The sequence below is a fragment of the Cryptomeria japonica genome, chromosome 3, assembly GCF_030272615.1.
Source record: "Cryptomeria japonica chromosome 3, Sugi_1.0, whole genome shotgun sequence".
Lineage (NCBI taxonomy): Eukaryota > Viridiplantae > Streptophyta > Pinopsida > Cupressales > Cupressaceae > Cryptomeria > Cryptomeria japonica.
The window spans coordinates 380,818,772-380,890,860 of record NC_081407.1 but is presented as its reverse complement, the minus strand read 5'-3'; the positions used below and the strand labels follow the sequence as shown (position 1 = coordinate 380,890,860).

The following is a 72,089-nucleotide window of genomic DNA, read 5'->3' as shown; positions in this document are numbered from 1 at the left end:
CAGTTTAGAAAGCTTAAGGATATTATAAACTCTAACCCTTCCTCTTTCATTATGCTGAACAATAAATATGCAATTATTCGTGATGTTATATTGTTTAAGCAATATTTTAGAATTTATGCATCTCCAATGAAAAGATTAGCAAAATGTTCATTTTAGTTTATAGATAAAAGATTTCATTTCTGATTCGATAAGATTAAAAAGTAATTTATTTCCTTGCTATAGTTTACCATGTTACAGTTACGGATCATTCTGAAGTTTAACTAGCTATTCATTAATTCAACTATAGTTGGTTGGATATTACTTTTCAAAGATTATACACATTTCAAGTTGTTTCAATGCAAGTTAATTACTTTTATTTCCTAGTGAATAGTGCTAGTTTGTTATAAACTCCATGGCTAATAGTCTTAGCTTGTTAAACCCTTGCTCATTGTCTTTCATCCCTTCACTTCAATTTGTTCTTAAATATAATGATAGGCCAACATTCGTGCTCTATATATAGGTATACTCATATCTAGACATCTGAACGATACACCTACAACCCTTCCTCTTGTTTTGAATTTTTGTCATAGGTTCTCAGTGTTAGTTTGTTCATAAAATGACTATGAGTTTATTAGTCTTAGTTTACTAAACTCTTTCTTACTACTTTTCATCCCTTTGCTTTGATTTGTTCTTCATTACAACCATAGGCTAATAGTCATGGTCTATGTTTGTGTGTGTGTATAACCTTTCTCTTTTCCTCGTAATCAATCATCTTTCCAATTATTTATTGTATCATTGTTCTTATATTTAAATGTCTATAACCTTATTCTGAGTCATAGGTTAACAATCTTAGTTTGTTCCATGTATCATACTTACCAAAATTCTGCCATCCTACAATTTTCAAGTTAGATACGAGATTTGTTAATCTCTTATTTATTATTTTGCATTGCTTTGTTCTAATGTGTTCCTTCTTACAGTTACAGTTAGACTCATAGGTTGACAATCACCATTCATTCATATTCAAACATCACTGTAAAAAAAAATATTATGTAAGGGGAAATATACTTCTTTTGTTCAAGCATCATTGTCATCTTAGAAAAAATGTAGTGTCATTGAGTGTGAAAATGGTTAACAATTATTGTAGTAAGAAGCTACTGAAAATTTTCTTTTGTTGTTTTCACTTGTAAGAGTTCTGATTCTACTTATTATTTGCATATGACGAAGGGAGATTGGATGATGACCCAAACTAAAAAGAAAAGAGCATTCACAAGCTTGTTTGCTCATAAAAGAGGAGTCAGATTCCCCCAAGAACTTGAAACTCCACCTCAAGTTGACAACAATCCATAACTTGTAGCACTAGTAGTGGAGGCTACTACACCTTGGAGACTACCATAAATAACAATGCATTTGAAGTTGTGGTCAACAAAAGACATGAAAGGGGCACTTGAAGATGTTGATGACAAAAACATGTTAGTAAGCGTTGCATAAAAAATTTGGAGCATCCTAACAACCACAATCTCCAAATGGTTAAGTGGACTAACAACCACCTTTAAGAAAAGTTCCTTGATTGTCCTCAATAAATATGATGAAGCTTTGATTGTTCAATGGTGCAAGAGAGATGACAATAGTTGGTCATGGACTTGAGATTGTCAACTTGAAGGTAGAGGTTGCTTAGATTTGAAAAAGTAGACCCAACCCTTTCAAGAAGGGGTTGCATGGGAAGTCTTGGAGGATAGGTTTTGAGGCTTGACATCAGAACTAATGTTGTGAATAGTTGAATGCCATAACAAAGATAGGAGAGTTAAGCTCAAACCAATAGTTGTGTTTTCTTTCTATGAGACATTGTCCAAAGCATAAGTTATAAATTCATATTGGTCCTCGTTGCATATGGAATTGCAATGAAATTGGTATCTAGGCAAGTAGATTTGGGGAAATGAGGGTGATGGCTAGAAGAGGAAGTAGGATTGTCTCTTACATCATTCCTAAGAGTTAAGAATTAATTACCATTTTATGTTGTGTTAATGCTTTTGAGAAGAGCATTTTAGGTTGCTACTTGTTTAAGGGAAAGAAGTAGCTAAAAAGTTACATTACCCATTGTGAACTAGGTGCTTGCATGGTATCCCAACTGCTTGCATGGATGACAAAATAACGCTTTATGAATTGGTTGCACCACTTCACATGATTAGTTCCAAGGGGGTTTCACTCACCAATAGGCAAGTATTAATTTTCAGTGGACATGGTAGCCATGTTACAGTCACAACCATCTAGGAGGAAAGGGTACTAGGTATTGATTTACTAACTTTATAGGTACACACCTCACATAAACTATAACCGCTTGATGTGAGTAGTTTTTCTCCTTTCAAAACATTAAATAAACAAGCATCATGGATGACAAGGTTTCCCAACATAGAAATTAGGAGGTAAAAACTTGCACAACTAGGCAACAAATCATTAATCAAAGCATTGATAGTCTCTAATATCATAGCATAATTTAGAAGGAATGACACATGGCCCCTCAATCTTGACATGCAACCCAACAATGCATTCCAATTCAATGCAGGTGAGGATGCTTCAATAGTGTCGAACATACTTAGTCTATTAGGAGTTATTGTTTCAATAGAAGATGTCGTACAAACATTGTTGTTTGCAATGGAGTCATGAGTGGTCAGGCCTATAACACTTTCACCTCAAGACAATCATCTTGATTGAATTGCATAAGTGAACTACGATCAACATTCTCATTTCATGGTGGAAAGCCTAGTTGAGGATATCGAGGACAGTCTTAGTCTTCCCTCACCACCTAGTCAATCATAGTGGTTAGTGAAGGGAGTGATGAATCTAGGTATTGATTTGCAAGGCCAAGAATAATAAGGGACTTTCTCTTTCCCATCACCACCGCCCACATATGTCCTACTTGAATTGGTGCATTAATATGCTGATTGTGCTATTTCAAATTGTGGAAATGATGTAGATTTTACTCAAGAATCAGAGATAGTTGGCAATGAAAAAGAGGACAACATTGACTCACAAGTAGATTAGAATCAATCTTCTGAAATGGAACCAATAATGAACAAATTTCTAAAGCTACATGTGCACAATGCCAATTAAAAACACAACAACACGATTGATAATGGAAACCAATTGAGCCGACAATCTTAACTCTTAGAAATAGATGATTATATGAACCTTTTAATGGAGTAGGAGTAGGGAAAGAAAGAAATTGAGGAGATCAAAGTCTAAAAGAAACATATTGTGGAGAATAAGACAACACGTATTGTGGCAAGGGAAAAGGAGGAGAAGGTTAGAATAAATAAGAAAATTTGGCATAAATAGAAAAGAACAAGGTCAAAGAACAACAAAAGAAAGATAACGGGGGACCAAGAAAGAGCAAGAGAAGACATTGAAGGAACAAGATCTCCTGAACATAAACATCCCAAATGTGTTGCAAGGCTCCCACAACATGCAACCAACACTAAATTTTCCAACCCAACTCCAAGTCAAGTAACCATCACTCCACAACCACTATTAGGGTTTGAGAACATGGCTCCCATTACAACCTCGAGGATACAACTTGCATCACCTCCTCATTCTTTTTATGGTTAGTTTATCTAAGGCTAGGATAGATCAATCATTGAATCAACAATCGACAATCTATAGAAGCATCCTTGATTTTTTTGGATTTTGATTTATAGTGTATGATGTGGACTACAATTATATGTTATGAATTAATGACAATGACATGCTTTTTATTTCTAGCTATGTTCAATTGGTGTCACCTATTGAATGTAGCATAGGTGGATGAAATCTATCACCTCTAAAATGATGATTTGGCCAAGGTGTCAACAAATGTAGGCAAATGGAAAATCTATTTTGCAATGACAAAAGATCTCTTTTAAAATTTTTAATGAATGTATGCCATGTGTAAAATGATGATTTGTCCAAGGTATCAATAATTTACTAGTTTGATCTGGTGATCAATATGTTGATGGGGTCACACCCATAAGCTATTTGGTGCAACGTCCAAAGTGGACTTTGTGGCCATGTGATATGCCACAACTCTACCACCCTTTAACACAACTCATAGTTATTTATCACCCACTAACACCCTACACTCTTCCTTGAAATGACATTAATACATTTTCATCTCCACTTTGAATTCAATAGTGCAACGAGGACACACTGTCATTTGAAAGACTTCTTAGTACTAAACTATGTTGCAGAGGTCTCCCACTCACTTTGTATGGTAGACTGCAACAAAGTTCAACACTAAAAGGGTATCAATAAATTGAACATCCTAATTGCTAACATTGCATACCACAATGCACTATTATGATGCATTTCAATTAAATTTTGTTGGCACTATCATGTGCATGTGTATATTATGTAGATGTTATTGTAAAAAAGAATGTGATCACTTAATATGGATCAAAAGTATTGAATTTATGTCATTCTATATGGGAAGATCAAACACAAATAAAACATAAGTCATCCTCCACTCTTCCTTGTAGTGGCATTAAATCTGCATCCCTTCTCCCTACGTCCACCACATTGCACGCTAATCTCAAGAATTCCTTCATTTAATGCTCCTACCTCCTTGCCAATTGTGCCAACTTTCATTCCTTTCATTCTCGTGTCTTCTTGAATCTTTGATATGTTAGGCACTGTAAGGTGCTCATTTGCAATCTTTGTAATTATAATATGAAGTTCAAAACATGCTCACCATAGACACTAGTCTCCCTTCTACCACGACAATGGTTACTCCAAAGGTTCTTTGACAACTTGACTCCAATACATGTTTAGATCCACTTTGAATTCAATAGTGCAACAAGGACACACTACCATTTGAAAGTATTTTAGTGTTCAATTGTGTTGTAGAGGTCTCCCATTCACTTTGAATGGTAGAGTGCAACAAAATTCAACACTAAAAGGGTGTCAAAAAACTACATGTCCAGATTGCTAATACCGCTTGCCTGGGTGCATCGTTCGGTTGCATTTGAATTAATTGTTGTTGGGTACTATTTTGCACATGTGTGTATGATATAGAATATACAAGCATTTGCAACAAAAAATTATGGTTGTGCACATGTGTATATTGTGTAGGGGTTACCATGGAGAATATTTTCCTTTTTTATGGGTTGAATTTTTTTAAAACTAATATCATTCTATTGGGGAAGGTGGACAAAATTTATGTAATTCTATTGTGGAAGATGGACACAATTTATGCCAAATTTTTAGGTAGACTAGATTTTCCAAATGCTTGTCTAATGGAGACTGAAGTAACTGCAAAATTGAAGAGTATACTACAACATCGGTGTCAACGATAAATATTTGGCAAAGAAAGTTACCTATATATATGACAGCTATGTGGATATTGGAACAATTGATCCCAAATCAATGAAAAATATATGAATGCAACTCAAGAAGTGCTAAATAGTAAAATGTGAATGAGAATATATTTTGTCTATAAACAATTGTATGTAGTGATAACTTTATATTACCATGTCTATAAACATTTGTATATAGTCTAGACATAAGATTGGATTTCTACTTTGCACATGTCTTTCTTCAAATTTACAACTAAAATCAATTTTCTATTTTATAGTGCTCCACCTTCATTTCCAATATAATCTCACATCCAATTGCACTTAAGATGAAGACAAAACACATTATATCTATGTATGATAAGAAATCAAGTGAAACTAATTTAAACTAAAATTTAATGAAATCAAATGACATATAAGTGCTACGAAGGATGTAAAGATCCCAAAGCAGTGACAAATATATGAATGCAACTCAAGAAATGCTAACTAGTGAACGTGAATGAGAATATAGTTTATCTTTAAACAAATGTATGTAGTGCTAACTTCGTATTGGTTTATCTATAAATATTTTAATATAGTTTGCACATGAGATTAGATTTGTACTTTGCACATGTCTCACAGTTACACAGATTTTGTCTTACTACAAATTCACAATTGAAATTGGATTTCTATTTTATAGTGTTCCACCTTCATTTCGAATAGAATCTCATAGCCAATTGCAGATGACATGAAAAAAAAACACATCAACAACTCCATGTATAATAGGAAATCAAGTAAAACTAATTTACACTAAAATTTAATGAAATAGAATGACAAAGATGTGTCAGAATGGATGCAAAGATCCCATAGCAGTTACAAATATATGGATGCAACTTGAGGAAATGTTGACTAGTGAATGTGAATGAGATTTATAGGAAGGATGTAAAGATCCCAAAGTGCTAAGTGCAAAAAAAGGGATTAAACAGTAGCGGAAAACAAAATCAGAAGGTAAGATAAAAGTGAACAAGAACAATGCATTTTCAAATGCTTGGAGAAGCCAAGTGATATAAGGTTGTTATGATATTTTGCAAGCTAATGTCTCTATGAATTTATAATGATTCAACTCTTAAACATGTCAAACATTAGTAAATAAAAAGGACATTCTTCTCATGTTGCTCCTGCTTCTCACCTTCACTCTGCTCCTGGCGATTCTTCTCTTGTTGTTGTTCCGCTGCAATAGCCTGTTGCCGCTCTACAACAATAGTCTGGCAGTGACCCTGTAGGGTCTTCCCCGCTTGTTTCTTCTTCAAAAGTTCCTAATGATAGTGTGGCCTAGATGGTTGTTTTTCATAGGCAGAAAGGAAAATCTAACCACCTTTCCCAAGCCCCCCTTGTCAAGATTCAGGGTTTTCTCCCCCCTCTTGATTTGGGTTGGGTTGTTGATGGTTTGACAAGTTGGTTTGGCCTGTTCGACTTTTTCCTTTTGAGGTTTGCACCCCTGCTTGGTCTTTTAATTTTGATGGCCTCTGGCTTTGTATTGGGTCAACGCCCTTGTTAACGCTGCTTTTTTAATCAAAAAAAAAAACAAGGACATTAGTTTGTTCCAATTGCTATCTTATAACAATGGTCAATAGAGAAAGAATGAAGAGAATCTAAAGTAGACCAAACTTGTTTAGATGTGTACAACCCAAATGGTTGTCTTATAACAATGGTCAATGGAGAAATAATTAAGAGAATCTAAAGTAGACAAAACTTACCTAGACAAATTTCTAAATTTCTAATATTCTACTTTATTTGCGATTACAATAAAATTTAATTAAGGGTAGATGTCAATAATTTAAGGGAAGATGTAAAGAAAGTAAAGACATTAGATTAGAATTGTGTTGCAAAGGTCTCTCATTTGCTTTGAATGGTAGAGTGTACCAAACTTTAACACTAAAAGGGTATAAAAAATTCACATGTCCTAATTACTAACACTCCATACCAAGGTGCAATGTTATGTTGTATTTGAATTAATTATTGTTGGAAATGTTCTGCATTTGTATATGATGTAGAAAAAATGGGGATTTGCAACAAGAAATCATAGTTGTGCACATGTGTATATTATGTAAGGGTTACTATGAAGAATGTTCATTTTTTATGGGCTGAAAGTATTAAACTAATGTCATTCTATTTGGGAAGATGGACACAATTTATGCCATACATTAAGGTAGATTGGATTTGCCAAATACTTGTCTATTGGCAACCAAAGTTGCAAAATTGAAGAGTATACTACAAGATCAGTGAACATGACAAGTGTTTGGTAAAGAAAGTCACCTAAATGTATATGATGTTGGCATTGAGTTGTGATTGATGTCAACCGGTATGGCAGGCCTACCCGTAGGGTGTGTCAACCCGGTATGAACAAGATTGAATTGGCATAAAGAAGAGAAGTATGATCATGTGTTGACAGATGATATCACTCGTATAAGGTGAGATGCAGGATTGAGTTGGCATGCCTGAGTATTAACCGGTAAGGCATAAACCAGTATCAAGGTTGGTCGTTTGTTTGTGATGAAGAGGTGGAATGTTAGATGAATCACAACAACACCCAATGAGCTGAACTGAATGAATGGCATGAAGACATACCAAAAGGTTAGATGAACTGTCAGTATTGTGTAATGTCGATAATAGTGGTTGTCCTATGTATTTGGCATACCGGTAAAGGTTTGTACCAGTAGAAGGGTTTGTACCGGCAGGGGTGTTCAGGGTGGAACCGACTCTTTGTTGGTGAGTTGAAAGTATGTCGATGTGTGCCATGGGGAGCTGAGAGGTGGAAAACATGCAGAGGTTGATAAAATGTTCATCGACATGGCTATCCGTGAAGTTGGTGGTCATTAAATGATAAATCCAAAAATCACAGGATATTATTTGACTGTTGTGGCTCGAGGTAGAATGGACAACAAAGATTGATCGGGTAGTTGTTGGCATGGTGATCGAAGCATGAAATCCGATTGGAGATTGACCTCCAGTCAGAAACAACTAAACAAGATGAGGTCGACCAAGATCAAGGCCGTAAAGCAGGGTAATGTTTTCTATTTTTAGAAAACATGCATTGGATGAATAAAAACGTGTACAGATGCATCTCCCCATAGCAGGTGAATGATCCAAGGCAGATCAAACAAGATTTGATGCAGATTTGGTCGAAGGAAAGAAACCCTAACCACCTGATGTTTGAATTTGTTTTTGGCGGGAAAACTTGTTTTTAAATATAAGTCTAAAATTGATGAGATTGATGTTGTAGAAAGATATATGATTATTTTGGTGTATGAAAGATAGAGAGAAAAGATTGTTTAAGTGAAAAACAAAGAAAATCTCTAGTGACTGTGTGTTGAAGGAGAAACCGGCAAGGTTTGAACCGACAGAGACATAACCTGTCACAGTGTGAGAAGGTGTGAGGTGAATCCAATAGACAAAGGAAGGGGAGTTTTTGACAGAGTAAGAACCAACATAAAGGCAATGTTGCATTGAGTGTGGAGGTTTCACAGACCAGTAAGATTGAAACTGGTAGAGTAGTGTATTGAAGGGTTGTAAAACTTCATTTGCAACAGGGAAGTTATTGTTGTATTTGAATCATCATATTGTTTTCACTTAGTAGGTGCTTAGTGCAGGGGTTGTAGCTCCTTTAGGTTGTAGCCTATAAATTGTTCAGGGGTTAGTGCTCATAAATCAGGGGTTGGTGCTCCTTGGGTTGGTGCCCTAAAATTGTAATCAGATCAATTTTATTGTGAGGTTGGATTGGAGCAGAAGATGCCCAATAGCTATTCTCACCGAGGTTTTTCCCATATTGGGTTTTCCTTGTATATTTGTTGTTATGTGATGCATTCTGGTGTATGAGTTATTTTGATGTTATAGCAAATCATTTCATACATTTTGTTTGCATAATTTGGCTTACCAGTCTACACTCTGTTTTCTTCATAGAGTACCGGTATATCCCTATATCCCTGTTTGAAAGAAAAAGTGTTAAATCATTGATTCACCCCCCTCTCAGTGATCCATTGTGTCCAACGATTGGTATCAGAGCATAGGTACTCTATTATATCAAAACGTTCTCTAGCTTGGGTAGATCCCATCAAGTGTTCACAATGGCAAGAAATGAATCAACCTCTTCAAAACCCCTGTGTTTGATGGTGTCAACTATGCCTTTTGGAGTAGAAGAATGGAAACCTATTTGTCTTCTCTAGGTTGTGATATATGGATGTCGGTTGTGAATGGGTATATAGTCCCTAATAATCCTCCTACTGATCTAGATGCTAAGAAGGAATATGAGAACAATGCTAAAGCTAAAAATTCCATTCTTAGTGGGTTATCTGACAATGAGTTTGTTAAGGTCATGCATTGCTCATCCGCCAAAGAAAATTGGGATAAGTTGCAGAAGATATTTGAAGGCAATGCTAAAGTCAAGGAAGCCAAGTTACGAACATTGAGAGCACAACTTGAAGGTTTGAAGATGAGAGAGGAAGAGAAGATTGCTGACTATCTCCAAAGGAAATTGATGAAACAACAAACACTATTAGAGGGCTTGGTGAAGAAATAAAAGATGAGGTGGTAGTGAAGAAAGTACTTAGATCTCTCACATCTAAGTATGATACAAAGGTTTCTGCAAAAGAGGAAGCAAAAGATCTAAAAGTCTTTACAATGGATGAGTTGTATGGTTCCCTAACTGCTTATGAGATGAGCACTGCTGGTATTGAGGCTATGAAGAAAGAAGATGCATTCAAAATATCAAGGAAAGAAAAAGAAGAGTCTTCTCATGATGGAATTGGTAAAGACTCAGATGATATCATGGTAAACTTTGTCAAAAGACTCAAGACGGGTTTAGGCAAATACAAAGGCAAGTTGCCCCTGAAATGTTTCAACTATGGAAAGATTGGAAATTTTGCTGCCAAATGTCCCTATGGTGATAAGAATGAAGATGATCAATCAAGTGGTAGAAGATCATATGGTAAGGATAGGAAGAAGAATGTCTATCGAAATGGTAGAAGAGGCAACCGAAAGTAGAGCAGTATTTACACGCATGAAAATGATACCATAGATGAGGAGAGTGTCTCAAATGATTGTTGTAGTGAAGATGAGGTCAGAGAAAACCTCTTTATGGCTCAAGAGGTTCCAGTACCTGAAAAAGGAGAAGAAGAAGAGAAAGAAGGAGAAATAGACCTTGGAGCAGAGCTCATCAGCGCCTTGGAAGAACTAAAGAAAACAAGAAGAGATATGAAGAAGGTGAAAAAGGATGCATTTGAAGAACAAGAGTTGTTGGAAGAATCTCTTGAAGAATCCAAGAAAACAATTGCAGATCTAAAACTCCAATTGGAGGAGGCCAAGACGATTTGTAAAGTTACTAGTACATACTTGAATAAAAAGGAGAAGGAGCATTAGAACCTGGAAGAAGAAATTGTCAAGCTCTAGAAGGAATTAGAGAAAAGTAAGGAAGAGATGAAAGTGAGAAGCAAATATGAAGGCAACACTGAATCTTTAGATAAGATGTTGAGAAAACAGAAGCAATCTAAAGATATCGGTGGCTTAGGATTTGAAGAGGGTCAAAGTTCAAATAGCAAAGACACATCCAGTAAGGAGATACAGTTTACTTCAAATGAAGATGAAGAGAAGCAAACATTTATGCTAAGCAAAGATACCAGTAAGAAGACATATCACAGATGCTGTTAAGAACCGCCACACAAACTGGTATACACAACCGGTGAATCGAAGGCCATACACAATGCATTGACATGCAGATCCAAGGAAAAATGTAAGAGCTAATCATAAAGGATTCACCAGAGTGGGAAACATGAAAGGAAGACCCCCGGTGAGGCAGTCATTTGCAGGACCAAGACAATCTAGCCAATATGTTCCAAACTTTCATGGTTATTATCATTGGTGTAATAAGTTTGGTCATAAAATGGCTGATTGTAGGAAAATGAATGTAAACCCCAATATTGAGAGTAGAAACTCATTTGCCGCATACATCTTTCAATGCTAATGTAAAATGTTACAAGTGTCAAAATTTTGGTCACATAACAAGGAATTGTAAGCTGAGAACTGATGAGCAAAAGAAAACAGTATCGGATCATAAGATAGAGACTAAACCAGAACACAAGATGATAGAAGAAGGGAAGAAAGAAGAGAAACATGTTTGGATAGAGAAGGAGAAGAACAAGACATAGTCAAGCTTGATTGTGCAGATTGCTCTACATGTTGAAAGAAAGAATTTATGGGTAGTTGATAGTGGCTTCTCAAATCATATGACCAGAGACAAGAAAAAGTTTATCAAGCTTGATGATTGGAATGGTGGCTCTGTCCGGTTTGGTGACAACTCCTCTATCAAGATCAAGGGTCGTGGTGCATTGAATATTGATGGAAAGCTCAAGGCCCATGATGTGTACTGTGTGGAAGGACTATAGCATAATCTGCTAAGTGTAAGTCAAATGTGTGACAAAGGATACAAGTTCACATTTGACTCTATTGGTTGTCAGATAAGCAAGCAAAGTACCGGTATGGTTGTAGCAGAGGGAAAGAGAACAAATGGTAATGTCTACAATCTGAAGGAATGCTATGAGTCCAAATGCATGATGGGACAAGTTGATGAAAGTTGGTTGTGGCATTAGAGATTAGGTCATGTGAATTTTGATAATCTGGTGAAGATAAGTAAAAATTGGTATGTGAGAATATTCCACAAATAACTAAACCAACAAGTACCTTTTGTGATGAATGCATCAAAGGCAAGCAAATCAAAGTGAGTTGCAAAACAAAAGAGTATAATACCTCAAGACCTCTGGAGTTACTACATACAAATTTGTGTGGACCAATAAGGACAAGGGCTTTGATCGGTGAGAGATACTTCATGCTATTCATTGATCACTACTCAAGGATGACTTGGGTGACATTTTTGCATGAAAAATCGTAGGCATTTGAAAGATTTAAGATTTTTAGAAGGATGGTTGAAAATGACAGTGGACACCGGTTAAAGTGTTTAAGATTAGTTCGGGGTGGATAATATTCTTCAAATGAGTTTATTGACTACTATGAGAAACATGGAATTCAGAGATAGTACTCAGCAACAAGAACACCATAGCAGAATGGTGTGGCAGAAAGGAAGAATAGAACAGTAAAGGAAATGGCTAGAACAATGTTGAATGAGGCAAGAATACCATATACATACTGGAAGGAAGCAGTTCATACTGCTATCTATACATTAAAGTGGGTACAACTAAGAGTGAACAGTAGTGACTCCTTATGAGTTAAGGTATGACCGAAAACCATCACTCAAGCATTTTAGAGTGTTTGCAAATTAAAGAAGGCACTGTATGGACTTAAACAAACACCTAGAGTGTGGTATACAAGAGTGGACAAATATTTGTTACAACAGTATCTTAGGAAAGGTACTGCTAACAATATTCTTTATTTTAAGGTTGAAGGTATTAAGTTGTGTAATGGTGAAAAATTAGGATTTCTACCCCAAGAGAGATGAAAACCACTAATTTTTGCTTGGGATGACCATTACATTCAAAAGAGGGTGAAAATCCAATGGATTAAGACTAAATACTGATCGGATTAATTTGGGGTTTTCTCTTTTGTAAGTTGAATTGTTAAATTAAGATAAAATGCTGGAAATGAAGGTAAAAACATGAAAACAATGAGCTATAGATGCGAGATTGAGTTTTGCACCTGGATCTGAGAAACGTTCATAGGCTCATATTTGATCCTCAAAAGAGCACCTAAAATGTGGGACCGTGGTGCCTGATGCCATGGTCCTCTGAACTTTTCACACACCGAAGGGGATTGATTCATCTCTACAAATAATGTCAATTCTGAAGATCATAGCTCCATACCTGCTTCCTGCACACATAAAGAAAGGGAAATGGGTTGGCAATAGGGGTTTGCCTAAGTCAAACCCTAGTTGAGGAATCAACCTTGAATGAAATATTGAAAATAATGAAATAGATATGGAAAGATATACCTCATATTTGCAATGACAAATAATGATGCTTTTCTTCTTAAATGTAATCACATATGTTGCATGAAATGGCATGAAAATGACAAAACCCTAATCACACACACATGCTTGCAAATGAATGATGTAAAGTTGCTCCATACTAGACAAATGAAGAATATGCATCCTTCAAGTCCTTTAGAAATTCTTGATAATGAATGTTTCAATGCTTCAATGCTTGATTGCTTGTGATCCCAATTTCTCCTTATCATGAATGTATCCTTCTGTATCCAAATGAGAGGGGAAAGCCTCCTTATAACTTTCTCATCGAGAAAATATGTTAATTTTCTAACATAGGCCAACATGGAGAAAGGTTTCCCACTCAAATTTGAGATGGGTCAATGGGTTTAAAATGGGGCCTAATTAGGGAGGACCATGGCATGACACCATAGTCCCAGTGAGGACCAAGGCACCACGCCCTGGTCCTACCCTAATATGGGGCTAGGATAAAGGGGAAATTGTGTAAGGTAAAATGTGATATTAATGCCATATTTGCATGATGCAAGTATAAATGGGCCCCAATCAAGCATAGGGATGTGAACACTAAGGTGAGGGCCCCAAATGTGGTCTAAATTGTAAGGGGGTACAATCTCGGATGCTAAAAGTTGTTCAATGTTGTTGTCTATGTTGATTATATTATCTTTGGAGGAAGTGATAGTTTTTGCAAAGAGTTTACAAAATAAATGCAAAAAGAATTTTGATATGGCGAATCGTAAATCTGTTATTACCCCTTTAGTTGTTGGATGCAAGCTAGGGAAAGATGATGCATCTCCGAATATTGATCAAAATAAGTATAGATCTATGATTGGAGGACTATTATATCTTACCGCTTCTAGACCAAATAGTATGTAGGTTGTATGTTTGGTTGCAAGATCTCAAACTAGTATGAAGAAGACTCATGATCAAGTAGTAAAAAGGATCTTCAAATATTTGAAAGGGACTCGAGATTTTAGCCTATGGTACAAGAGAGATGGAAATTTCGTGTTGAAGGCATATACAAATGCTAATTGGGTCAGAAGTATTGATGATATGAAGAATACAAGTCATGGAGAATTCTTTTTGGGAGAGATTAGTTTCATAGATGAGTAGGAAACACAAATTTGTATCATTGTCTACTGCTAAAGCTAAATATATTTCCATAACGTCTTATTGTACTCAAGTTTTCTAGATGAATTAAAATCTTAAGGATATCAGAGTTGTATATGATGAAGAGAGCTTCCTATTTTGTGTGATAATACGAGTGCTATAAACATTTCAAAGAATCCAATTATGCATTCAAGGACTAAACACATTTCAATCCATTATCATTTCTTGAGAGAGAAGGTTGCTGAAAAATAAGTCAAATTGGAATAGATTTCTACATTAGAGTAGATAGTAGATATTTTTACGAAGGAATTAGCAAAGGATAATTTTGAGTTTCTCAAATACAAGTTTGTGGTTACTACTCCTCCTTCCAACTAGATGCAAATTTGGTGGTGCATCTTTCCAAGGGGAGACTTAGTTCTTATCTTTGTTTACTAGATTGATGTTGTTTCTACTCTCAGGGGGAGCAATGGTGTGAGTGGTCAGTATATTTTTGTTTATCTTTATGCAACCTTTGTCATTGCAGTAAAAGGGGGAGACATTTGTTGTGAGACTATCAATTTTTTGATTGGTATTGATGACTGTTGTTCTATTAGTGTTGCCATCAATGACAAAGGGGGAGATTGTTAGAAGCATGAGCTTGTATGGTTGTCATTTATGTCAAACTTGGTTATCTGGATGGATATTTATCCAAATATGCTTTGTCAGACCTTGGTTATCTGGATGGAGTTTGGTCTGGATACTCTTTTGTTGTTGGTTGCGTTATTTTGTATTCAGGGTGGTCTGGAATGCTTTTGGTGCCCTCCAAATATGTTGTTAATTGCATTGTGGTTTAGTGGATCATGTTATTTTGGTACGAATATGTGTTGAGATGATTATTTTAGTCTCATTTTAGTTTGTAGAGATCCACATGGAGTATTTTGCATTGAATGTGACTATATAGTCGATTGGTTGATTATATCTACACACTATGTTTTGTTACATCTTTTAGAATATGTGCTACCATGTATGGATGGTCATATTATTCATGGGATGATGTATTGTGATATTTTTTAGTTCCCTCTTTCTCCTGGAATGGCCCAATATAAGTATTTTTGGTCTAGGTGGCGTATTTTGTCTAATATTGCTTATTTTGTTTTGGCCAACCCTTAATTAGGATGTCAATATTGTATCTCATATATAAGATGTGAGGAAGGATGAATTAAGTATGGATGAGAAGTGAATTATGTGAGAAGTGTATGTGAATGATTTGCAAGTAGATTTGAGTTTGTGGTGATGTGAAAGTCAGTTTGGGAAGAGCTTTGAAGCTGATATATTTTGCCAGACAAAGTGTTGTGACATTGGAGATTATTAGAGATGTTTTCCATGTTATTGATCACTTGATTATTGTTCAAGGACAAATTCATGATCAGGAGAATCCTTCTCATTTTCAGTTTAGCTATTTCATTTGTTGTTGATTGACAATGATTCCTTTGATAGTAGTTTGTATCTTGTCCTAAAGAAGTGTTCTTCAGTTGCATAAGTCCTTTTGTATCTTGCCTAAGGTAGTGCACCTTATTTCTGCAAGTCCTTTAGGTGTTGGTGCTTCTTGGCTACAAGATTAAAATGTTGTAAAAATTGTTATTTATATTGTGAGTTAGATTCTCATAGTGGTTTTCCCTTGTTTGGGTTTTCCATGTAAATCTGGTGCTCATGTGTTTCCATTTGATGTGTTGATGGTTAAAGTGTTGATATGGAATAAGTTAATTAATAATTGTTTTTAAAGATCTCAATTGATTCACCCCCCTCTCATTCTTGTTGGGTGTTCAACAAAAACATGCAAGTACAACCAACCAAAAGGAAGAAGAGGTTCAGAAAATCTAGACATATTTCTAGGCCAACTTCACAACCACTATCAAGTACATATATACATATGGAGGAGGTAAGTTATTCTAGAAGCTTTTAGATCATCCAATGATAAAATCCATAGTATATATACATTCAAAACAATGAAAAAAATGTCTTTGAATGCCAGGGACTAAAACCAAGAACCCAACATAAGCATATCAAACCACGGTCATGACAACTAAAGTTTCTCCATGTAACCAAGGAGTTGAAAACAAACATCCAACATGAATTCTCTACTACACACAACCACAAAATGACTGAAGATTGCCATGCATGAGGGTTGTAAAATAATATTAAACAATAGGCTTCTAGATCAATATCAAATAAAATGTATTCACATGGTCAACTCTATTAAACACTATCTTTTCCATCCTTCATAATTCCTATTGTATCCCAAAAACAAGATCAACCGCAAGACTTTCACTCAAAAAAGGATTAATAATCAATTGATTCATTTAAACTAGATTCCCTCTATCATCCAAGTTAAGAAATCACAATAGAAGGAATACCTAGAATCTTAAACATCATTGACATTCACATGCAACTCACATGCAAGGACATGCAAAACATGGATCTTAGCTCTAATTTACCAAATCAAATGGAGAGATGAATTGAGAAAGACCTTTGAGGACCAGTATGAACCTTCAGTATCTTATGTTTTTATTTTAGTTATATTTCATTTTCACAATACAAGAATATACTACTACACCATTAAAGTGGAAATAGGCATAGTTAATTTCTTATCCATTAACCCCTAGAAAAAAAAGATAACGTAGTTAGTAGATCTAATAAATGTTGACAACATTATGACATGTAAATCAACACTTCAAGAATATGAAAGTAGAAGAATGATAGATAGAAGAGAAGAAAACACTGATGTATGTAGGGAAAACCCTTTTGGGTAAAAAACCCCACACTACAAAGCATCAAACCAATGTCTTTTTCTGCAACAAACTATTACAATACACTTGTTGGCTTTAATCCTTTAAATGGAGTCTACATCTTTCTCTTCTAGAAGAAATTCAACAACATAATCCTACAAAGAAAAATCTTTCTCAGTCCTATCTTAAACCCAAATAAAAGATATACAATATAGAGAAATAAAAGTTTAAAGTGGCTTCTAGACAAAGGCAAAATAGAGGGTCATCCGAATCCATGTGGCATATTTTTCAACAACCTCTAAGTGTGTAACATACATTGTCCAAGATTCTCTAACCACTCTTACATGCCTCCAAAACATGGGTACTTCATTTTTGCTATAAATAGATATGTTTGATGCTCTTACACATCTTACAACTATCATAAAATCTCTCATACATGACACCACTTACAATTGTAAGAGAATCCATCATAATCAATATAAATAAATGTTTTTCTTACAACTTGTATTAACTCAACTTGGGTGCCCATGTTATCAATGCAAGATGATTTCTAACACCTATCCAACCTGTCATAAGAATCTATCACAACCTAACATAAGAATTTGTCATACAATACTTGACAAAATATCTCTACCAAAGTGGGACACCTACTTTCCCAAGTAGGGACAAAAAACATCATTTTCATCTTCCATGTCACCTCCTAGTATGAAGGAAACTCATTGCGCCATGTCACACTAGATGACAAAATATAATGAGCAAAAATATTACATTTTAGGCATTAAATTAATAAATACAATGCTAGGAATGGCTAATATTGAGACATCTTAATTCCCAACAATGTGGACCCAAGCTATCTTGTGGCATACTAAGACCAATACCTTGAATTGATCTCATGTCAAAATACTTTGATTTTAAACCTTATTCTAACTCTACTTGTAATATTCTTAAAAAATATAGTGGACAATTATAGTTCCCGGGTGGTTTATGGTCAAAGACCATCCACTATTATTCCCACAACTTGTTTAATACTAAAGGGTTCCTACATGATTTGATTTAAAAAAATGTTGGAGGGATGAAAATATTTGTATGAGGGTCATTAAAACATGAGGCTGGTGTTTTTGTTGGAAATGTGCAAATCAAGAATATGTCTATATGATAGCCCATCATAATAAAATCGTCTCATCTTCTTCCTCTATAAATGGAATTTATCTAGATCCACATCTATTGATTTTATTGAATCAATAATGGTTTCCATGGAATATTCAAACCACATAAAATGTGGGGGAATTTTTGCCTCATTATATAAACAATCTATTTTTCTTTGTAATGTAGTTAGTTTTCCTTGATATAACTACATCAAGTGGAGGGGGTGAAGAATATTGGGGTGGTTTTTTACGAGGTGTGGATTGGTTTTATTCATCCACTAAGAACTCATATTCATGTAATTGATCTATATGAGTAAATGTTAGCTACAATTACAAATTTAAATTTAAATTTAATTAAGTACATTGAAATACTAAATGCTTAATAGTTATACATTTAGTGCAAATATAAATAAATAAATTATTTCATTTTACAATTTAAATTAATACAAATTTGCATTTGAAATAAAGATTTTAAAAATATTTTTCAAACATGATTTAAAAGAATGCACTACATTTGAAAACTAACAATTATTATTAGAATACTAGTTTATTTAAATAATTCGTTAGTTTTACTCCACTAAATCAAAACATGCAACTATTATGTTATCACCAAAAGGATTGATCTATTGAGTTTTCTTGTAGATTCTAGGGTACTACATTATACCATGCCCTTATGTCCATAAAATTGTCCTAGGATATAACAATGGCCAGATCTAGGTGGAAATGACCAAATGGAGCTAGGTGCATAGGTAAGTATAATGAACACATGAATACAATAAATGTATGTTCAAAGCATTTGTGTAAATGGATAGAACACAATTACATGTCTAGGGATACATGTATGTAGATGTAAATGGAGAAATCAATTAGGGTAATGATCCCAACTTCACACAATATCGTATCATTGTTCATTATGCATATGTATTAATACATTACCTCAAGATAAAACTAAATAAAATGTCATGGATATACAAAATTGACCATTACACTACTATAATAAACTATTTAAATAGCAAATGTAATGTACACATATTTTATTCAATGGTTAAAGGTTCATCTTAGTGACAATTAATTAATCTCATATCAATATAGTAGAGTATGTCTCACCATTATGATTGGTAATGTTAAATTACCTTAAAAGGTGAATCTTACTGGTTAACACGGGGAGAAGAATTAATTTGAGTCAATACTTTTAAGCATGGTAGTTTAGGACTATGTAGAAATCATTATTGGGTCTACCTCTACTTTAATTCAAATGATATTACTTGGTTTGAAGGTTAAGGGTTCAATACTAATATTGAATTATATTTTTAACTATAAACTTGATAATTTAAATCCCAATTAGATGATAGGCATAATTCAATGCTCTACCCTTTGGCACTATGAATTGTCATAATATAACATAGATATCGTCCAAAAAATAGAATGTTATAATTATACATTTAATCTTGATTGACACAATATAGTAAGCTGGTATGTAATATTGGTTCTTTGGGATTGTTAGTCTATCTAGGATCATTTGGGGTTATATATCTGTAGACGTCTAAAATTAATTAAATTAAATATTTAATTAATTTAGCCTTTCTACATAATTAAATTAATTAAATTATGTTTTCCCTTATTCCTCTCAAAATTAATTAAATCGAATTTAATTAATTTTTCCACTATAGTCCAATAATTAATTTGTCAATAAATTAATTATTTTTCACATTCTTCTAAAGTCATCCAAAATCATTAATTCTTCTAAAATATTCTTAGTTAATTAATTATAATTAATTAAGCCAATCATGTGATTCCTACAAATCACTCCTTCTAACCCCCACTTAGCCTAATTAATTCTTCTAGATCATTGACTAAAAATATCCTTCAATTTTATATTCCTCCACTCATTCTCTCTCCTCTCGTCAAATCGTCCTAACTTGTCCACTTGTCTTCTAATATCTCATTAACCCACCCAATCACCATGATTAGGAGCAATTCAATCATTTGTCATAAATGGTTTGTCCCCTCCTTCCAAAACCTTAAATGCACCTACTTTGGTCATGTCAAAGGATTTCGAATCCTTTGCACACTCCCATGACCTCTCTTCCCAAGGAAATTTTTAATTCCTCTTATTCTTCCAATGTGCCTAGGGATCTATTCCCCATGCACTTTGAGGAGCATGGAGACAAGAAACACCTTTATGGCAAATCTTTTGGTCTCAACACCATGTCCTCTCAATCCTTCCCATCACTTTCATTCAATCTCCACCCTCCATTTTGGCCTCCTCAAATCTATAAATAGGAGTCTCTTCCCCTCATTTCCATATCTCATGTTTGTGCAATCTTATGTTGCCCCTTTGAGATTAGAAATCCTCCCTATGATCCATATTATAGTCAAATCCATCCCCACTTAGCCATTTTCATGAATCCTCCATCCATCATGCCATCATCCAACCTTGTTGTTGTGTAGTGGAGAGCACTCCACATCCAAATCAAGAGCCAATCCAATCAAGTGGAGCTTAGGCACAATTCCACTTCATCAAGGGCTCAATCTGAGGAACAAGAGAAGATAATATGAAGGCATAATGGTTTACATTATGTTTATTTGAATGTTTTATGTTTATTTGCATTAAAACTAACCATAGGCATCCATACTTATTTTCCCTTGGTTTGTTTTGGCACGCCTGGTGGGACACATTTCCCTTGCTACTAATATTTTTCGTGTATTTTTGAGCATTTATTGAAGGTTCCCAATTCGATGTTCAAACCTGCATAACAACATCTCCACACCCCTGTTTCGACATTTGCGTGCAAAGAAATCAACGTCTGCGTTTTGTAAATCGGCGGCTCTATTTTATATATATATATATATATATATATTAGACTATTTTCTGTTCATTTCATTTTTAATCAACTAAAAAACACAAAAAAAAATCATAATATACTATTAAAAATCACAAAAAGAATCAAATTAATGATTAGTATTCCTAACATTATTTGGTTTTGTTGGTTGAAAATTTTGTCAGCTCGTGAAGAGTTTACAAAATTGTGGTTTCAACCACAACAACATGAGATTAAACCTCTCCTAATTATTAAGGGAAGGCTGCCCATGTGATTCACTACTCTATTCTACTAAAATAAGATATAGATTTCAAAATCATATTCTAACATGGGCGGTACATCATCTTATCCTCTTTTTTCAAATAGATGCTATTATTTTCCTCTTTTTTCATGAAAGAAGTTACAACATAGAGCAGCAATAATTCTTACAATTTTTTTGTTACAAATTAACTTGGAAAGCAAGAACAATATAATATAGATAAGAAAAGAAGCAAAGTGTCTGTAAAGGTGCAAAGTCCTCTGTTGCTTCTCTGGGACTGGAAAGAGTGCTCAAGCTCAAAGTCTTGAATTCATTGCTATCCTATCAAACTTTTTATAATTTAATTTGTAACCCAAAGAGTTAACTAAGAAAATTAAAATAAATCCCAAAGTCTTAAAAATAATTCCTAGCTTCACCTTTGATAATACTTTTGTTGAAGTAGTAATATGAAGCTCAAAGTCTTCAAGTTATCATTTCTTTTCCCGAATAACACAATCAAGCATAAAGTCTTCAAAGTGAAATCTTAATATATATATGTATTGGTTATTTCTACTTGAAATATCAGAATGAAGCGCAAAGTCTTCAAAATGATAATACGATCACCAATTCCTAATTTTAACAACAATAGTCAAGATATGACACAAAGTTCACAATTTAACTACTGCCTCTATACTTTAATAATATTCTCTCAACACACCTTTACTTAAGTAAGTAAGAAGTTATAACGAAAATGACATAAGAACACTCTCACCATAAACACAACTGAATCCAACACAAAGTCTAGATCTCAAAGCTTTCTTCTTATTTCATCAAGTTTGTAAAATCACAAGAGGAACACAAAGTTTCACTTTTTCTCTTCACTTCGACAGAGTTTCAACATATAGATTAAAGATAATAGATCCAAATTACAATGAGAAACCTCATATTTGTAGAAGAGAGGTGCAACATGAAACTAGGAAAGTTAAAACTAATTTGTGACCAAGTCAAAGGTAGAGTCCTATTTGACTTAGGACACATGCATTGCCTAAGTGTGAAAAATAAATACAAAATTGACACTAAAGGTGTCAATGTCTTATTCAAAAATGCATTTGCTATGAAAATAACTAAGTGTCATGAGACACTTTATTCTGGTCTTGCTTCATGAACTCCTCAAACTTTTGCAGAACTACTTTCATTTGTTCCTAATCGGGTCCTTTTGTGTGACTTGTGATGACCTTGACCCAAGTGATAGAATCGCTGAGGCTCATGTAGCATTTCTTGTGTTTCTTCAGAAGTGAGGCTAGATCATCTAGATTCACTTGGATATCCACTAGCTTATCAATAGATGAGAGTAAGAAAGTTTGTTCATCAACCTCTTTGCCAATCAGTAGACTAAATTCTTTGATGATGATGTCTTTATGAAGGGGCTTCTAATTCTCATCAAGAAAAATGCAAGGAAGAGCTGACATATTCTCAATGATTTTCATCCCTTTGTCATTACATTCTTTTTGTGTTTTTCTCAAATCTTTGATAAGGACTTCTATTGTGTTCATTTGATGTTCTAGAATTTCTCTTTGTTCAACGTACATATCCCTTTAAGGGATTATTGGCATATTGTTGGCATATTTGATGAAGACAATAATGGAGAGATTATTGGCATATGGAGATGATGATGAGATGAGAAGATAACCAATAAAGTTATTGTTGGTATAACCGGTAAAGTTATTTGATGAAGATTGTTGGCTAGATGATGATGATATAGTTGTAAGTTGTTTGATGACTTTATTTGTGTTATTTATGGCAACCATGTTTGTTGAGTCATCTAGGCCTACCGGTAAAGCCTGACCGATAGAGGAATGTGTTAGACAACAAAAATGCTAAGTTGTAGTATATTGGTAAGCAGGAACAATGCAATGATCAAGACACCGGTATAGATGATTGGTATTGAGTTAGATGTTGCGGTGTGGAATATATGTTTATAAATTAGGCATGAGTCTGTGATTGCAACCGCATTAGTAAATTCAGTATATTGAGTTATGATTGACTGACATAAACTCTATGAAGAAGAATGTATACCGGTAACAGATCTTTAACCGATAATGATTTATGGTTTGGTGGTGCATCTTATCATGTTCATAACTTAGTGATGACATGCCAGAAACCATGTGTATTGATAAGATGGTGTTTAAGCATGTACAAGGATAAGATTTCTTGGGAAACAACAAAGTGCTTAGTAGAATGTGACAAGGGTTTGAATGCTTATCAAATCGATATGCGGTGATGAGAGGTGATCATTCAACGATAGAAATTGTCTTGAAATTTGTTGTAATGATCTATAATGATTTGTGATGATCTGTGATGATCTATAAATGTAAATTCAATGTATTTTGAATGTAGTTAGGGTTATGTAACTGACCTAGTTGAAAAGTGTATTAGGTCAAGTTTGAGAAGAGATTTTGTGTCGGTAATTTGAGAAGAAGAGTGTGTCAAACCAGATTGAAGAATCTGCATGTGTGTAGCAGAGTTGAGTTGAAAAGGATCTGTAGTAGAAAGCAAGGAAGTGTTGTGATCAGATCATTTGCCCTGTTGTTCCCTAACAGTTACAACAGTATTGAAATCCCTTAACCAGGTAGATCCTAACAGGCCTTATTTGTAAATCCCTTGACCGGGTGGCTCATTAGCTTGAGTTTAAAATCCTCTAACAAGGTTACTCCTAATAGGGTAGATCTCCTAATAGGGATAAGGTGAAATTCCTTAATCGGGTGACTCCTAATAGGGTGTTCTCTTAATCGTGCATATTGTAAAGCCCCTAACTAGGCTAGGCCCTTAACCGGGCGCATTCTGAAAGAGTGCAAATATTTGTGGGTGCTAATTCCCACTGTGGTTTTTTGCATTTAGGTTTCCATGTGAAAAATGTTTGTGTTCATATGGTGGATGAATTTTTTATGTGTTGATTTGATATCTTTACTTTATTTACATGTTGATGAACACTTGAGTGAATGGTTTGGTAAATCTGCTAACCGGTATGTTTGAGTAGTTATCAGTACTAGTTTTTGAAGTGTTTTTGAAGTATTATCATAGTTGTTTAACTACTGATTCACCACCACCCCTCCTCTCAGTAGTTAACGGATCCTCATAATAACAATTGGTATCAGAGTACTAGGTCCTCTTTGTGAAGAAGCTTAACCGCTTGAGGCAAAGATCCGAGCCTAACTCCCTTAAAGGCTTAACCGGTTGGGAAAGATCCTTAAGGCTAGCATGAGGTAAGGTTCAATGAGTTACAAAGAGATTTCACACAGGCTTGTAGAATCTGAAGAAGACCACGGTGAGCTAAAGGTAAAGTACAAAGCTTCATTGGCTAAGAGAAAATAATTGGCTGAGCAGTTGTCGGAACTCAGTGAAAGAAGTTCATCTAATGAAGCAAACATTGATGCCTTGGTTAATGAGGTATAAAAGTTGAATGATAATAAGATAAATCTAAGGAGAGAGTTGGAAGCCCTTACCATCAGGATGAGTCAAGAGTTGGAAGCCAGAAGGACAACTGAAGACACAATAAGAGATAAGGAGCATGAGATCATAAAGTTGAACCGAGAGATTGGTAACTTCCATGCACAACTTCAAGAGGAAAAATAAGAAAAAGAGGAAATACAAGTTGATCTAGACATGGCGATGTATCTTAGAGAAAGTCTTACAAATAAGAATGAGGAACTTACCAAGGAGTTTGGTGATGCAAATGAGTTACTAACTAAATTGAACAAGAGCACTGCTATGCTTGATGAGCATATTCAGATACAAAGGTAGAATGGAGATACAAATGGCTTGGGATACACAACCTTTGAACAATGAGAGTCATTAGATACTAAGGTCACTTTTCATGAAGCCAAATCTGCACCAAAGACCAAAAAGAAGAACATCGGTAAGAGAACCTACAAACCAGTATGTTTTAACTGTCATAAGGTAGGTCATATTGCAAATGTTTGTAGAAGTAGATCCATTAATTTTGATGGATATAGACCTAATGCATATGAAGGATATAAGCCTGGTACTTTTAATGGATATTGCTTCAATTGCAACAAGAATGGGCATAGAGCTATTGAGTGCAAGTCAAGAGTGAAGAATCAAAGATCTTACATGGACCAGAGGTCTAATAGCGAATGACAAAGATCTTACAATAACCAAAGAAAACCTACTTGGTAGAGATCTTACAATGACTAGAGAAACCCTACTTGGCAGAGATCTTACAATGACTGGAGAAACTGTACTTGGCAGAGACCTTATGTGAACCGGTCTAGTCCATATGAAATGGAGAATAGATGGAATGTGACATGTTCAATCTGTCACAATTATGGACATTTTGCTATGAATTGTCAAAGAAGAACTGGTAGAGGCAATGTTGGACCCTAGAGAGCATCTGAAATGGCATGTTTCCATTGTCACAAACTGAGACACCTTGCAAATTTTTTTAGAGCTAGAATGAACAACCGGTTAATCAGTTTGTTGACCAGAAAGGAAAGAAGAAAGTAGATGTGGAAGAAACCAGAAGTGAGATGAATAAGATATGGAAGAAGAAAAGTGAGGAGAAATCATTGGAGGAATCCAATTCTTCACTTGGTGTGGAGAATCCTTCATCGATAAACTAAGCTATGTATGAAGCTTAGGGGAAACATATTATCAGATCCATTTCTGAACCCGCTGAATAGTGTGCGGTAAGTCAAATCTACATATTTTGATGCAATATGATGTTATGAAGTGTATTTTGGACTAGTTACATTTCAAATCTGTAAATTGGATGTGATTTGTGAACTGGCAGCAAGTTCTATGGTTGAATGGTGATTAGGGTATGTTCAACTGGTTTAGTAAAAGGAAAATAAAGGTGTTTGATAGTCTCATGTTTCACTTAGCATTTTTGAGAGCACATCTGGAGAGAGACAACTTTTGATTGCTACTTTGGCAAAGCTAATAATGGATTGTGGAGATTTGGGGAAAAGTGAATCGGTGGAAGAGCATTCTCACCAGAAACCCTAGTTGCGAAGAAATCTGATGATACCAGCAAGTCTGATGCAGTAGATGAACAAAAGATAGTGATTATTGAACCAAAAGTTCAAAATGATGCAGAGCAGAATAGTGTGGAAGATACTTCTCAACCGATAGTTGAAGAAGATGGAGATGAAGAACAAGAAGAAACTTCTATACCAGAACCGGTTGTACCTAGATATGTATGTAGTTGAATCACTCAGCAGATCAGATAATTGGAGATAGGAATGCTAGAGTACAAACAAAAAGAAAGATCAAAGAAAGCGCTTGTCTGATTTCCATAGTTGAACCAAAGACAATGAGGGAAGCTCTCAAGGATGACGATTGGATAAAGGCTATGAATGAAGAGCTTGATCAAATAGAGAAGAACAACACTTGTTCACTTGTCCCTGGACCAGTTAATAAAAATGTCATTGGTACTAAGTGGGTGTTTAGAAACAAACTGAATGAAGATGGTGAAGTGGTTAGGAACAAGGCTAGACTGTTTTTCAAAGGATATCCACAAGAAGAAGGTGAAGACTATGAAGAAACCTTTGCACCGGTTGCTAGACTTGAAGGAGTTAGAATGCTACTTGCATTTGTTGCATTCAAGGGATTCAAGGTTTACTAAATGGATGTGAAGTTTGCATTTTTTAATTTGATTCTAGAAGAAGAAGTTTGCATAGAACAACCAGATGGGTTTGCATTGACTGAAGACAAGAATATGGTATCCAAACTACATAAAGGTTTATATAGATTAAAGCAAGCTTCAAGGCCATGGTATGAAAAACTCCATTCTCACCTGATAAATTTTGGATTTCAGAGAACCAGTGAGGACAACAACATTTACCTAGAGATTGAAGGAGACAAATTATTAATTATAGAAGTATTTGTTGATGATATCATATTTGGAGGAGATGATGATATGAGTCTAAATTTTGCAGAAGATATGAAAAAGGAGTTTGAGATGTCTCTGATAGATGAGATTAAATTTCTAATTGGTTTCCAGGTCCAACAGATGAAAGGTGGTATCTTTATCAGTCAATCCAAGTATGTGAAGGAGCTATTGAAACTTTTTGGAATGGAAGATTTTAAACCGATTGGAACCTCTATGGTTACTAGTTGCAGATTATCAAAGAAAGATGATTCAAATCTAGTTAATAAAACTGAGTATAGTTCCATGATTGGAAAACTAAACTATGTTGTTCATAACAGAACAAACATTGCTCATGCAGTTGGTATAGTGGCAAGATTTTAAAATTATCCTAAAGATACTCATATGGTTGCAGTGAAGAGAATTTTCAGGTATCTTAGAGGAACTATTGGTTATGGATTATGGAATCCATACAAAGGCAACTTCTCTTTGAAGGTATTCATGGATGTTGATTGGGCAGGTAACATAGATGATCGGAAGAGAAAAACCGGTGGCACATTCTTTCTAGGAGGAAGACTGGTATCTTGGACCAGTAAGAAAAAAAGTTGTATTTCTCAGTCTACAATAGAAGCAGAGTATGTGGTTGCATCCATGATATGTACACAAGCTATATGGATGAGACATGTATTGGAAGGATTCAAGGTGACTATGATAGAATCAGTGATCATATATTGTGATACTACAAGTACAATAAGTATTTCAAAGAACCCGGTATTACCCCTACCAAAGGTCAACTAAGATGTTGTTGAAGCAAGCAAGCTAGGGGTTATACCCCTACCGAAGGTCAACTAAGATGTTGTTGAAGCATCAATCTAGTGGACTAATCGAATATCTTTCATTGTGGATTGATGAGAAGTAGGCTACTCCTCAGGAGGAGCAGCTGAGATGAAGGAAGCAAGAGTAGCAAAAGATGAATTTGACACTTTGCACCTTTGGCATTGTTATCAAAGGGGGAGAAGAAAAGTAAAGGGAGAACAAGAATGATAGAGGGAGAAGTAAAGCAAAGAAGGAGAAGAGCAGAGAAGATCTAGTACAACAGTCATAACTGGAACTCTTACAGTTATGTATGGTGAGCGTTTAGTTTTGCATGATGAGCTTTTGGTATTTCTATTTTGGTGTTGCTGTCAATGCCAAAGGGGGATATTATTGGCATATTGTTGGAAAATCTAATGAAGACAATAATAGAGAGATTATTGGCATATGGAGATGATGATGAGATGAGAAGATAATCAGTAAAGTTATTTGATGGATATTATTGGCTAGATGATGATGATATAGTTGTAAGTTGTTTGATGAATTTATTTGTGTTGTCATTGATGGAAACCATGTTTGTTGAGTCATCTAAGTCATCTAGGCCTACTGGTTAAGCCTGACTGGTAGAGGAATGTGTTAGATAGAAAAACTGCTAAGTTACAGTATACCGGTAAGCAGGAAAAGTGCAATGATCAAGACATTGGTATAGACGATTGGTGTTGAGTTAGATGTTGAGGTGTGGAATATATGTTTATGACTTTGGCATGAGTCTATGATTGCAACCACATCAGCAAATTTAGTATATTAAGTGAGTTATGATTGACTGTCATAAACTCTGTGAAGAAGAATGTATACCGGTAACAGATCTTTAACTTGTAATGATTTATGGTTTGGCGGTGGATCTTATCATGTTCATAACTTAGTGATGATGTGTCAGAAATCATGTGTAATGATAAGATAATGTTTAAGCGTGTACAAGGATCAAATTTCTTGGGAAATAGAAAAGTGCTTAGTAGATTGTGACAAGGGTTTGAATGCTTATCAAATCAATGTGCGGTGATGAGCGGTGATCATTCAACAGTAGAAATTGTCTTGAGTTTTTTTTGTAATAATCTGTAATGATTTTTGATGAGTTGTAAATGTAAATTCAATGTATTTTGAATGTAGTTAGGGTTATTTAACTGACATAGTTGAAAAGAGTAATTAGGTCAAGTTTGAGAAGAGATTTTGTGTCGGTGATTTGAGAAGAAGATTGTGTCGAACCATATTGAAGATTTTGAAAGTGTGTAGCAGAGTTGAGCTCAAAATGATATGTACTAGCTAGCAAGGAAGTGTTGTGATCAGATCATTTTCCTTGTTGTTCCCTAATAGTTACAACAGTATTGAAATCCCTTAACCTGGTAGATCCTAACAGGTCTTATTTGTAAATCCCTTGACTGGGTGGTTCATTATCTTGAGTGTAAAATCCTCTAACAGGGTTACTCCTAACAGGGTAGAGCTCCTAAGAGGGCTAAGGTGAAATCCCTTAACCGGGTGACTCCTAACAGGGTCTTCTCTTAATCAAGCATATTATAAAGCTCCTAACCGTGCTAGGCCTTTAACCGGGCACATTCCGAATGTACAAATATTTGTGGGTGCTAATTCCCATCATGGTTTTTCCCATTTGGGTTTCCACGTGAAAAATATTTGTTTTCATATGGTGGATGAATTATTTATGTGTTGATTTGATATCTTTTTTTTATTTGCATGTTGATGAACACTTGAGTAAATGGTTTGGTAAATCTGCTAATTGGTATGTTTGAGTAGTTACCGGTACTAGTTTTTTAAGTGTTTTTGAAGTATTATCAAAGTTGTTTAACTACTGATTCACCCCCCCTCTCAATAGTTACCAGATCCTCATAATAATAGGGATTACTCCATTATCAACTAGAACATCTAGATGGAAATATTCTAACTTGAACCAGGATTCAAAATCTTTCTCATGTGCTTCTAATTCATTTGAAAACAAATCCAAAGTTTTATCAATTTCAACTTTTACCTCCTCCAAATTGTTGACAAGAGTAACTGTTGAACATAAGAGATGTGTTCCTTGACTCAATAGTCTATCCATCCATTCACCAACTATCCTCCCACGAGAATTCACTTGTTCAACTTGTTTGACAATTTGTTCATCCACTGAAGAAGTGACCAGCTCGACTACGTCTAATGATTTGGTAATCTTGATTAGGACCTCTATGAGCTAATCTACTTGTTTCTTCAGTTTATCTTTCTTGACTTTCTCCTCATTGAACATTGCCACAAGATGACGGAATAAGGTTTGAGAATCTTCAATTGTTCTCTCATGTGTTTGCTTTCCGAAATTAATTCTCTTAATAACATAATCAGTATCATGTACTTTGTCCAAATCCGTGTTAGGAGGAGGAATGGCCATTTCTATATACTTGTCTTTGGATGGGTCTATTCTTAATATAGACAAAGTCTTGGCTTTATTTGTGACCTTGGGCTTAACAGGGACCAACTAGCTAAATTCAAAGTCGTCAGGAGAGATGGCTTGCTTCTTCCTCTTAGGAGCAGTGGACACTAGCCATGGTGGAAAAGAAGCGTCTTCATCCACTATAGAAGGCATAACTTGAGTTGCCAACTCCTGAGATTGTATGTTGGTAGTAACAATAGGTGGAGTTGAGGGTACAATGGCGTGTGGATTAGAAACATAAGGAACTTGAGGAGGAACTTGGGTTTCTGAAATGCATTTATAAAAATCTTCCAACATAGAAGATATGATCTCAGACAAATTAGGAAAGAACACAGTATCTAAGTTGTCATGAGGTGTATCAAGGGTTGTTTCACTTGTGGAAGTGGAAGGAATAACATGTATTTTAGGAACTTGTGAAATAATTGACACAGTAGAACTCAAGGGAATTGTATTAGTGACAAAGATTGAACTAGTACCTGCAATATCACATGATGAAGAAGGAATACCTTCATGTGTCATTTGAGAGTAGGAAGTACTTGGGATTTCAGGCAATCCCTCATCATATTCTCCTTCTTCTTGTTCTTGTTCATTCTCTGGTTCATCTTCCTCTTTAATTTGTTCCTCTTCATCTACTTCTTTTTCTTCCTCAACTTCGTCATGAACTTGAGTCTCTTGTGTTGAATACTCACCTTGAGATTTACCTTTTCCAATAGTGAATTTGAATTTAGGACCCTTAGGAGTTGTAGGATCTTGCCTACTTTTGGTCCTTAATTCAAAAGTCTTTCCCTTTGGGCCTGCAACATCATCTTCAAATGATTCAGTTTGGAGAGGCTTCATCTATACACCGTGTAGATTCAACCAAATGGTGGTATTATCAAGAATTTTCTAAAACCTGGCCCTTATAGAAGTGTTCTCCTTTTGGGACCATTGAATGAGTGGTAGAGGTAATCCAACAACTTTGTTACTTTCATATGTAGGGTCGCAAATGTCACCATCTTCTTCAAGATATTCAAGAACATCAACAAGATCAAAGTTTTCAATTTGTTCTACTATCAAATGAAAGCAATCCATTCTACGGATATCCTCTTTAGTCCTACAATCTACCCACATATCCTCAATTCGATGGATATGTGTGTAGTTCTTCTTAATCTTATTCTTCATGCCCCTATAATAAAATAAATTATTGGCTTTGAAAAATTTCATAGTCACCTTTCTCATCTCTTCCTCCATGGCACGAGGCTTATAGATGGAATTGATAGAATATCTCCCTATAGAGATGGAGAACTTCAAACCTATTTTATGAGCTCCAGATTGACGCTCATGGATGGAAATCATTTGATGAGCCATCTCCATAAGGATGATCTTATCACATGGATATCTCAGGAGCATTAATGGTTCTCTATCAAAACATCCAATTCTGATATATGTGTAGGTAGGAAATTGAAGAAAAATGCAACCATATTCGCTCACCACCTTCCATGCTTCATCTGACACTCTTTTATTTTGAATCTCTTTGTCAAAAAAACACATATAATGAGTAAAGAAAGCATCATTTACCCTCCTAAAATGATGTAAACTCTTTTAGATAGTTAAATGGGAAAACTACTTGTAAACAAGAACTTGACTCCTGTCACCTGTTGTTGATAGACCTGAAAAATGCTTAATCGAGGCAGTTGCATAGACAAGATAAGAATTCATGTAAAATTTCAAGGTGGTAGGCACCTTGGTCAACTATTCACATAGGGCAACTGCAATTTGTTTTCCCTAGAAGATCTTCTTCTTATTCTGCCCGATGACATGAATATATTGATACATCCATTTGTGGTAGGTAATGGAAGTTGGAAGGCCTTTTACTCTACTAAGAAAATTAATTAGGTCATTGACCTCCTCAATGAAGTCACAACGAGGAAGAGTTTCAAGCCATCTTGAAATTGTAGGCCTAAATTTTTTTAGCCTATTTTCATTCATATTCTTGTTGCATTTCTCTGAATTTTTATCAAAATATGCCACTACTAATTGCATGTCAATATCTACATATTGATCAATAGGAGAACATTTGAAAATGGTATCAAAGAAATCCTCATCAAGTTTAATGAGTGTTTTCCCATCTGCATCCTTCACTAATCTGGTGGTAGAATCATATCTATTGGAAAGAGACAATAAAAACTCTAGATTTTGAGCCGACATGGGGAAAGTGACCACTAGATGAATTTCACTGTTTATGGCGGGCTTCATCTTGTAATAAATTGGTCCCGATTTCACCCTCCTCAATAACTCATCAAGATCCACATGACCGATCTTAGTGTCCCTAATATTGTCAATGTTTGATGTCACTGAAAAAGAAGGAAACACTGGATGCATTTCTTTCTTTTTAAACTTCATTAATTTCTTATTCGGTGAGGATCTTGACATTTGCAATGGATGAACTGCATCATGAAAAGATCATCATTTGAAATGATTAGCCTTCATAAAAATCTCCATTTGGTAGGAAAAAGTTCATCGATCGATCACAAATTGATAAAACAATCATCAATTTGTATGTGTGTGATTTGGGTGCAAATCAGACTTATAAGTCTAATTTGCACTTAAACAAGTGAAATCAGGACCAAATGCATATTGGACTTATAAGTTTGATTTGCATTTGATATAAAAAGCAATATAAAAAAGATAATGTATATTGGAGTTATAACTCTGAAATGCATTGTAGAAGAACTCATATAATAGTGCAAATCGGAGTTGTAACTCTGATATACACTATAAAACCAAAATGAGAAAAGTGCATATCATAGTTATAACTCTGATTTGCACTTTGTAACAAAGGAAATTCCAAAGGGGGTGTCGGGCGGGGTTTAAACCTCGACCGACACTCAACAAACAAATACAAGCCAAAAAGTTGTCGGGCGAGGTTTAAACCCCACTCAACACTTTTAAAAGGAAGGACAATCAAAACTAGTGTCGGGTGGGGTTTAAACCCCGCATGACACTTTAATAAAAGCACTGGATAAAACATATGGTGGTTGGATTTGTAACATTGACCACCATCATTGTGCAGAGTGGTGGGTGTCGGGGGTACAAAGCCTCCCACCATGTCTGCGGAGAAAGGAAGTAAAAAGAGGTGGTTAGGGATATGACCCCAATCACCACCATAGTCATTGACTATGGTGTGGGTCAGGGTAATATCCCCACCCAACTATCACTACAATAAGCAATAAAACAAGGGGAAAAAAAAAACCAAATGACAGGGATGCCCACCCCACACCATGAAATGTATCATGGTGTGTGACAGACATACAGTCCGGTCACTTACCGTTATACACATCATGAATCATGAAACTGGGTTTGATATGTATCGGGTTTCAAATTCGATTTCACACAAAAACTAACATACCATGAATAAAGAAAGAAACATGAGAAATCAAGCTCCCCAATCCACCAAGAAAGCAATAATGAGAAGATTAAGGCCAAATTAGAAAATAAATGGGTGAAGAAACACAACTTAAAACAAACTCTAAATCACTAATTACAAAATCATGCATATTAAAAGTGCAAATCGGACTTATGGGTTCGATATGCATTCAAATGACCAAAAAGGTGCAAATTGGACCTATAGGTCTGATTTACACTCAAATCGATTACTAAGTGTAGAGTTGGACTTAGAATATGATTTTACACTAAACAACCAAAAGGAATGCAAAATCAGATTTTAAACCCGATTTCGCATCAAAATAGGGAAGTTCACATTTTAAGTTTAAATTTTAAAATTTTAACTTAATGAGGTAATTCCAACACCAAATAACACATATTCGATGACAAGTGAGATGGCCAAAATGTCTCACTTTCTTGACTATGAAGGAAAAGAGGGCGAATTATGAAAAATTCATAGGGGTTGTCCTATTTCAATGAAAAACGAAAATGAGGATAACATGATTTTCAACAGTAGTTTATATTTTTAGGCTAATTAGGATTTTTTTGGGAATTAGCGCTTCGGCATATGCGTAGACATTTAGTGTATGCGTTATGTAATGACATCTCTGTTGAACCATTTTTCCCACGCCTATGTTTAAAAATTTGAATTTCAAACTTTTTGCATTAACTGTTTCCTAAAGAATGTGTTTCGGCACCTGTGCAGACATTTGGCATCTGCGTAGACATTCGACGTCTGCACCAGGGTAGTTAGAATTTTTGGATATTGATCAAATTTTGAGTTTTGCAGGAATTCTCGTGTGTCCAAAACCACTTTTATCAAACTACTAACTAGTTTTTTGTAGCACGCTTGCCAAAGACAAATATTTTTCCACTAGATTTAGTTTATTTTTCTTTTATTTTAGATTAGACAACATATATTTATGGGACTTTGAGACTAAAAAGAATCATTGTCTATCTTGTTTTTGTGCACTTGCACATGTGTAGAGTGGTCCCATAGCTAACACACACTATCCTCTCCCCATGATCTTTGTGATGTTGGGTGCATGAGAAAAGTGTTAGCGATGCTCAAATTTTCATTTTTTAGGTAGAGGGTATATCCCCTCGAGAAGCCCATAAGGCTAGTGAGGATATACCCAAGCGATAATGGACTTTTAGCCAAGTCACCTCTCAGCCTCTATATAAAACATGTGCAACGAAAGTATTCACGACGGGTACCAATTTCCTACCTACGCTGACCTCCCCGGTACTTGTGTTCTATAGGAAGAAAGCCTCCCATGGGAGAGATCATATATGGGTGCCTGAAAGAGAGTCTCGTACTAAGAACCTTGTTTTAGTAAGCCAAAATCCTACATTAGTGGCGCAGGGAGTGCGTATCGTACCCCGAAGTTACCTCTCATGTACCCACTCAAGATGAGACAAGAATCGCTTGGTTAAAAGATCTTCGGATCTTCAGGGTAAGAGAATTTGGTATGCCCAAGAAGTGAGTGTCGTGGAGGAGATCTAGTGCTACCAGAATCTCTATATGTCCACTTGTTATAGGTATCTCTTTGTGTGAGAGGCCCATCTAATGGTTTGCATTTTTCAAGCTAGGATGTATGTTTGATGTGTCTTCATTTTCACTTTGTCATTGGGCTAATCTAAGCTCCCGATCACTTTCACACTTATTATAAATTGTTGTCATTGGACAATGTGTCTTAATTCTCTGATTTTTTGTTTCCAAGAGTAGAAAAGACTAAACATTTTCCAAATTTGACCAAGTTTGATTGAACTTCATCCAAAAAAAAACACTTAAAATTGTCAAACTATCCTTCGGTGTCTCTGCCCTTTCAAAACTATCCTTCGACATCTTTGCCTCATTGTTTCAACGTCCCCACCCCATTCAAGTTTGCAATTAGTTTCATTTCATGCACCATAAGACCAAATCCCTTAAACACCCCAAGAAGTCCATTTACTGCCAAGTCAAGAAGAAGAAGCCTAGCTACAAACAACTCCTCAAACATCGTAAATTTTTGTACATCAATCGCAAACTCTTGCTGAAGCATAGAACCTTTTTGCATCATTTTCATGATTACCTTCATGGTTATGGCAGATTTTGATGAGAAACCTTTGAGAACCCATGCTTTTCATCAAAGATTAGGTTTATCTCAAGGCATTAATAGAAGTGGTTGCATCCCTTTGTCCAGCTTACCTCATCCTCAAAGCAATTATTGAGTCACTAGTCCATCTAAGGTAGCCTCCCTTCTTCTCATATTTCTTTTCTTCAATCAATCTCCTTTTCTTCCATAATCATCGCCATCCTTTCTAAGGACTTAACATAAATCAATCATCAAGCTTAATCAATCCAATCAATCAATCATCCAACCTTCAATCAAATCATCTAATCAATCAATCAATCTCATTCTAAGATTAATACTTTGTGAAAGTGTTATTTAGATCTTTATCTTTAATCAATCATCAATTGGATTTTGTGCTCAGGAAAGAATCTCCCTCAAGAAATTTTGCCTAAATCATCTGGGTTGATCAAAACCCTAATCCTTTTGCCCTATTTTTATTAGGAATGTAAGTCTATCCTAAGTAGAAGAAGGTTTGATCAATTGTACCTAATCCAAAGGTCTAGATTCTTCCTAGCTTGGTTTTCACCTTGCTTTTTTGTCAACATCGTCAATCCCCATCTAAGTCCTAATCCAAGGGCTAAGGTGTCATCTTAATAAAATCAACCTTGTTCTAATCTGAGGACCATCCAAATCAATTTCAATCTGATTCAAATCAAATCAAATCCAAATCTTGTTAAGTCCTTTCATCACTCTTATTCATCAAATCCAAATTACTTCCAAATTCCTTTTTGTCACTTTCATCTTTAAGGTTACCCATGTATGGTCTTGACTCACTCACAAAAAGTGAAGATGGTCACTGAGGGTAATGAAATGCCTAAGACTAGTCACCCCTTTAATCAAGATCCACAACGAAAAGAGGACCAACTCATTGACCAACCTGATCTTTCCCAGTGTGTGCAATCCTTCATAAAAAACCCTTATAATCAAGAAATGATGGAAATATTTTTCAAACACAATCCCAATAATCTTGTGGCTCAGCTTATCACCCAAGGGGCATGTGTTGCCCCCCTGATTTTGACCGCTCTATCATTGACAAGCCACCAGAAGGTGAACTCATAGACAAATCTATCCTTGATCCCATTCTTCATCCACCACTTGCGACATCCACACCCACAACCATTGTACCTTCGATATATATCCCACCAAACATCTCTAATCCTCCAAGTTCATCCATACCTCCTCACAACTCAACCTATTAAATCAACACTAGCTTACCTCCCACTAGCACCATTCGTGAGTCACGCCCTCAAAACACTTCACAGCCTCTAGATTCTTCTTATCAATATATTGGTTGTGGTGGCAGTATCTTTTCCATGTCCAACCAAATCCCAGGGTCTAACATGGGTCATTATATCTCTAATGTCCGCAATCAACAATCCGACCTTTTGAAACAAATTCAGGACATGAAGGACCTTATCAAAAATTTCAAAGATGGGACAAATAAAAGACCTATACCTTCCAATAAATCTTTCCTTGTCCATATGACCTTTCTATTTCAGTTGCACCTTACCCTCCTAGTTTTGAAATACCCAAGTTTGAGAAATACAAAGGTAAAGGTGACCTTAGAGACCATGTCCGAGAATTTTTCATCCTTTATCAAGAGGTCTCCTATAGTGATGTCTACCTTAGAAGACTTTTCCCTAAAAGTATTAGTGGTGATTCCCTATCTTGGTTTTTCACCTTACCCCATGGCTCCATCAAGTCCATTCCAGACCTAGTAGAGATGTTTGTATCCCATTATGCCTACAATATTGATAATGATGCCTATATGATGAACTTATGCAATAGAAAGTAAAGGCCCGAAGAAACCTTCACCAACTTCCTTCAAAGGTGGTGGCATCTTATCAAGAAGTTTACTTGGGATATACCAGAGTCATATTAAATTGAGTTATTCCAACGCAACTTGGTACTAGAACTGTCTAAACCCTTGACTTGTCAATGCTTGGACACCTTTGAACAAATCACTAAGAAAGGCTTAGCCTTAGAGCATGTCCTCCTAGAGAAAGTAACATTAAAACATTATCAAAAATCTAATTGAGTTTCCTCCTCATATAATGACAAACCTAAGTATTGGTCTAAAAACAAATTTTTTGTCAATAATGGAGTCACTAATACCAAGCGTGTTCATACTGTAAATGTCCCTTCCAAACCCACCACCACCAACAATCTATTGAAAACTCAATCCAACCCCCACAATCAATCTCAACCTCAAAATAATGTCTCCATCCAAGGTTGACCTCCTCACTCCAACAATCAGTGCCAGCGTGAGTATACCCCACTCATTGAACCCATTGAAGTCATCTTCCAAAAACTTGTCAAGGCTGGCATAGTTGTCTTCCCCATAACACACCCATTTGATGCAAATCAATCCAAACCTCAATGGTATAATAAGAATGAATATTATGACTACCATCGTGTTAATGGTCATGATACACGCACGTGTATGAAACTAAAAAACTACATCAAGGACCTAATTGACAAGGGTGACATTGAGGTTGCAACTGCTAAGCCTAGTAATTCAAATGATAAACTCAAAATATACCAGGAATGCTTTCCTAAGCATGGTAACGAGAAAGCCTCGTCATCTCATGAAGTTCATTATGACTATACCAATTACGTCTCTGACTTTGACTCCTTGGTAGGTCGCATAGAACCTATCGATACCCATGTCAACACTATCACAATCCAAGCAGTCGATCTCCCCTCTGCTCCTCATAGACACAGGGTTACCATCCAAGGTGTCCCTCCTATGCAATCATCAAATTGATCCTCTCAATAAAAAAAAGTCATTCAAGGTGTCGCACCTTCCACCTCCTATCCTCAGAATGACTGTAATGTTACCACCTGGAAGAGGGAGAGTGTCATTCAAGGAGCTCCTCCACAACCCCCCATGTCATCCACCCATCACTACTATATCCTGGATCACCTTGGAAAGACTCTTGCACATATCTCTATCCTAGAACTCCTTAAGACATCACCCATCCATAAAGAGATCCTTGAGCAAGCTCTTCTAGAGTCTTGTGTCCTGGATAATATTAATGTCGTCCAATTCCAAGCCCTTACAAAACTTTACTGCACAACATCACCTTGTTTTCACATCCAAGGATGCACCATCCAATGATCCATCCCACAATAAACCCCTCCATAATGAGGCTATTGTACAAAAGCATAAAATCAAGAGAGTCCTCATAGACGACAGATCTGGCTTAAACCTTTGTACATACAAGTTGATTAAACAACTGCAAATCTCTGATGATTTGGTTGACACATCTGGAAAGATCACAATTAAAGCCTATGATGATGCAGAAAGGGTTCCCAAAGGCACCATAACTCTACCTATTCAAGTGGTCCCTACAACGGTGGAAACTACATGTTGAGTCTTGGACCTTGATCTCCCATAAAATATTCTCCTTGGTCATTTGTGGATTCACTCAATTTAAGTTATTCCATCAACCTATCACCAATTCCTTAAATTCCCTTACAATGGTAGGGAGAATACCATCCCCTTTGATCTGCAACCCTTCCAATATTGCAAACTTCTCAAAGGGAAGCATCCCTACCATTTCCCACTCAACTCAACCTTCCTACCTCCTCTAGCCAACCCATCCAATGTCGCATCCACTTCATCCCAACCTAAGATCAAGGTCAAGCTCATTGATAATGGCTATGGAGAGTATACCCTTCAAAATTTTCTCTATGTGGGTCAACTCCCACCCTCTCCTAAGTCATATGGAAAGCCGAAGGAAATCAAGAACCACAAGAAAACTACCTTTCAGCAATGGTGTCCACTTGAAGAAGAGAGCTTGGAAACTAATGTTACTTCTTGGATATACCGATAAGAAGATGAGGCACCAACAAACATACCTAAACAAATGTATCCAAAGGCATCTGTTATGATAGACAAGATGGGTTACAAAGGACATGGTCTTGGACCACAAGAGAAAGGAAGAAAAGTACCCATCTCTCCAATCTCTTACAAGCATAACATGGGCTTGGGTTACTCTCTTGTACCTAAAATCATTTGATTTGGTTTAAATTTGTCATGGAATATGATTATGACTATGTTATACATTTATAAAATCATAAAATTTATAAATATTTTTAATTCCTTAAACTCAATATTATATTGAATTGAATTTTTAAATATTAGTTAAAGACATCATTCAATTATTGATTTATAACCTCGTGTGGGATCATGGGATGAAATAAAAATTGGGATCCATTGGAATATCTTCACAAAAAAAAACTCTTAATTGTGATCTACATCAAGACATTTTGTAAGACCAAGCATATCAGGGAATTGGAAGATAAACTCTAATCCCCATAAAAATCCTAATCTATGCGAGTTAAAACTTTTAACTCAAGTGGATGGTAGTTCACTTGGAGTTAACTACATTTAAATTTTAGTTGATGTTTTTAGCCTAAATTATTTTAGGCTAAACCCTAATTTTCGACCTCAAACTAAAATTACAAACCCTAAACCCTCAATTTATTATATAACACCTAATGATTGATGTAGTGAATGTTTGTAGATTCCATTAGAATGAATGCATTTAATGTCAAGTTTAAACTACTACTACATAGTTTGATGATTAGGTTGAAAGCACTTGAATACTAAGAGGGGGGGTGAATCAGTATTCCCGCTAATTTAAAACTTTCTTCTAACTTTAATCTTCCACTAAAATATCAAACAAACTTAACTGATATAAAACAACAAATGTAGAATAAACATGGAGAAAACAACCCCTGTCGGGTGGCTTACTGTCAGATTACAAAAGTGACTCACTATTGGACTGCTCACTACAAAGATAAAAAGACATGGCTAACTGCCAGAATGATCACTACAACAGAAAAGGTTGAACTGAAAAGGATTGCATCTCCAAATGCATGTGATTAGTTCTAGGATTAAGCTCAGATTACAATTCACAAACTCTACAATAGATCTGGTTAGAGATCTCTGTACAACTGTCCTACAACAGGTCCGGTGAAGGACTATTGCAACACTATATCTTTGTTGTCTGTAACTCACACTTTGCACAATGCTTCCTTCGATGCTAACTCTATTTCACATGTCACATGTACTTACTCAATCTCTTTCTCACACACATGTTCATACCATGCTCATACTCCTACATATGTATATGTATATACATAAACCAAGGGACACAAATATAAAATAATGTGTTGGCCAATCCCAACACATTATCAGGACACTAATGTTGGCCTCTACAAGATTTCTGCATACTTCCTTTTCACATACTTCATTGGCCAATGCATATACCAAGATTACCGAAATGGGGAAAGGTCATCCGGACCCAAGAATACAAAGCCATTATTACAAGATTGAGCACAATATCTCCAAATAATAGACTCCACGCATACCAAGGATACCGCAACACAAAATTCAAAGAGATATTACTTTCATTAACCAAAGCAGCTAATACTAAGACACATAACTGATACCAGGATCAATGAGAACTCAAAATGAACTCAAAATTTTGGAACAAGGATCTTCCAAATATTTCCACATCACATTACCTCCATCATACTACATCATAATGTCTGACCACAACAACTTTTGTCCATAACAAAAGAACTACACATACCAACTGCGTACAACATCCAGACCAATATTTGGATCAATCTGGGCCACATACATTGTCTGGTCCAAACTGGATAGCTAGTTTGACATCAATGACAACAATATTCAAAAAAGTCTAACAATCTACCCCTTTGTCATTGATGGCAAAACATATCCAAAGCTTAACTACGTACAACTCCCCCTTACTCTTGCAACTCCTCAAATCCAAGAAACCACATTCCTTTCTTCGCCTTTTGACATCAAGGACAAAGGATTCCTTTTGATGAAAGAAAGAAAAGGAAAAAAAGGAAAAAAAGGACATAATATATACAACTAGAAAAATGTCAAAACTTGAATATCACACAAGAACCTTCAGCTACTCTTTTTCAGAAAGATAAACTTGTATTATCCTTCATATCAGAAAGAAGAAATTCCCAAGAATGTATGGCTAGTTTAATGCTAACTGAAATACTTTCACACTCCACCAACAGATCGGTTGCATGAGAAAAAACTATCTGGAGTAGATGGGTTTTGCTCATACTCAACTGCATTCCTAAGCAACGCTAAAAAATGCTTCAAATTATCCTCAACAATCTCCTTTACCTTCCAAAACATGTTTACAAAAAGTCTTCTTTCTACCTTTGTAGCAATAGGAGCTCATCTTGAAGAGAGTTAATTCTTTTCCTCTGCTCACCATCCTTATCATTCAGAAAATTAAAAGATTTGCCTAGATTTGTTACTCATCCTTAATAGCATGAATCTTGCTTTTGTGCTTCACTGCAGTTGTCAACCAAGAGATACAATACCTATAGACTCTGCTAGCACTGCGGATATAGTGCCTCAATTCCTCAATACATGTTGATAAGATCTTTTGTGCATAAACACATTCATTCAACAAATTTTGCATATCCAAACCTTTTTCCTCAACTGACTACTTAGAGAATCTCTTTTAGAACTTCTTTCAAGGATTTCAAAAGCAAATTGCTGATATCTTCAAGGCTTGCGTTGTTCTGGATCAAATGCTTTAATAGAATGCTTTCAATTCTATCTAACTCGACTGAAATCAACCAAATTGTCAACCAATTCAGCAAATTAGATTCATCATCTAATTCTCCAGCTTTCTTCTAATTGTCAACCAACATTGAGAGGGGGGGTAAATTAGTATTCCCATAAATTTAAAACTTTCTTCTAACTTTAATCTTCCACTGAAATATTAAACAAACTTAACTGATATAAAACAACACATGGAGAATAAACATGGAGAACAAAACCACAAGATAAACACTGAATTTTATACATGAAACCCAAATGGGAAAAACCATAGAGTGTTAACTCTTAGGAGAATATAACTAGTTATATGGTGTTTACAATAGTGATGGCTCACTTCTTGGTGGCTTACTGCCAGATTACAAAAGCATCTCACTGTCAAAATGCTCACTGCAAAGATACAAAGACACGACTAATTGTTGGAATGCTCACTATAACAAAAGAGGTTGAAATAAAAAGGATTGCATCTCCAAATGCATGTGATCAATTCTAGGATTAAGCTCAGATTACAATTCACAAACTCTACAATAGATCCGGTGAGAGATTTTTGTACAATTGTCATGCAATAGGTTTGGTGAAGGACTACTACACCATTGCAACACTATTTGTCTTCATTGTCTGCAACTCAAACTTTGCACACTGCTACCTCTGCTTCTAACTATCTTTTGCATATCACATGTACTTCCTTAATCTCTTTCTCACAGACACCTTTATACCATGCTCATACTACTACATATGTATATGTACATATATACACTAGAGGATACAAATACAAAGTAGTGTGTCGGCCAAGCCCAAAATGTTATCAAGACAATCATGTTGACCTCTACAAGATTTCTACATGCTTCCTTTTTACATACTTCATTCACCAATGCATATACCGAGATTACTAGAATGGGGCAGGGTCATCCGAACCCAAGAATACCGACCCATTATTACAAGATTAAGCGCAATATGTCCAAATTATAGACTCCACGCATACCAAGGATACCACAACATGAAACTCAAAGAGATATTACTGACATTGACCAAAGTAGCTAATACTGGGACACATAACTGATATCGAGATCAATGAGAACTCAAAATTCTAGAACAAGGATCTTCCAGAGATTTATACATCACATTACCTCCACCATACTGCATCATAACATCTGACCACAACAACAACATTTGTCCATAACAAGAGAACTGCATATGTTGACTGTGCACAACTTCTGCACCAATATCCAGATCAATCCGAGCCACATACACGGTCCGGTCCAAATCAGATAGCTGGTTTGACATCAATGACAACAATATTCACACAAGTCTAACAATGTCAAGTCATGTTAGAATAATATTTTCACTTAACGTAGAAGGTAAAGGGAGGCTAGTCAACCAAATTTGAATTATAAAGTTTAAATTAGGACTTGGGACAGTTTTGCTACCAATTAGTTTGTCCTTGTGTCCACAAACTTGCCCTAAGACATAATGATCTATGTGGAAAATAACTGAATGGAGGTGGGTGCTTGGTAAGTGCGTTGAACATGTGACTAAGATAAATGTACATAGTACGTGTGTAAATGGAGATTTAATGACTAGGGTAATGAACCCAACTTCATACAATATCATATCATTTATCATTATGTGTGTATTAAGACATTAAACCTCAAAACAAACACAAACATAAATTAAAAATCATGGATTTACAAATTTGACCATTATATTACTATAAAAGACTATTTGACTTATACCAAAAAAAAAACTAAAACTGATTTCAAAATTCAAACTATTTATCTATTTATTAGATATTAAAATAATTAAATTATGTAAATGTTAATTAATTAGTTAGTTACATTAGATAAAAAAAATGTTTAATGATATATTAATTTTTTAGGTAAAACGTCGTGATTAAGTTAAATCCATACTCTTAAAATCAATTATAATCATGAATCTAGAGTACAAGGACACAACTCTATTTGAAATGTAACTTTTTTTTTGGTCTAAATTGTTTTACACTAAACCTTAATTTATAATGAAACTCCAAACCTAAATGGATATCCATTAGTTTAAAGCAATAACTATTTTTTTGAAATAAATATTCATTCCTTCGAAAAAAAAAACTGCCTCATGATTTTTCCACCAAAAGTGGAACTAAATTCTTGTAATTACCTTTTTTGTTTTGTTATACTTGCTTATCCATGTGTTATTTTAGTTTTGATGGTTAATCACATATTCCTTTAAACAATTTAGTTATATTTAAATACACTTAATTTTATATTTTTAGTATGGTTTTCTCAACATAAGAACATCTATGACATTGTAAGATGTGAACAAGATTCTATGGTGCACATAAGAGCATGTAGGAGGGAGGTTATCAAGTGGGTAATAATCTCTACCTACTTATGATAGTTTATGACGTATGATACAAGGCACCTTGCTAAAGGAGGTAAATGATAGAATGATGCTTCTAGATTTGGTGTGAGGATATGAGATGTAAGGGAATATGTTATTAAAATCTTGTTGGCCCATTATGGGCTATAAACTATGAGAATTCTTATTGTGATATATTAGGACCTTGTCTAGGCCTATGGTATTGTCTTTTAGTGATCTAATAGGCATTCTTAAGGTTGTTTATTAAAGGCTTGAGATAAAAGTGTAGACACATAAATCTGTCCATTAAATTAAATAAATATTTAATATTTATTTGATACACTAACATTCCTCTATTAATTAAATTCACATTTAATTAATTAATTCAACCCCCATTCTGTTGTTTTAATTAAAAAAATTACATAAATTTATTTAAATTAAAATCCCTATCTATAACCCAGTTATTAAATAAATCTAATTTATTTAATTTCCCTCATTCCTCTCATTTAAATAAATCAACATTTATTTTAAAAAAAACACAAATCAAATTCCCCTTTTAAATAAATCAAAATTTATTTAAAATCTCACCCGTCTTGCATTTTCCTACAAATACAAGTTGCACAAATAAACAGATTTTATTTCTAAATAAAATCCTATTTTCTCTCACCCACCAAACCCACTTGCTCACTAACTTCCTTCTAAATTCTTCTAACCCCCCTCTAATTAGCCTAATCCCCCTCTCTAATCATTTGCACGTTCCCAAACAAAGGTCACTTCTCAAAAATGCCTCAAAGTCTTTGAAATGCATTAAAGGCTTTTATTCTTCAACAAGTTAACCCCCAAAGTCTTTCAAAGCCTTTATGGCTCTTACATAACCATATTAATAGTTAACTCAACTTACCCACATGGTTAGAGACTTTCCCTCTAACTCAACTCCCATTTAACTCATGGGTCTCTTCAAGCATCCATTGCTTTGACCATGGTTATCTCCATTGACTCTTGCACAAGAGTTTATCCATTGGATAAAAGCATTAACCTTGGATAAAAGATTTATCCGCTAACTCAAACCTAACCAAACCCTCCTAGGGTAATCCTCATGTCATCTCAAGCATTTATGCTTCTTCCCTCTCCTCTCAATCTATCTCATGTTGACACTTGCCATCATGGGATTGGGTTGAAAGCCATCACATGGATCACAAACCCATCAATCCTAGCCTTTCACAAGCTCACTCAATTTGGGCCATTCAATCAACATTTTTCCCTATAAAAGGACCTCATTTCTCAAGAAAAGGAGGAAGCATTTTGCATTGTTATTATACTTGTATGTTCATAGGGCTTTCTCATAGCAATCTTAGTCATTTGCATAATAATATATTTTAGATCATCTTTCAATCACTTTCAAATCTTCATGCCATCCATGGTTTTGTGCTAAAAGTTGAGAGTTACTTACAATCACCCATTTGGATCTTGGAGAGAAGAAGAACAAGGGAGAAACATCTATGAGCCTCTTTGGGAGCATCTTGGAGAGTCTTCTATATCTCTTTCATTTGTGTATGCTTTTCATTGTTTTCTTTATATCTCTCTTGGTATGCATCTTAAGGTTTTTGAGTTCATTTATGTTTAGTTTTGGTTGGAACTAATCTATTAACATTTGAACTTGTGTTTATGCCTTGTGCCCCTTTTTCCTTGCATCAAAAAGCATTATAGATTGTATATTGCAAGGTTATGCTATCAATTTTTCTTATATTTGCAGGTGTTGATCTTCATGGAAGGCATGAGGAAAATGGTATTATGTTGTTGTTAGGAATGCATTTGTTTTACTACTTTGGGGGCTAAATTTTTTCAAAGGGTTTTCCTAGGGTAAATAGATGTCTTTTATGTTCCTACGATTGCTTGATTATTTCTCTCTCAATATTTTATTTATAATTCATATTTAATGAAAGTTTTGTAGATTGGTTTTTGTAAATTTTGTACCATAGGTAAATGTGGAAATACCTACATGTTCAACAATTAAGGTATGTTTTGGTTTTAATTGGTAAGGGGTTTTTATATGTATTTTCCTTTACACTTAATATAGTGAGGTAATGCTATCCAAGACTCTTCATGATCAAATTATTAGCACAAATTTCTAAAGAGGTCCCTTTGGTCTAGTAGTATGCCACATTTCACAATAAGGGAAACAATTACAATATTGAAATGTGGGCATAATAAGAACCTCGTTACAACATTAATTTTACAATTTGGATGCTCTATAAATAACATATGATACCAAACAGTAGAAAAACTACTTGTGACATTATGTTTTGGTTTTAACCAAATGAGTGTGACAATCTATAATACTTGCAAAAGAACACAAACAAAAAAGAAATATTTTTTGGTTGATACAAAATCTCTCAACCCCCTTAAGATGCTTCTACATCATGCATGAACTAGTTGGAGTTTAAATTAATTTATAGTTTTGATTCCTTAAAGTTAAAAAAATGGTTGTGGTTTACTATATACCCTTTTCCTATATATTTGATGCTTGATCTAGGATCTAGGATAAAAATTAGGACAACCCAACCAAAAAGATATTCAATTAGGTTATATGTGCATAAGATTTTATATTTATGATAAAGAATAATATGCATAAAAAGAAATAGAACAAGAAATATACAGGACAACAAATTTGTATTATTCTAATTCTATACAACATCTATGAGAACAAAAGTATGATGTTTTTATCCATGTCATCTTACAAAAATGGTTATGTACATTAAAGTACAAAGGAGGAATCATGTAGTGTTAGTTGGAAGCATGAAAGTTTGTATTCCCATTTCAAAGGTATCACAAATGTTTACTAGGAAGATCCTAAAAAAATTAAATTTAAATTCACAAATTTTGTTGTACAAGACATATCTAATTAATTCTAAAATACAAAATTAAAGATCTTCATTGATAATATCAAGACTCAAACTATTCGAAAAGTTATAGAGACACCATACAAAAATAATAATAAATAAAACTAAAATCATAAAATAATTATTAAGAAAATATAATTTAATAAAAAAAACTTTAAAGTAATATGCTAACTATAAAATAACTCTTAAGTTGACTCTTTTTTAACATAAACATTTTATAAAAAAAGAAAAATATAATTGAAAATTTTAAATAAATATTTAAATCTATATGATATTCATATGAAAAATAAAATAATTTATTTTTAATGCAATTTTTTTTTTGTATTTGCAATCTTATTATTGAATAAAATAACTCTTTAATAAAATATTAAATAAATAATATGATAAAAAAGTAATTTAAAGTATTTGTTATCTTATTATCGAATAAGATAACTCTTTAATGAAATATTAAATAAATAATATGATATAAAAATAATTTAAAATGATAATCATTTTAAAAATATTACTTACCAATTTATATTTTTATTTATTTGAATATATAACAATTTACTATTTTATTGTCCAAGGGGCTGAGCTTAACTGGTTAAAACACTAGGTTCTCACTGTGGAGACCCAAGTTCAATTCCCAATAGGGACATCTAAAATGAATTCTAGTTCAATTCCCAATAGGAACATCTAAAATGAATTCTAAGCTGCTACCAAAAAAATAAAAAATAAAGAACAACACAATTAATAGAAATCCTTCATAATGATATATATATATATATTTTTTAAGCCATCAAAATTATTGAAATGTATGAAAAAGTATTTCAAATAATTTTTGCATAAATTTGTTTATATAATTTTAAAAAATAAATATTAAAATATGTTTATATATTGTAATTGACTAATTTGATATATAGTAAATAATTATATTAATGCAAAATTAAAATTCTCAAAAAAAAATTAATTATCATATATGTATATCATATTTTTTATTCAAATTTCAAAGATTAAATATATTTTTAAATATATCAATTAACATCATTATATTCTTAACGTGGAAATAATTAAATCATGTAATTGCATATCATAATAGTTTCACATTCAATTATTTTGCACTTCTTTCATATAATTCAGTATTTTGCAAAACATAATAAACATAAATTTTGTAAATTACAATAATCTAATATTCTCAACTTAAATTCAATATTTTTTTTGGTTTGGTAATGGGCCGAAGCCAAATCGCTTTTGACTGGAGCTATGAACCAGTGAGACCACATTTTTGAGGGGCCTCATCATCATATTTGTTCGGCATTAACACCCTTATATCTCCTTGTGTCATCATGTCTTCAACGCCTAGGCATCACCTTATCTCTCCATTGCCCATGTGTGGGACACATGGGGCTTGAATAGACTTGAACCCAAGACCTCCCATGTAAGAGGCTCACAACTAACTGTTGCGTTGTGGGGTCATCCCCAACTTAAATTCAATATTATGTACATCATCTAAACAAAATTTAATATCTAGAGATTTTCTTTTCTTCTCAAATTCTTTTGTATTTTTATTTTGAAATGAAATATTTTTACTTTCTTTGGGCATTCCTTTCTTAGCCTTCATTTCCTCGCATCTTGCCATTTCTTGATACTCATTAAGAGCTCTTCGGTACTGACATATGAACTCATGAAGTGTTGAGATCACTACATACAATAGAAGATTTTAAATCAATATAATGCATAATAATTGTACTTTATGTTTTTAACTACTAAGAATATAAAAAATAAATATAATTACCATATTCAAAAGGCATAGTTGTTGGATCATTTCCATGGAAAAAGTTGGATAAAGAACTTGCCCCATTTATCTATCAAATACAAATAAATCACTATTTGTAACTATAAAAATCTATATATATTTGAAATAATAATGAATTGAAAAGCAAATTGAATTAAAAAACATTAAAAAGAGATATACCACTTCAAAATAAGATGATAATAAAGACTTCATGTCATCTCTAACATTGTTTAAGAAGTTCTTCAAAACCTACATAAAGATATGTTAGTTTGAAAAGAAAAAACACAAATACAAAAAACTCTTAAATAATAAAGACTATTAATAAATTCACGAATTTCATACCTTTCTAAATTTTTCAGCTATTAAACCATCATCCTTTGATTTGGCCAATTCAAGTTCAACTTTTGCAAATTCATTTTGCAATCCTTCAAGTTCTTCTTTTAATATCTTTGAGTCAATCTAAACAAATAAATCAACAAAAATCAACTTCAAATATATATATATATATATATATATATATATATATATATATATATATATATATATATATATAAAGAAATTACTATACATGATAATTTATCCTAAAGATAAGCATCTATCATAGAATCAAAGATTGACCTTCTTTGCAATTTCTAAATGGGGAAGCTCTTCATAAAATTTGAGTAGCATGGGTATTTGTCGATCAAGGCTCTGCACAAAATTATAAATTTTTTTTTTTTCAATTTAATAGAATAAATTTTGAATGATTTAAAATATATCTAATTATACTTATTATTTTTCAATATAAAACATAAAAAAATTATTTACATAATCTAATATAGTAAAAAATATTTCAAAATTTGATATTAAATAATACCTTACACAAATAATGCAAAAGATTCATTTGGCTAGTGGAAGCATGTATATCTCCCAATTTCAAAAGGCTTTCCAATTTAAATCCTCTTGCAGATCCTAAAAAGAAAAAATATTAAATATTTAAATTTTATTAAGTTCAAGAAAATCTTTTAAATATTTCAAAGAAAAAAAGACAACTTCACATTTAATAGTATTAATTTTCATCAAATTTCTAACCTCTAATTGTTCCTTGATTTAATTCATTTCCAAGAGATAAAACTACATGCAAAACTTTTTGTAGTTTTGGAGATTCTTTCACCTGAAAAATAGAAAAGAAATTATAACAAAAATTAAAATCATCCTATTTAATTAAGTTAATCAATATAAATATATGTAACCAATAAAATCACCCACCTCTTTAGTGGCAAGTTTTATAATATTTATTTTTTCTCTTATATGCAAAGTCTACAAAAAGAACATGACGACAAATTAGTATACATGAAACAATTTCAAATAAATAATCAATTATAAAAAAAAACATATTTAATAAAAATTAATAAAATTATAACTTTCATACCTCAACATGATATCTTGTTTTGAAAGAAAATGTTTGAAGTTTAGATTCTATTCTTGGAATTTTCATCATCTTCAAAAAGAGCTATAAAATTCGAAAAAAATGACAAATATATTTAATACAATAATAAAAATAATAATATATGAAAAATTATTTTTTATAATTTAAAATAAAAATAAAAATGCATTGCATCAAATCATACCTTTTCACAGTTTCCATAAAAATGTATTTCCTTATTAAAATCCTGTATAATTATAAAAAAATTTAATTAAAACTAGTCAATCTAATTTACTACTAGATGAAAGGTTTTTTTGTTTTGATTAAAAAAAAATCAATATATAAAATAATTAAATTAAGATATGTTAATTACATGTAACTTACCTGCAACTTCTTTATCTCTTCTGCTGTAGGGCAATACTTAACTAATTGTTCAATTTGATCATTCTGCAAAACTGAATCATCCAATGATAATATGGCCCTCTGCAATTTTGAAAAAAAAAACTAAATAATAATCTCCATTTAAATAAAATAAGTTGTTCATAATCATACAAATCTTAGAAACCCTCAAATAACAAATTTTAAAAGAAATGGAATTTTATATAGACAGGTTTGAAATAACCTTACCATCATATCATCTATTGGAATCTTTATTTTAGTCAACATAATTTCACAATTTTGTGCCCTTTTAAAATCAATCTGCATTCAGATATTATAAAAAGAGTTTAGAGTACTACTAAATCACATTTTAAAAAATTCATTAAAAATTTCATAAATTGTTTGGATGATGTCAGAAAAGTTGCCTGAAAAAGTTAGAATTAAGTAACAGAGTAGTAATTGCATTGGACAATTTTATATAGAGAAGGTATTTGGAACAAATTACCAAATGAGACTTTTCTGGCTGGCTGTTCATCCCATCAGAAGCACGGCGACCACCATTGGACTTGGCTGGAGCTATATGAAAAAGATCTTCAAGTTCTTCTCTGTTGATTTTTGTTGTCCTAAACATAACCAAAAATAATTATTAGAATACTTACAATAGAGCACCATCTTATGCAAGTTAGGATAAGAATCATACCTCAGAACTTCATCATGGATCTGAGCATCTGCCCATATGCTACCCTGCATGTATCTATCTGCTACTTTAGACCAATGATAGGGCTTTAGTGGCTTAGATGGTGTTGTAGGCGTTGGAGTTGTTGATGGGAGGTTTTTGTTTAAGCCAATTGGTAATGCAGAAAGTGGAGTTCCTTTACCATTAGATGATAAGGGTGGAGGCGGAGGAGGAGTTCTGCCAACACTTGAAGGAACAGGCGGAGGTGGTGGAGGAGCTCTGCCAACACTTGAAGGAGTGGGCGGTGGTGGAGGAGGAGTTCTGCAAACACTTGAAGGAGCAGGCGGAGGTGGAGGTGGAGGTGGAGGAGGAGTTCTGCCAATACTTGAAGGAGGAGGAGGAGGTGGAGGTGGAGGTGGGGCATTTATACCAAGACTAGGAGGAGCAGTTGGAGGTGGAGGACGTCTATCAAGAATAGGAGGAGTAGGTGGAGGTGGAGGTGGAGGTGGAGGTGGAGGTGGAGGTGTACCTCTACTGAGAGTAGGAGGGTGAGTTGGAGGTGGAGGTGGAGGTGGAGCACCTCTACTGAGAGTAGGAGGATATGGTGGAGGTGGAGGAGATGTACCACATTTAGGATTCAGTGATGAAGGTGGTGTATTGCTATTAGGTGAAGAAAGAGGTGGAGGGGATGCGTGTTTTTTTTCACCAAGAGGTAAAGCTGGTTCTCCTGTAACTTCACAATTGTTAGGAGTCGATAGAGGTGAAGGTGAAGGTGGAGAAAAAGGTGTTTGAGGAGATACCAAGCCTTTATCAACAAGGGGTAAATCTGATCCTCCTCTATCTCTACAACTATTATTACTAGATGAAGGAAGAGGTGGAGGTGGAGGAGATGTGCGCTCTTTCTCATCAAGGGGTGAAGCCGGTGTTTCTCCAAGTCTACAATTATTAGGAGAAGATGGAGGTAGAAGAGTTGGCGGTGGAGATGCAGACTCCTCCTCACCAAGGGGTAAAGCTGGCGCTTCTTTAACTCTACAATTATTAGGAGTAGACACAGGTGGAGGTGGAGGTGGAGGTGGTGCTGATGATGGAGGTTGAGATAAAGTTGCTCCAACTGTAGGTAATAGTGGCAGTGATGGAGGAGTGGATGGAGATAGAGGCAGGAATGCTTTCTCAATGGGTGATGATAGCAATTTTTTTGGAGGAAGCTGTGGGGGATTAACTTGAAAAGGACTACATTGGGAAGACAATGGTGGCGTTGGTGGTGTTGGAGGTGAAGTAGCAAAGGTCCATTTTGCATTCGGAGGAGATAGAGATGAAGAATAAGAGTCTGCACGATCACTAGGCCATGGTGTAAGAGGAGGTAGAGGTATGGTTCTGGACCCACCATCTTGTGCAATATCATCCACTATTTTGTGCATCAGTTTGAGAAGTGCGTGAGTCCTCTGCTGAGAAATCTTTACCGGGCTGAACTCGACCAAATCAGAAAATAAGACCTAGACATTTATTCCTACACCAGCATTAATAATGTAGTGCGAACAGTAGTCATTCAAAACTATAAATAATAATTGTAACAAAACCACCAAATAAAATTACACCACTGCATTTCATGGTTTTGATTAATAAAAGGAACTCACCTCTATACCAAAGCCGGCAGGAAATAGATGGTCGCTGTCCCATGGAGTGTCAATGCTTTTATGATTCAACTCCAGAATATTAGTACTGCTAATGAAACTAGTATTAAGCTTAGCTTTAAACATTATCTCTCCCTTGGGTTTGTCTCCTACGTTTAAGCATTCAATAATCACATCTCCTTTGATCATACAGTAGAGGTTTAGTTTAACAGTAGCATCCTCACCCTGAAACAATCCATTAAAAACCTAATTGTCAAACAATTTTCTTTGAAAAAACATTGAAAAGACATAAGGGTTTAGGGCTTAAATCGTTAAAATCACACACCTGTCTATAGAATCTAAAATCTTTGCTGCTTTTGGATGTTTGAAAAGTCTGCTTGGCGGTGGGAAACTCCGCATTTTCAGACCAATCTTTGGAATGAACTCTGATCAGAGGCCTGCAACCTCCCTTACCATCCCAGTTAGGAACTCCTTTGAGAATCACACAATCCAACATCAATGTCACCTCGTTGGGAGGCCATTTGCCCTTCAAATTTCCGCACCTGCAAGCTATGTAATCTAGATATCTTATATAAGAGCCCAGCGGATTAAAATCTTGAAAGGAATCCTGCAAAGATTTCTTGGCAGAACATTTATAAGAGATACTCTTATGCACCGTATGCAACACCTTATTTACATCTGCTGTACCAGTGTTTCTTCTATAGATAAGAAGAGCTGCCGCCATGAAGCTCACAAAAGCCCATCCTCCTCTGTCACATATGAGGATGATTGCTGTGTTTGGTCCCAAATTGTTCAAAAACCCATCAGATGTGTGCAGGACAGTATGGATTTTTTCAAATGGTAACAGAGGATAACCCTCATGTTCTACAGGATAATTCCAAACTGTGACTCTATCATACACTTTCAATATTTCTGCCAAAACTGGTGTGCTCTTGACTTGGAAATTGAACACCATGAATGACCTATTCCGAGCCTGTGATATCACATGGCTTACTAAACCCTTAATGAAGCTCTCATTAAATTCGTCCTCAATTTTGCTTTGGCATAAGCAGGAGCTCATTACTATAACAAGGAATGACCATTCGTGAGAAATTATTGATTAACGGAGAAAGATCACAGCATTTATATGATTTTTATTATCATATTCGAACATATCAAATTAAAATATTGAAGCTCTACTAAGATGACCAGAAACCAAAATGAAAAAGAAAAATTTAAGCCTTTTGTGCATACCATACATTCTATCAGCCAACTCCACGAGGCCATCAGGAAAGGATCTGGACAAGCTTTTTCTTCGTAAGTTGAACATGATCCCCTTTAGGCTCTGCTAAATCTTAAGATGCTTCTTTATTTGATTTGCTTCGCCAATATGATTCCTTCCTAGCGTTCGCAAAAGAAAAGTAATTAAGTGGGAATGAAACACCAAACGATTTGAATCCCGTGAGAAGCTTCAAATTATAGCGTGTTCTGTTCCCTAGAATCCATCCACCGTGTCGGCCAGTTGAAGATGGATCCAATTACAAATTGGTTTATGGCTTATAGATTAAAAGGACCTATTGACCGTTTCCTTTACCCGCCAATTTAAATAGATTAATTGGACTGGGCTTAAAACTACACCAACTTTTGAACGCTTAGGTGGCGGATATGGGCTCTTTCCTTTCGTTCAAAATCCAAACTCTGTTTCCGCGTGGAAATTTTACTGGATGCCCGTAAGCGTTTGATCGATACCTAGGTAGCGTCTCAAGGAAAATGGTTGCTGCAGCGGACAGAAGATATGGGTATCCACACGCTACAGTCGCACCGTTTCACCATAAGCAACCAACAGGTTTCTAGCATACTCCCGGCCTACGCAAAATGGGAGCTTTAAAATAGGGTTTAAGCATCCATAAAAGCCTAATGGAAGGGGGATTATTATCAGATATTACAGTTGGAAATCCTCTGGTAGAAATGCATGCAAAATGTGGAAGCATAGACAATGCACGTAAACTGTTTGACCTCATGCCTCGAAGAAATGTGATCTCATGGAGTGCTGTGATTCCAGGATATGCACAAAATGCGTTTGTTGAAAAGGATTTATGAACTTACAACCAAATGCAATTGGCAGGTGTAAGGCCAGACTCTGCAACCTTTGCCAACATCCTCCCTGCCTGTGCCAAAATGGGAGAATTGGAACAGGGTATGGACATCCATCACAGGACAAACAATACAAGCATTCTGTCAGATGTTGTAGCTGCAACTGCCCTGGTAGACATTTATGCAAAATGTGGAAGCATTGAGATGGCACGTAAACTGTTTGACAGAATGTCTCCAAGATTACCATCATAAGCCTCATATATATCATAAACACAGGCATGCAGTCCGGCTGGGAAGCAGGTGGGTTTTCCCAGAAAAACCTTGACATGTTCAAAGAAAATTATTGAATGCCTGTTGTTCTTACACAAATTTTTCTCATATAACATCCAAAGGAGACCCTGTCCGAAGAAAGAGTTTTGCTCCTTCGCATCTACTTGATATTCAAGAAAATTATTAAATGGCTGGTGTGCTTACAGGAGATCTTGTATAACATCCAAAGGAATCCCTGTATAACACCCAAATGAGTCCCTGTTCAAGGAAAGTGTTTTATTAATGTGGTTCTAGTCAAGTGCATAAGGATGGTCAAAAGGCTATTTCGGTAGTATTATGATAGAACTTTAAGGCTCTTTATCACGTCATCCATGTTGCAAAAAATCCAGTGTTTACCGTTGACTGCTAAAACGCAGAACGGGCTGCCACTTCTGCTTTCGTGGAAAAAGCAACCTCAGGTTAGGTTGCTTCTTGGCTACGAAAGCAACTTCACGTTAGGTTGCTTCTTGGCTACGAAAGCAACTTCACGTTAGGTTGCTTCTTGGCTACGAAAGCATCAATGACTTTAGTGCTAATGGTAAAAAGCCTACTAATTAGACACTGACTATTTGAAATGTTCAATCTTGTTGTTAGGGTCACTTCACATGTCGATGAAGTTAGCCTTTATGATTATTGGTTCTTTTTAAGATAGAATTTAGTCTAGTGCTTTAGAGCTTAAATTTTTAAAGGATGAATTTTGTGATCTTTCAAGGGACTTTTATTCACACAGTTGATAAATCAAGAGTTGAACTCACTACGTAGTCTATTTGAAGCAACAACCAAGAGCTATCTTAAGGGCTCTATGATCATTTTCATGTTAAATTTTAGATGATCTTGTTATCCTTCACAACCAAAGTTTTAAAATCAATTTAGTGCCATAAAACAAATCACAACTTAAAAGATTTGATAAGAATTTTGTAGAAGTGTGAAATGGTGCTCTTTGTATTTTGATTAGAGTATTTTTATAAAATAACAAATTTATAATTGATTTTATAATGAATACACTTCATCATATTAGTATATCTTGATCTTATTGTCACTTTTTTCTAAAGATTGATCTCACTTCTTGGATTTCCTCTTTGTCGTCTTAGATTATATTCATAGGTGTAGAATTGATTTAACATTTTTGCAGCTCCTAATTTAAACATCAAATTTTAAATGTGTTGGTAAACAGATTTGTCAATGTGGTCGTTTATCTGAAACTGACCCTGTTTGTCCGATGAGCAGTGACAAACGTTACAACAGTTGGAGAGATTCGAGTGAAACCACAATCTTCCTCTGTGTTTGAGAGGGGCAGCTCCCTCGTATGATAGGAGTATTTAGGATTTTTGTGTACTTTTAACCTGAAAGTACATAAAGGAGAAACACATAGAACTTAAACAAGATTAATAACAGAAACCCTACTAAAAGACATACGAACACCAAGTAGGATTCCATAAATAATAACAATCACAAAAGGGGTTACCATAAAAAAGGGTAGTCATGCAACAATGATGAAAGAAGTACAATAAACCTCAACACACGAAGAGACATGTTGTATTAGCACATGCAAGTCAAGATACCATGAAATGATGTGTTTCATCAATAGATTTCACCAATACATAAAGGGATTGCTAATTCAACATACGAGAAATTAGTAACAATAACTCATGAATGCATTCAAGACACACGAACTCAATGCATTCTTCATTATTATTTTTGAAAATATACAAGTTCAAAAACACATTAGTACAAAGGTATGAACATCAAAAGATCTCGCTTAGTTTCTCTATAAAATTTTGCAGAGTTTTCCCCCTCTGTCAGAGTCCCCCCCTTACATTGCAAATAGCCTTGCCTTTATAGGCTTCCCAGAATAACCACTTTAGTAACTAACTTTGGATAGGTTAATAACTAACTCGTTCTTATCCAAAAAGAGCTTAGTTAGAAACTACTTCACTTTTGCATGAATAAGGTCTACTTTCTAACCTTTAGTTACAATGAGTAGCATAGCCACTTCTTCAAAAGAACATCTTGAAACTTTCAAGTTAGGATCATGGCAAGGTGCTTATCCATCTTTGTTTGCACTATGGAGTGTAGCTGCATACTGAAACATCTATGCCTTTGGAGCCAATGCATTAATAAAGTTCAATCATATTGGCTTCTCACTAAAGTTTTGGATCTAATCATGCTTCAAATTAAGCTCACAAACACAATCTCTTGAATATTCATTAGGTGTCACAACTTCCACTTACATTGTAGTTTCTAGAGACTTTGAGCTTGTCCTTCTCATTCTTTTCTTGAAAGTGCCATAATTTACAAGTTAGAATGCTAGTACATTGAAATTTGCACCACGATATGACTCATCTATAAAGATAAACTTTAACCATCATAAAAGAGTTTGGAGATAACCAAATTTTCTCACACTCACACCCTTAAATAGTGAGTTGTGGTACATCAAACTTTATAAAATTCCAAGAATAAATACAAAGTGATTTTCAATTCAACTAGATGAAGTCAAAGTTTAATTACTCGGAAGATTTATATGCTTAACTATCTCTTATGCATTCCCACCATCTTGACAAAGAGATATTCATTCACCAATAAATTTTGAGAGTTTCCTTGTGTGATCCATTCTGTGCACATTCTTCAATCCTTTCGTTTCATTCTTTGAGACGACACTTCTTTGAGACATTTTTGCCAATTTTTCTGAAGCCTTATTAGTACTTCCACATTTTGCGTGTGCAGTGACAATGGCAGCGACGCCATTAAATCTATTTTGTGCATATTCTTTGCAAATATTGCATTCGATGAGATGACATCTCTTGGACGCATTCTATCAGACAGTTAGCGTGGTTTGTCTATGCTTCCCATGATTTGCCTCATGATATTCTATAAAACATCTCACGGTATTGGCTATGATCCCACGATTTTGCAGTCATATCTACCAGAGTAGTTGCAACTACAACATCTGCCTAAATTACTCTATTCTCTACGGTTTGATGAATGCCTGTGACTGGTTTTGTGCATATCCTGCAATCATTGCATTAAATGAGACCACGTTTCTTTAAGGCATTCATACATTTCCGGATTCATTGCGATAGTGGCTCCATATTCTGAAATAAAGGTGGTCTTCTTTGGTTTGGAGTGGCTTCTATTTGAAATACGAACATTCATTCCTGTCTACTGCAAGCATTAGATCTACGGCTGATGGCTCAACCTCCATCACGGTGGGTGTGGCAGATCGAGTGAAGGTGTTTGTGGATTCACAGTCGAAGGTGCACAGAGTAGTTTCGGTCAGCTCTTATTCCATCGATAGTCTAGAAGGATTCTTCTCCAGTTACTCAGGTAGTCGACGGTATGGGCCTTCCCCGGCTAATCTTGTTAAAACCTCAATGGATAGTGTTTGTGAAGGTGGTGCTCTGATCACAAAGAGAGTTGGCTCCCCGGGTTGTCGATGCTTGCTTCGAAGGGCTGGACACCTGGTTTCGATTCAAAGGTTGAGAAGTCGTCTACCCAACCCGTGTGGGTGAAGCTTCCCGCTTTACCTTAGTAACTCTGGAGTGAACAAATTGTGTGAGCGATTGGAAACAACATTGGAGTTTTCCTAGGATTTTCTAATCGCTCACTTCTTTAATGAAATCAATGGCTCATATACTTGTGGAAATGGAACTTGGTGAAGGCTTATTTGATATGGTTGAAATGAGGTTCAAAATAAAAACATAGTCAAATCTTGGACTTTTATGCCCGTATCCCATTTCGCTATGGATACTGCCATAATCACAGCCATATAAAATCGAACTACGGGCTCATGATTTATACCACTTCTCATTAATTCTTTCAAATAGTTCAAGTATGTTGTCCATGATTCATATTTTGCACATTATATCAGTGGTACAAATGCTCCAACACAAGTCTATCTCGTTCAAGATAACCACCATGTGATTGGAAGGTTGACCACAACCATAAAGCACAAACAAAGCTTGTAGAGTTCAGAGACTTTGAGATCTTCCTTGCAAAACCCATTTTGAGCACATTCACTACAGTCATTTCATTACATGAGATGGCATCTCTTTGAAACATTCTATCAAATAGTTCGCTTTCTTTGTGTGAGCTCCACGTTCTGCATACAAGTCTACCAAAGCAGCTGCAACTACCATGGCTAACAAAATTCCTCTACCCTTTATGCTTTGACGAATGTCCATAACCTGTTTCAAAGCTCTCACCTGAATATAGTGGAACTCGGTCTTACATCTGCATTGATCATATCTTTAATGTGTATGATTTGCATTGCAAAATGTTATTTATTCAATGCATTCTAGCGAACACGTATCATATATGCATTATATCAAACAATTCACGTGAATTGTCTGTACTTTTAGCAATCAACTCCTTCCATTTTTTGTGATTTGCCTGTGTATTAATCATGTCGTTATGTCAAACAACTTGCACCTTTGCTTGAGTCCATGATTTTTATGTTTGTCTACCACTGTAGTTCGTGGTGTAATCTTTCTTACAAAAATCCATAAGATTGCATTTTCTTTGTACACACAAAAACTCTTATGGAAAGGTTAAGAATGCTTCAAAAGGGAGCATTTCTAATCTTCTTGACAAGGCGGGCCCACAAGGTAAGAAAATAAGGTTAGAGATGCTCCATTTTTTAGCATTCCTAACATTTTTTGTGAGAGGTTATAAATATGGGTTAAGAATGCTCGAAAACAGAGCATTCCTAACCATTTTTTTCTCAAAGGTTATGATTATGGGTTAAAAATGCTAAAAAATGGAGCATCTTTAACCATTTCTTTCAAAGACTATGACCTTGACTTCCAGAACCCATTGACCACGGAGGAGAATAAAGGAGAAATGAAAATGACATTTTTAGACAACTTTTTCCCTCAAATGACCAAAATATTAAAATAATCTAAAATATTAAATTATTTATTTGAAAAATAATTTAAATATTTTAAATTTAATGCTCAAGCTTGAGAAAAATGACCATATCTTCCAAACAGTAGGGAGTTAAGTCCTGAAATTCAAAACGCGCATTGATGGTAGGGAAACAGGCCAACAAAATTATTTACTCCTCATTACAAATCATAAAATGAGAGATTTTAATCATTTTTAGGCGACAAACACCAAAATTTGAAGGTTTAATATATAGCAAAATATGAATTGGGTTTAGGTGAAAATTGGCCAGATGACACAAAATGATGCTAAGGACATGTCTATCAAATTAATTCCCTCAATTCTTGGTAATTTCCAAAATTCATCCATTTTTCATATTTTGACTGGCAATGACCTTGGATTGCCTGCTCACTGCTTACGCATAAACACCTATTGGATCTTCATTCAACATTGAGATCAATTTGAAATTCAAATTTTAGGTATGCCAAATATGGGGGAAACAAAATGTATACTTTGTCAATAACTTTGACTATTCATTGTTAATCTGCATATTGCATTTTTATGTTGTTATTGTTGTTGTATTTAAAGACATTCATTAACTGATTTAAATCATGTTAGGTGACTTAGAAAATATTACATAAGTATTCACACAAAATAGTAGAGTTGTAGAACATCTTAATTTTATCATCAATTTGCATTATCATCCTAATCATATTATATTTATGTATATAATCTTCTATTGCAATTCATCATTGTTGAATGAATTAACTTAACTATGTACTAAAGATAACATGATTTTATAATCAATAATTTTTTGGATTTTTTTTAAATACTATCAATTTATTTAATACATAAAATATCAATACAAGATAAATTTGGTCATACAATCATTATCTAATAAGTTATAGTTCACTTTTACATATAAAAACTCAATTCTATAAGATCAAAATTTATTTTTACATACATAAAAGATTATTGACTTTTTTGATATTTATGATTCAAAAATATATTATTTATATTTTTATGCATTAACAAAATTATATTAAATTTAATATGATTATTAAATAAATATTGTTATCAAGATGGTTTCATATATCAAACATCATTTTTATCAAACATGTTTATTTGGAAAAGTCCAGTTGCTCCCAAAATTAAATGCTTTAAATGGTTCATGATGCTTGACAGGCTTCCTCTTAGAAAGGATCTATATAATGCTGATTTGTGTTCTATATGTAAATTTCCTGAAATTGGCAGGCATATTATTTTTGACTGCTCTATTGCTAAGGAGATCTGGTTAATGTTTGGTTTCTCTATCCCCGATCTTGTGAACATTATGAAAATCATTTCTGGTTATATTCAGGGGCTTAAGAAGGATGCTAATATCTTTTGGTTTATTCTTTCTACTAACATTCTTTGGTATATATGGAAGATAAGGAATGAAGATAGGTTTGAAGGCCAAGTCAGGGCCCTTACTGAGTCTTTTCGATGACTCACCTTTTTTAACATCGATGTGCAGGTTTCCATTAATATGAACTTGGAAAGGAACAAGCTCCTGAGGTTTCTTAGAGATGGACATGCTACTATGTTCATCTATGAGATGAAAGATGGCTATGAGTGAAGACGGAATGCGGAGAACCTGTCTTCCTTCGAAGAGGCCCTCAAGATGTTGACCATTGAGATCAAGGATAACAGGGAGCCTTCTTTTGACCAGGTGGAGATGCTTGCTCAGTTTCAGAACTGTAAGAACATTGTGTGGATGGAAGGCCCGTGTGGATGGACGGCATGGGTTGGAGCCCATGATGATATCCTGCACTGATGTGTTCTCTTTTGGCTCCTTTTTTCTTTTACAGTTATTGTCAGACGTTGCTATGCACATATTGTATTGTGCAGCTATACTTGATCAATTACACTCGCTTTCTTTTTGATGTTGTCCTAAGTCGGTGACAACTTTTTTGTTCTGAGGCCTTGCCTCCTTGTACTCTTTGTTTACTCTCGGTTTCTAATATATAAAAAAAACATGTTTAATACAACAAATTCAAAGCATGCATACTCTTTGTACAAATAAAATATTTCATTCCATGAAAATTTGGACGAAAATAGGAAGAACATGAAATTAATGATATTTAAGTTTGAGTAAAAAGTGTGTAAAGAAGTTTTGGAAAACATGCATTAGGTTTAGGTAGGGGTAGCGAATTAATTACTAAGTTTTAAGATGTGAGAAGATGGTATTTTACTTCCATACAATAAAACAAGCATGTACCTATTGATTAATATGATGAAAAGTATTTAATTTTATTGTTGTTATTTTGTTTTGTTTATTTTTATTTTAATGGTGTATTTAATATAAAATTTAGTATTTTTTGGTAATTAAATTTATTATAATTATATTTTATATGTATATTTACGTTTTTAAAAATATTTTTTTGTATTAAGTATAAGAGATTTACATTACGTTTTCTTTGAACAGTTTCTCATTCTAACATATTTGGTATAAGTCTATTTATATTTTATCTTTGTTGTATTTTATAATTATTTACAAAAAAATTACAATTTTACATCACGTATTAGACCAAAATTAGCAACTAACAAAATGAACTGTCATGTATGTATTATGTGTGTTATCTCAGGCCAAGTTATCAACACTTGTATAATCAATCCACATAGTACATCCTAATGGACCCCCCATCCACCTTTGAACTTTGTTGGGAACAATAACCACCTTGGCTAATGGTATTGTTGCAATAGGAATCATTGGAATTGCTGCAACTATTGGAAGCTCTCTAGCTTGTGCCCTTGCCTCTCTTTCTCGCTTCTCTTCCAAATCAGCAATGAAGTTGGTTATCCCAATCTCGAAAGGGGTTGTTTCCTCTATTTGCCTGGACCAAGAGAAGCCACATGATATTTCTCTGACAGTGCCATCATGTAGCAGCTTCTCAAATGTGTCCTTTGAAAGTCTCATTATCACTGTGACCTGCCAAGCAACATCATGGGTTATGAGTCTCCTGAGAGACTCAACACGCAATCTTTCCCCACCACTAAAAACATCTTTAATCCTAAAATTTCAAATCAACCATAGAATTTCAAGAAAGAGAATAGACCAAAAGAAATTAGAATCCTTCTTGAGAATTGACACAAGCCCACTACAATCTCCCAACTACTAATATTAAGGTTAAGAAAAATACCAAAAATGTTATAGACCTCTTTTGTAAACAAACACTCAAAGAATATATGCTTCACTATCTCGAGAAGTTTGCAATATTTACAAATATTAACATCCCCATCAAGTTTGTGAATAGGTAACTTATGCAATAGGAGGCGCCACAAAAAGCACCTTTTTTTAGGCTCCACGTGCCTACTCCATAAGGTGACTAGCATTTTCTACCAAACAAAGGTATCCAAGTTGTTCCTATAGTAATTCAAATGAGTAAAAACTTCCTTGGAGTCAACAAGTTGTTTGTATTTAGCTTTATCTTTCATACATGGGAGAGGAGACCCATCAGCCCATTTGTAAAGGGTGAATCTATCTTCACAAATTTCACAAGTTTTAGGAAGGGAGAGGGAGAAACATGCCTCCCTAAGCACAATATATGTCCTCAATTGTGATTGGGAGACATTGCTTTTTAAGAAAATTTCATTCTAGGATAATAGGTGACCTCCATCAATAATGTCCCTAAATCTCTTAATCCCTTTAATAGCCTATATGCTGGTTGAACAACCTTGAAGTAATGCCAATGGTTTGTGCTTATGTTTCAATTTCCACCAAATCGATCTTTCTCCACAAACCTTATTTTCCTCATTAATAATATATTGTTGTGAAAAAAAAAATGTCTAACACTTTCCCATGCTTTCCATATTGATCTAAATACAGTGGAGCCAACTAGTTTGATAGGGAATCGGCTAGCAATAAAGTCACATAGAGGTAAGGACTTCCAAGTTGTATTTTGTTTTGGGACGAAATTGAAATTTTGTGTATTATAAGGATCTTCCAAGGTCCATCCCCTAGAAGGGCTTTAAATATCCATTTGGCTGCAAGAGATAATCCTTGCAACCTTAGGTCTTTTAAACCAAGACCTCATTTGTCTTTGCTCATAGTGCACCACTTCCATTTGGTTGCATGTTGGTAAAATTGGTACCTTTACCATCAAAGCAAATAAACCCCCTTATCTGCTTCTGAATATAATTGAACATATAATTATTGAAGATCCAGGTAGAGGTATAATAGATATTATATGAGGATAAAATCTTCTAACATACCTGCATCCTCCCAGCCATTGTTAAGTATTGCTTATTCCATTTACTTAACTTTGTATCAATATTTTCTTTTATCCAAATCCACATATCTTAAAGGTTTGGTGATATGGAAAATGGAATGCCTCGGTACCTTAATTGACACTTAGTGCCCCCTCCCCCCCCTCCTCTACCCCCCACATTAAAGAATACTTACTAAACTAGTGAGGGGGTTGGCTACCCCAGCCCAACATAAAATATTCGGGTAAAGAGATTATATTCCCAAAAGCTTCAAAAAAATATCCATTTTCATCATTAAGGTAGAGAGAGTTTTTTCATCCAATTCAACCAAGATGGTTGTGTTGTCTGCAAATTGAATGTTAGATCATTCATCTTGATTAGGAAGATTTACTCCTTTGACTCTAGGGGATAGGAGGTTATCCCTCAAAAGGTAGTACAGTGCATCAATAACAATGACAGAGATGGCAGTTGCTAGTGGACACCCTTGCTGAATGGATTTGGTTACAAGATTAAAGCTATCGGATCTACACCTATTAACTTCCACAAAAGCCTTTTCATACTCCATTAGTATCTTCACCATTAAACATAACAAACTAGGAAAGCCAAGACTTTCCATCATCATAAATATGAAGCTCCACTCAATTCTGTCATAGGATTTCTCAAAGTTTATTAACAACATGGATATTGTTTGCTTAGACTCCTTAGCCCAGTGCATAGCCTCCCAACATGTAAGTAGGTTTTCCAGAATGTATCTTCCTTTCACAAAACCTGTTTGGGTAAGATTCACCACCTTAAGAAGGATACCCTCCACTCTTGTAGCCAAACGGTTTAGCTCGAATCTTATAAGAGACATTAAGAAGTGTAATTGGCCTCCAATTTTTTATGAGAGATCTATCCCCTTCTTTATGGAAAATCTTGATTCAAGTCTAGTATTGATCTCACTCCCTAAGGAGCCCTTGTCAATAACTTCTTTGCATAATATTATCAAGTCTTCCCCTATCCAATCTATCTTCTTCTTGTAGAACTCAACAAACAGTCCATCCGAACTCGGTGCTTTGTCATTATTAAGTGCTTGTATCTAGCTTTTTTTATTCTCCTCCATAGTGATATCTTTAATAAGTTTTTTAGATTATTCTCTACTAACTTTTTTGGGAATGGTGTTCCTAATTCTATCTCTAGCTCTATTCTTGCCTTGTTCATCATCCTCGGAGGTGAAAAGCTTGTTGTAAAATTGCATGAATGCATTTAGAATGTCTATCTAATCAGTAATGTTCCTGTCTCCGTCCAATATACATTCAATTATTTCCTTTTCCTCCTTGATTTTTAGAATATGGAAGAAGAATTTGGAGCCCTTATCACGATGCTCTAACCAATTCATTTTGGCCCTTGTCTTGAGGCCTTGAATCCTGACACTTTGAATATTTCTCGAGGCATATTTGCCCTAGTTGAGGGCCTCTTTGGCTTCATAGTTAGAAGGATCATTCTGTAGGCATCCCTCAACTTTTATAAGCTTTTCATGTAGCTTGGTTTCCACTATCTTACAATCCTTAGCCTTCTTTCTCCGCATTATCTAAAAGAGACTCCCCCAACTTTTCACATTTTGATTCCACAAGTCCGTGGCATCAATAAAATCCTTATTAAACTGCTTAATGATAAAGACAACGTGGGCCGCATAGTCATCCATCAGTAATCTAGTATTTAAAGTGAATCCCCCCCTTTTTTAGGGGTAATCAAAGGGGAATTGGAAAGTGAAATCACAGTATGAATGGGGTGATGATAAAATAATGTGCAAGGGATAACCTTCACACTACCTCCATTGCATTCTTCCTAAATTGCATTGCCTCCTTATTGGCATAAAATCTATCTAGTATGTTGTATATTCTTTTAACTCCCTGCTAGTAATTACACCAATTGAACCAAATATCCTTGACTTCATTCTTTCTCCCAGCCATTGGATCAAACAATCTTACCTGCCTTATTAGGGGGGCCTTCAATCATATTGAAATCACCCCCAATCACCTAATTGACATCCTCTAGTTTCACCATCCAATTTCAAAGTCCTATCATTTCCTTTAAGTCATTAGACACATATATTGAGCAGATCCCCATCTCCTTGTCCTTATGTTTCAGAATTAGCCACACTAGCCTATTGCAAGGTGAGAATCCCCACCTAGAGACACACTTCTTTGGATTTAGGTGTACATTATATTTCTCCAATGTGTTGAATATTATGTCCAGTACAACAAGGTGACCCTCTTTTGTTAATGATTTAGCTAGTAAATCATCCACATAGTCTTCCATTAATGTATGCATCATGTTGTGGAAGATAGTAGTCATTGTCCTTTGATATGTGGCACCAACATTCTTGAGATTGAATGGCATTACATTTCAATAGTATGTACCCCATGGGCATGTAAAAGCTATTTTGTGTTGATCCTCTGGAGAAATCTTTATCTGGTTGTATCCTAAAAAGCCATCGATGAGTGATAACATTGCATGTTCTGCTGTGAGGTCCATGATCATATCAATGTTTGGAAGAGGGAAGTCATCCTTACGACATGCTTTGTTGAGATCTCTAAAATATATACAGATATGGATGCCCCCAGTTGGTTTTGCCACTAGTACAAGATTGGAGATCCATTCTGCATAGTCAATGGGTCTTATGAAACTCACATCCAATAGCTTTTTAAGTTTTGCTTTTACCAATAGTGTGATATGAGGATGCATCTTTCTGAGCTTTTGTTTTACTAGTTTGGCTCCTTCTACTATTGTTAAGTGTTGCATTACTAGTTCTGCATCAAGGCCTGGCATGCCTACATAGGACCATGCAAAATTGATTTGTCGCTTTTGAAAGAAATCTATAAACCCATGATCTTCTGCTGGAGTTAGTGATTATGCTAGATATAGTATGTGTGGATTTTTTGGTGCCCCCAAATTGACTTCCTTTGTCTCTTCTATGAGAATAGATGATCTCTCCTGATTAATGCTGAAGGGGAGAATGTCAAACCTTCCATCCTCAGGTGCCTCAGAGAGGTTTTCGCCATTGGATATGTCTTTTTTATTTACTCTTTTTGTTTCTACAAGTGCCACAATGTGGTTTTCACTTGAGGATCATGTTTTGATTGTAATGAAAGGTTTGGCATTCTCTCCAAAATAAGTCATGTTGTTAAGTTCAATAACATACCCATGTTTGCGATCCTCTCTTGGTATGTCATCCTATAATTCAACAAAATCTATGATCACGTCATCATTTTGGAAGGTGTCAAGGGGTGGGGGATCTTGTTGGTTCCAATCAATGAGTTCAGGGTGAATAATTGGCATTTCTTCATCGATCAAGTTAAGTTCATAGGATGCATTGGTTAGGGTAAGTATGGAGGAATCAAGGTCATCGTCAGTACTATCCTCTTTGTAATCAGGCTCGGGAGGTGACCTATGTGTTATAGAAGTATTCTCCTCAACTGGATCCCAAATTTTTTTGATGCATGGATCTCTGTTAGCTCTTTTTTTGTCTAAAGAATCCTCATCAAAGTCATGTATAGAACCTCATTCATATTCATTTGAATCAGTCTCAGAATCACTTGGTAGAATTATGTCACTATACCTTATAGGGATGTCATCAGGGTTGAAAGGTTTAAGAGAAGTTATTACAAGTGTTGCATCTGATGGGGTGTTTGGTGTTGCTTGAGTATCTGAAATGGATAGAAGTGGCAATTTGGAAGTGAGTGAACTTTGTGGATCCTTTTGTGTGTTCAATGTTTGTGCACATGGTGAGTGAGACATGCTGATGTGAATTGGATTTTTAGATCTTGTAGATTGATCTGCAATAGACACCATTCTTCTTCTGGAAAGGATGGATTTGGAAGTGGTCTACTTTTATTTGCTCAAAATATGGAGCTTCGGAGAGCTTCCTGAACCAAGATGGAATTTGAGTCCAGTTGTATCCTGTGGTTGTAACAATGGTTGTAATGGCTCTTGTAAACCTTGTTTGTGGGATCCTAATGCACTATGACCATCATACACCATCTTTTGCATTAGGGTAAAACCTTTACCATACCTCTCTGTTGGGATCCTGACCTATTATCTAGCTATGTCGGAAGGGTCTTTGTAGATCCATCTTGCCAACTCTTCATCAATAGTTTCCTGTTCTTGTGATCTGCTTGGGAGGAATCCATCAAGTGTAGTAGTATTAGCTGCAACAAGTGTCTTGAGTGATTGTTGGGGTTTTCCATAAGTCCTAGGTGAGAGGGGTAGTTGGCCAACACATAAAAGATGACTAATATTATACTCTTCTAGGCCTTCATCTTGTACTTTCATTTTTAGCTTTTCTTGTTTGGTGTAGGGATCGGTGGACTGGTGAGATCTGTTGGGTGAATGTAAGATGATGAGATGGTGGCTTCTCTATTGCTAGGGACTGTGATATCAGGTTTATACTTTATATTGTTGCAAAAAGCAAATGGGTTGGCATCACCAAGGATAGTAATCTATACTCTATTATGTAGAAACTTGATGCATTGATGGTAAGTGGATGGTACTTCTTGCATGGCATGAATCCATGGTCTCCCTAATAGGATATTGTATGGAATAGGGAGGTCTAGGACTTGGCAAACCACATTCTTCACCATGGGTCCTACCATGACTGGTAAAGTAACACACCCTTTAGAGGAGCGTTCTACATCATCATAGGCCTTGATTGTAATCCACTTTCTGGCATCTACTGCATCTTCGACATATCCCAATATTGTGATGAATTGTAAGGTACAAATGTTAAGGCCAACTCCATTTTCAATAAAGACTCGCTTGATTACGTGCTTATGTATGAGTCCCTCAATGTGAAGAGGGGTGTTATGCGGTTGTTGAAAGGATGTGTCATCATTGTCTGCAAAAGTGAGACATGGTGATGACTTGAGACTACCAACCATGGCTTGAAATTGATATGTATTAAGGTCAAGTGGAGTTGATGCTTCTTGGAGAGCTTGATCTAAGATGGTTTTATATGAGGGTGATATGCGCAAAAGCTCTAGTATGGAGATAAGTGTTGGCATCTTATCTAATTGGTCAACAAGGTTATAATGTTTGGGCATGTATGCCACTCTTGATGGTGCACCTAGTATGACAAGCTTGCTATGGTGGGTGACAACATTGCATGAGGGATCTTTTCCTTTGATGGTAATGGTAGCAACTTGTTCATTGGCATCATAAAGATTATTGACAGTATAGGTATATGTTGCACATGTATAATCTGTCGTGTTATCTTGATTCTTACCTTGATGGGAGGGACCTCCTTTCTCATATGATGGGAGTGGATTCTTGAACATGGTATTGATGAATACTAAGAGAGGGGGGTGAATTAGTATACCAAAAAATACTGTAGTCAAACTTTTAAACAGTTTAGCAGATAACCGGTGCAATAGATTCACTAATAAACCGGTTAAGATAAGTGCAAACCAAATAGAAAACAAATAATTCACCCACAAGAGCACAATCACCATAACACAAGATATTTGACGTGGAAACCTAAATGGGAAAACCACGGTGAGCAGAAACTTGCAAGTAACTATCTGCAGAATAGTAACCAGACCGGTTAAGGTCATACAATGTTCTTCACCAGAATAGATCCTATTAGGAATCTAGATCTTTGTTAGGAGATAAGTCTTGTTAAAGACTACCTTGTTAAAGGATTTCAGATCCACAGTTGTGAACCACCTTGTTAGAGGATTTACAAAGGCTTTGTTGGGCCTACCCAATTAAGGGTTTCAGACTTGTCGAAGATATTAGTAATCAACAAGTGAACGATCTAGATGCTAGCATAGTATGCTTAGTTAGATCCTTGATAGCTCATTGTTAATGCATTTCAACATTACTTCAGTCTTCAATATCTCCACACTCTATCTCTTCACACAGACCTAATCTTCTCTCCAATGATCTCACATAACCTTTTCTATTCTATGTCTCATACATTATCTTATCCATGCAAACCCTAGACATGATGTCCTTATAAAGGAATCTGATTTCATGTCGGTCCAATAGAATTAGACTACAAGTTCCTAGGTACAGTGCATCTAGACACATTTGGTAACACGACACAAAATCACCACCAAAGTGTCAGTGGATGATAACTCATCACACATTATAGTAATACCGGTTGGTAACTCATCACATATATATACTAGTTAATACAATATACCAATTACCAATTGACAAAAATGAAGATTGGAAAATCATAGTGTTCCAATCAAAAGTTAACTACCGCTTGGGTCATTCGTACCACTTGGGATCTTCAGTCAATTTGTGATCGGTAAACCATCTTTTGCAAAATATCAATAGTCTAAAGACTATACATTCAATAATACATAATACCGGTTGGAACAATTACCGGTTGAGCATAACTCATACATCAAGAAAGTGTGTGTCCATCAATGACAATCAAAACATCATCAAAATGCCAACAATCTTCCCCTTTGGCATTGATGGAAACACTTAGGAAAATTTTGACATCTAAGTGTTTTTACAACAAAAATGCTATAATCAAAATTACTCCCCCTAAGCATATACACTAAACCCTTTTTGCAAAGATTACAAATAAGTGCATAAACATTCATCAAAATTTTAATGTATGTACACTACTCCCCCTTTGCCAACAATGACAAAGTAATGCAAAATAACCCCTTTTTCCTTATATAAAAAAAATAGAGTAGATGTTCATGACAATAAGGAATGAAATTTCTCAAAAACAAATTTAAAGTTCTACACAAAAGTTTTC

The 72,089-nt window shown here is 35.0% G+C and overlaps 1 protein-coding gene across 3 annotated transcripts; it reads right to left on the bottom strand.

Moving 5' to 3' along the window:
* Positions 1 to 49,130: 49,130 nt before the first annotated feature.
* LOC131044734 (formin-like protein 20) lies at positions 49,131 to 56,445 on the bottom strand. Of its 3 annotated transcripts, none has more exons than XM_057978128.2 (17): positions 55,052 to 56,445; positions 54,144 to 54,880; positions 53,822 to 54,043; positions 52,212 to 53,680; positions 52,017 to 52,134; positions 51,761 to 51,832; positions 51,518 to 51,616; positions 51,339 to 51,380; positions 51,140 to 51,220; positions 50,977 to 51,027; positions 50,800 to 50,881; positions 50,585 to 50,679; positions 50,347 to 50,418; positions 50,071 to 50,187; positions 49,909 to 49,977; positions 49,729 to 49,798; positions 49,131 to 49,634 (listed from the first exon to the last, which is right to left on the bottom strand). In XM_057978128.2, the coding sequence occupies exons 1-17, from the start codon at positions 55,125 to 55,127 to the stop codon at positions 49,387 to 49,389; spliced, it is 3,720 nt and encodes a 1,239-aa protein (XP_057834111.2). In that variant the 5' UTR covers positions 55,128 to 56,445; the 3' UTR covers positions 49,131 to 49,386. The 3 variants fall into 3 exon arrangements, with proteins under 3 accessions (XP_057834111.2, XP_057834113.2, XP_057834114.2); XM_057978130.2 differs by having other exon boundaries at positions 55,057 to 56,445; XM_057978131.2 differs by lacking the exon at positions 50,977 to 51,027.
* Between the last annotated feature and the right edge of the window lie 15,644 nt (positions 56,446 to 72,089).

What these genes read in the sequence shown, in the direction of transcription:
- LOC131044734 (XM_057978128.2), bottom strand. Translation starts at nt 55,127, where the DNA reads ATGTTCAACTTACGAAGAAAAAGCTTGTCCAGATCCTTTCCTGATGGC. An exon ending in TAAAACTTGCCACTAAAGAG is followed by an intron (nt 50,882 to 50,976) that starts GTGGGTGATTTT and finishes TCTATTTTTCAG; the next exon opens with GTGAAAGAATCTCCAAAACT. An exon ending in AACTATGCCTTTTGAATATG is followed by an intron (nt 49,635 to 49,728) that starts GTAATTATATTT and finishes TATTGTATGTAG; the next exon opens with TGATCTCAACACTTCATGAG.